At 49.8% G+C, this 69952-nt stretch overlaps 2 protein-coding genes across 6 annotated transcripts; both read right to left on the minus strand.

Annotated features, from left to right (window-relative positions):
• Window positions 1-253: 253 nt before the first annotated feature.
• On the minus strand, window positions 254-36837 carry DTX2 (deltex E3 ubiquitin ligase 2). 5 transcript variants are annotated; one of them, XM_028521324.2, is made up of 11 exons: window positions 36665-36821; window positions 35325-35489; window positions 23728-24083; window positions 21071-21704; window positions 12949-13061; window positions 8291-8431; window positions 5324-5397; window positions 3741-3899; window positions 2929-3090; window positions 1525-1614; window positions 254-851 (listed from the first exon to the last, which is right to left on the minus strand). In XM_028521324.2, exons 3-11 carry the CDS (start codon window positions 23993-23995, stop codon window positions 624-626), a joined length of 1869 nt encoding a protein of 622 aa, XP_028377125.1. In that variant the 5' UTR covers window positions 23996-24083; window positions 35325-35489; window positions 36665-36821; the 3' UTR covers window positions 254-623. The 5 variants fall into 5 exon arrangements, with proteins under 5 accessions (XP_028377125.1, XP_035876679.1, XP_028377132.1 ...); XM_036020786.1 differs by lacking the exon at window positions 36665-36821 and adding an exon at window positions 36456-36550; XM_028521331.1 differs by lacking the exon at window positions 8291-8431 and having other exon boundaries at window positions 36665-36837.
• A 9565-nt stretch (window positions 36838-46402) lies between these two features.
• Window positions 46403-54212, minus strand: ZP3 (zona pellucida glycoprotein 3). The gene is made up of 8 exons (XM_028516139.2): window positions 53891-54212; window positions 52019-52137; window positions 50212-50315; window positions 49950-50127; window positions 49733-49850; window positions 47099-47190; window positions 46834-46961; window positions 46403-46608 (listed from the first exon to the last, which is right to left on the minus strand). The coding sequence occupies exons 1-8, from the start codon at window positions 54173-54175 to the stop codon at window positions 46409-46411; spliced, it is 1224 nt and encodes a 407-aa protein (XP_028371940.1). The 5' UTR covers window positions 54176-54212; the 3' UTR covers window positions 46403-46408.
• Window positions 54213-69952: the final 15740 nt, after the last annotated feature.

The raw sequence follows: 69952 nt of genomic DNA on the forward strand, positions 1-69952 counted from the left end.
ACAGAGAGAGAGAGAGAAAGAGAGAGAGAGATCAATGTGTTGTTAAATTGATTTATGCACTCATTGACTGATTCTTGTGCGTGTTGACCGGGGATCTCACCCGCAGCCTCAGTGGCCCGGGACGGTGCTCCAACCCACTGAGCTGCCTGGTCAGGGCTGGCCTCAGTCTGCAGGCAGGAAATGGGAGCTGACACAGCAGGACACACGTGTGCAGGCATCACGCACGCTGACAAACACGCCAGGAACTGCTGACTTTGGCTATTAGGCATTTATTGCAAACAGAACATCTGAGGTATGAGAAGCTGACCCAGACCCATGCCAGCCCCCGACTGGGGCTGGGGCCATCTCCCCTCAGCCCACGCCAGGCCCCCAGCACTGAGGTAGCTGCGTCGTAAGCCCCCACAAGAACAACTCCCCAGGCTTGCCCAATTCCCATGCAGATCCAGGCCTGGAGGGGGAGAGGAAGGAGGAAAGGCAAACGGGAGAAGCCCCAGCTCCGGTGGAAAATGCCCACCCTCCCCAACAAACATTTCAGCCTCCAAGTAAAGGCACCTTCCTGCCTGTCCATCCCAGGGCAGCCCGGCTGGCAGTGGGGACGGGGCACTGGCTGCCAGGCTGGAGGGTCACTGCTGCTCCAGGCAGTCCTCAGTCACCCCCTGAGCGGCCAGCTCAGCCAGCACGTTCTGCAGGTAGTTGGGATCGGGGTAGCCATGGCCTGTCACGTTGCGGTCCATCTCGGTCTTGTGGTGGATCTCATTCCACACCACCGTGTCAGTCTCGCCTGTGGTGCTGGACGTGCCCACTGTGAAGATAAGCCGCCTTTTCCAGGCCACCTTCAGTAGCTCTAGGACCTGCCCCCGGAGGAAGAGGAAGGAGATGGGAGGGAGGACGGTGAGTGAGCACTGGCCTGTCTCTCCACAAGGTTTTTCACCCTGGGCAGGGGTGGCCAGGCGACAGGGTGGGAGCATCCACCGGCTGCCCCCACTGACCTGCCCCAGTGATAAAGACGAGGACAGCGGCACCACCCACCCACCCATGTCAGCTGTGGGCGGCGGGGTGCCACGTGCTAGGCCCCAGTCCATTTAACATGCACCATTAACCAGCGGCAGGGCCCTGAGAGCCGGCCCTTTTTCCTCCCCATTCCCTCCCGCCACTGCGTAAGTGATGTCATCTGTAGTCTAGGGTGTAAAGCCCAGTTTGTGGGGTCCCCAGCCTCCAGCCCTAGCCCTGACCCCCTTGGAATGCCAACTGCTGAGCTGACCGTCCAGTGGGACCTCGCAACGGGCAGCTCCATGACTCGCCTTGGCCCCACCCCACGGCTGAGACAGTGCTGCACCTACTCGGCCCCCAAACACCTGGACTATTCCCTCTTTCAGGGACATCTAGGATGAGCTCCCCTCCCATCAGTGAGTCTAGGCCTCCCTGCTCTCTCCCATTCCGGAACCAGCAGCTGACACAGACCTCCCACCGTGAGCATGGGGGGCAGTCGTCCCCAAGGGTGGCGGTGGCGGGGGGGGCCTTTACCTTGCGGCCCTGGGCATTGTCCGGAAGGTAGCACTGGCGGGGAAACCCTCTGGCGGTGAATGGCTTCCCAGGGTTGGGGTGCTCAGGGCCCTGCAGAGGGAAGACACGGACGTGGGGGTGCTCACGGGATACAGGAGCCCGCAGGACACCGAGGCCCCGCCTCGCCCCCTGCCCTCCTGGCCGGAGCCACTCCTGAGCTCGAGCGAGCAAATACTTCACTGCCTCTCCAGTCCTGACCCCCAGAGACCCGGTGTGAACAACGGCTCCCCGAAAGCGTGCCGCTGCCCCTGGAACCAGGCGCTGACACCAACGCTCTACTCCCCGATGAGACCAGACCCTCCGGAGGCTGGGACGGAGGCTCTGCTTCTTCAGCAGCCCTCCAGGCCCCGGGCTCCCGGGCTGCATGGCAGGGCCGCCTGCCTTCGGGCTGCCCTCGCTCCCACACACAGGCCCCTCCGCTCTCACTCTGGGGCAGAGGTGTCAGACTCACTTTCACCGGGGGCCACGTCAGCCTCACAGTTGCCTTCAAAGGGCCGAATGTCATTTTAGGGCTATATAAACGGAACTGCTCCTTAACAACTAAGCGAGAGCTCGGAAGCACGGCCGCCAGGTGGGAACAAGGTGCCAGGCCGCATGCAGCCCTCGGCCCTGGGTTTGCCGCCCGTGCTCCAGACGCAGCTGCAGCAGGGCCCTGAGACAGCGGCGGTGGTCTAGACAGGAGTGTGCGGCCCCGACAGCTCCAAGCTCCCCTCTGGCCCCGTGGCTCCAACCCTGCCCACAATACATTAGTATTTCACTCTGAGCCAAGGAGAAGCAGAAGGAAATCAGGGAAAAGCACATGACCTTCAGGGTCCTGGTCCCCACTGCCCTGTATCTTCCCAAACTGTCTCAGGCTCTGAGATCAACCCTGGCCCAAGGAAGGAGGCCTAAGGGGTGAGTGTTCCTTTCTGGAACCCTGGGACCCTGGGACCTTGTGCTAGGGTTCCCGTCCTGCTGTTCCTGACGTCCAGGCCCAACCCTGCTGCTCCCAGCCCAGGCCTGCCCTGGCCACGCAGCCAGTTTCTCCATCCGTCTTCACTGTCGGCACCTCCCCAGCCCCCACCAGATGGCTCCTGCCCTTCAATACGTGTTCCCCTGCTTATATACTCGGTCTTCTGCCCCGGGCAAGTCCAGTTACAATGTCTCTGCCTCCAGGAAGCCTTCCCTATCTCAGGAAAGGGGTGAGGGCCATCCCTGTGCTTCCGCGGCCCTGAGAGCTCGCTGTACCCCAGGCGAGCCCCTCCCGATTCCTGGCAGCCTAAGCTGAGCAACCCGGGCATCCTGCAGTGACCGGGAGCCGACTGCGGGGAGGGGGACCGACTGCAGAGAGATCCGAGGAGGCGCCTCTTGCGCCGGCGCCCTTACCTGAATGCCGTGAGGAATGTTGTAAACTATGAGTATCGTCCCGCAGTCCTCATGGCCAGGGAGGGACACCTGGAAGCTGAACACTTCCATCTTCCCCCGAGGCTGGGTCCCAGTTTTCTCCCCATAGATGGTTTTGCAGGAAGGACACTGTAAACTTCCATCCTAGATGAGGCAGAACACCACACGCTGAGCTGGCAGCCCTGAGGGAGCACCGAGGCACAGCCGCCGCCCTCGACATGGGAAGGAGGCCTGCGGGGGGACCGGTCGGCTGCGCCACACAGCAGGTTCTGGGCAGATGGCCCAGCTCCCAGGCAGCCTCCCTGCACAGAAACTTGATTCCAACAGCTTCCTCAGGAAGGTAAGTTTTGCACCAGAAACTCACTATATAATTTGCATTCAAGGGTAGAAAGTACCAGGAGACTGGCATCAGGTAGAAAAACCAAGTTTGTGAGCAAAAGTTCCCACAGTCTAACCACATTTTGAATCAAACAGGAACCCCTGTGACGGGCCAGCTGTTGGTGCCGGCACCCGGCCGGCACGGGGTGCCTCGGAGGAAGGCCTGGCAAGCCTGCAGGTCCGCCACAGTCTTGGTTCCTCCGCCCTCCCCACCCCGTCCACTCGGCTACACCCCACCAAAGGAAGCGCAGCCAGGCGTCCCCTGACGCCCCCAGACACCCCCCATCCTGTCGCAGGGCAGAGGCTGCTTCCGAGCACACCCATGTCCTTCCCAGGGCAGTCACAGCCACCTGCTCAGAGGCTGTGTGACTGAGACAGGCCACCCCCGGCCCCACCCTGGGCGGGCACACAGGCACCTTGTTCCCGTTGCAGTACATGGCCAGCAGGCAGAGCAGGTGGAAGGCGTGGCTGCACTTGGTGAGGCAGCCCACAGCCATGGGCCCGACAGTCCTGCTGTTGGTCACATCACTGTACCCAGACGCCACAGACAGTTTCTCCATGCAGATGATGCAGTCCTGGAGGGGACCAAACACAGGGGACACTCACCAAAGGAGACACTGCATGGAAAGAGGAGACTTGAAGGAAAAGACCTTCATCTGCTGAAACGTCAGCGTTACAGTCAAAGCCAATTCAACAGTCATTTGTCGCAGAGGCTGAGAACACACACGGGTCACTGGGACCTGGGCCCCAGGGGCTCACCACGGTAGGAGGGGCGACTGCAGTGTGAGCCCGGGGGCCAGCGAGTTATCAAAGCAGAGGCCAGTACAGCAGCAGGAACAGCCAGAGAAGAGAAAGCAGGAGAGGCCCTCCACGCTGGGTGTGTGAGGGAAAAGGGAACTTGTCAGATGGACGAGTGTGGGAATGGACATTCCAGACAAGGGAAGAGAATGATCCGAAGCATGAACCAGCATATAGTGTGTGGCAGGGGTGGGGGGGGGGGGGTAGCTCCTGCAGGGGAGGGGGTGGGGGTAGCTCCTGCAGTGTGAACGGGGTGGGGGATGAGACAAGATGGGGAGGGGGCCAGATCCTGGAAGCTTCCGATCACGTGCAGGAGGCAGGAGTCGGGGCTCTGTTGTACACCTCAGGGCCACACTGGGGGGTTTTAAGCAAGGGGGTGGGGGCACTACCATGATCGCGGCTGGGTGCCGGCTGCAGAGACTGCAGTTTGGAGAGGCAGCGGCTGGGGGCAGAGAAGCCAGCTGTGCCCGATGAGCACACGGGCAGAGAAAGACTGAGTGTTGTGAAATGGGAGAGGCAGGATGCCTTTTGGACGGACGAAGGCTTTCCCAACCAGGCGTCTCTCACTCGCTGGACTTGCGGGAGAAGCAGCTGGTGAGGAGTCTGCGGTTCTGTACCAGCAGGATTGACATTTCGCCCACCTCCTCCAGATGCTCCAGGACTCTCCATTCGAATCAGAGAAAAGTGGCACTTGTAGCCCCCAAAATGTGGCTCCACAGAGAGACGTCTGTGTCCTACTGAAGCTATTATGGGGGCCTGGCAGGTCCTGTTACTTATGGGAACCTTACTTGCCCTCCCAGCAGCCAGAGGGGCAGGACCGCTATCCGGACAAGGCCACCTCCCTTCTACACCAGCAGCACCCTCAGGGGGTGGGGTAGTCTCTCCCACCCCTCATCTCTGAGCCTCCTGCCCCGCCGGGTGGCACGGGGCACACAGAGGCCTGTGTGAGAGAGGAGCTTCACTGAGGATCACACCTGTTTGGAGCAAAGCTAAGACTGGAATCCAAGTTTCAAAAGCTACAGCCGCCTCATCCTGGCAAGACCTGCCTCCTACAGGAGGCGGGAGGTTAAACCCAAGCGCCCGAGCATGATGCCAGCGTCCAGAGCTGCCCTTCCAGGAGAGACTAGATCGGTGTCCTCGTCTGCAGCTGCCCCTTGTTCACAAACAAAACTGAACGCAGTGTGGCCCCTGCAACACCTACCTCATCCGGGGCTGTTTTTAGCTCTTCAGTATAGTTTCTTATCACCTGCTCTGGCTCTGGCTTTGGAGGCCCTCCTGGAAGAGAGGACAACATCAGTAGGGTCCCAGTGAGTATCAACTGGAGGTGCAGAAACCAGAGAGAAAGGAGGACAAGGGAGAGGTCCAAGCTGCCAGCAGGGATGTTAGTGGGGCTGAGACAGGAAGGCTGACATGCAGAGGGGAGAGACCTGGAGCCAAGCAGAACACGCTCGCCTGGCGGAGCCCTAGCCCCAGAAGCGCTGGAGGCAGGGGAACAGGGGCAGAGACCGTAGCCGGCCACAGCCTTCAGGTCCCTGTGCACGTTCGGTCAGGAAACTAGACCCAGGCTCCTCGGACGACATGCAGAAGAGCCGGACAGCAGTTTCTAAAACAAACTACTCCAGAGCATATACTGGCGGTGTTACTTCACTCCTCTCATCATTCTTGTGAGAAAGTCTCAGTGAGAAAAGTTTTATGAGGCAAGTGTATCATGGGCGCCTACCCAGCGTGGGCATCTTTCATGCACTCTGACTGCAGCCGATGGCCGCACTGACACTGTCACAATAAGAGGCAAAGTCTTCTCCAGCCTGTCCCTGGGCTGTGGCTTCTTAGTGACACACCTACTCGGTTCCTAAGACAAGCGACTCGGCAGCAGCTGAGGTATGCAGCAGGGAGGTGCCCTGGCCCCTCTCAAACCTGCCACTCTTCTGTGCACACGTGCAAGAAGCTGGGAGGGGAGCCCTGCACCCACATAAACACTGACAGGCCTCACCCGAGGACAAGGCACTCCCCAGCCAGCAAGAGGGAACCTGCAGAGCCGGTGGGGGGGGGGGGGCTTGTCCAGATACAGGCAGCAGCAGAATCAGAAAGAGGGTGGTGGCAAAGCCTATGCGAGAGCAGAAAGGAGGGGCCAGGGAGACCAGAGCAACCTGGGAAAGCAACCATCCAGAGCTCCGCATCCTGCCTCAAGGTAATTGGGGAGATCCTAGCCTCCGAGACTAAGGGGCTCTGGTTTCCACCCAAGCTCATGGCCGTCAGCCTGCGGCTTCACACACTGAGCTCCCTCTAGACCAGAGGCCAGGTAATGTTACGAGGGGAGTGCAGAGGCTGGGACGGGACGACATCGGGTTTGATTCTGGCTCTTGTGCCAGGACCAAGTCATGTTACCTCTGAGTCTCAGTTACCTCGTCTAAAAAGTGGAGACCTAACACCAACCAAAGCTGATAGCTATAGAGGAATTAGCTGCTATTACCTGAAAGGCATTTACAGGCAAAAGAATACCACTCTCTACACCCCCGCCACACACACTCATACATAAACACCCTCCACTCCTCCCTCCCTCTCTCCCTCTCCCTCTCTCTCTCTCCCTCTCTCTCTCCCCTAAGACCTGACTCTGGTCAGTGTGGTGAGAAAGCCAGGCCAAAGTGCAACACCACCAGCACCGAGTGGCCGTCCTGGAATCGGGGACTCTGCTCAGACTTGCGGAGGAGACTCAGAAAAGTCTGGCAGCTACGGGGCAGTCTGCAGATGAGCTCGGCACCCCAGCCGCCAGGACTAGCCACTGGCCCCCTTCCGGTGAGACTCAGCTCAGCAACCCATTCCCCCACCCACCCTGGCCCAGGGTGGGGCCACATTTCCCCAGGGGAGCCAGCCAGGTGACCACCAACCCCATGAAAGGGCCATCTGAGCCCAGGAAGGCCAGGAGGTCTGCTGAGAGCCCGTGCTCTTTTTTTAAAAAAAGATTTTACTTATTTTTAGACAGAGGAGAAAGGAGGGAGGAAAAGAGGAAGAGAAATGTCGATGTGAGAGAGAAACATCGATCGGTTGCCTCTCCTATGTGCCCCAACCAGGGATGGAGCCCACAACCCAGGCACGTGCCCTGAACAAGAATCAAGCAGGTGACCTTTCACTTTGCAGGACGATGCTCAGCCCACTGAGCCGCACCAGTGAGGGCAGGAGCCTGTGTTCTTTCCAGGCATAGTAAGAACTGGAACGGGGTCAGGAGCTTGGAGCCTGCCCAATTGCTGGGGGTAAGGGTGGGAGTGGGCTGGGGTGGCGTGGGGAAAGCGCTGCCCCTCCCTGGGCCTTTCGTCTGCCCTGAGGGGTGCAGATCAGACAGGCAGTGGGCATGATCAGGTGACCAGCAGCCACCCTTAATATGTGCCCGGTGCTTCACGTGTGTGCTTTCTATTCCTCCCACATCCCATGTGCTAAGCAGGAGGCACCAGCCCACGGATGGAGGAGACACTTGAGTGAGATCACAACACTAGTAAGCACTGGAGACAAGAACACAGGAATGCCTGAGCTAGGGCTGTGCTCCCTGCTCACTACACCATCCTGAAGGTCACTTTGCTTCAGTCCATGCTTCTCTGGCCCCATGATGGACCCAGAGCACAATAAGCTTTAGAAATGACGGGTTTAGAACTTATTACCCACCACAGGCCCCTCCACACAGGTCTTGTTAAAACCCACGGAACCTGCTGTGGTTCTAAACTCCCACTTCCTCAGACGGGTGACGGGCAGAGCAGTGGTCATCAGGAGACCCCTGTGAAGCAGACCCACGTGGGGTATCAGACAGGGCTGGGGGCCTTTCCTGAGATAAACACTGGCCCCATGGAAGGGACAAAGCTGTCCCTCACCCTGAATCGGGCCTCAACCCACACCCGTGTTCACAAAGCCACAGTATCCTCAAACACAGGCCAGTCGCACTCCAGCTGTTCCAGGGAGACGGGACCTGAACTCTGGGACTGCAGGGCAAAGGAGATTTGCAAGAGGCCACCGCTGCTGCTGAGGGCAGGGGGAGGGCAAGCAGCCCGTGCCCTGGCAGGTGAGAGACACGGAGCAGGGCCGTGGGAGTCGGGAGAAGAGCGACTGATGCAGGAGAGTCAGAGGCAGCAAGACTCGGAGGCAGCTGAGCAGAGGCCAAAGAGTATTTGTGAGCAGAAACTACCTTTCATGGACATTTTCCTCAATCTCTTAACTGAGCTGTGACTTTTAGAGGCCAGACAGGAGGCGGGAGGGCTGGCGGGCTGAGGTGCGCGGCTAAGACACACAGGGAGTCCGATGGCTGACATCAGAACACTCGTCATGCCTACACAAGGTGCGAGATCAGACATGCAGAGGGGAGAAACGTTAGGAAGAATCATTTGGCACGTGACATCCGCAAACCCTAGCTCAGTCCAGGTGGCGCTCAGGACGGCCATCAGGACCCACTGGCCTCCCTGGGGAATCTGGCAGCTCAAGGCTGCCAGGGCCTACCCCAGTCGGCAGGACTGCGCTCCAGGCAAGGGACCAGTGACACGGCCAAGTCATCGGAGCCCCGGCGCCAAGTTCCACGGGCGTCCACACAAGCAACCGATCAGCCTGCGCCCACAGCACGCAGGGGGTGGTGAAGCCGTTTGCCTCAGGGGGACACAGGCAGGCTGCCGCTCAGGAAGCCTCCTGAGCAGTTCCGGGTGCCATCTCCCCATGCCAGGCACAGGGACATGGAGAGGAAGGGCGACATGGGAGGGCGCGGCCAAGCTACAGTAACACAGGCGGGCTCTCAAGCTCAGTGCTCCCCACGTTCCCCCTGCACACCCCCTTGCTTCCAGTCATGGCCTCCAGTCGGATACTGTCACTTTCCATGTCCCATCTGGGCTGTCTAGATGGCTTCGGTGCCACTGCCAGGGTGGGCGAGCAGAAAGGCTGACCCCTGAGCCTGCTCTCCAACTGAGGCATTCCCCACGGCCCATGTGACTGTTCTTCTGCAGCAGCGCAAGTCCCAGGCCATGACTTCCTTCTCTGGGCCCGCAGCTGGGGCTTAAACAGCCCCTCTGCTCTGGGTGCATGCCCACAGGGGGAGGGAGCCGCAGCAGGCAGCTCTGCTGAGATGGACTGTCTGTTCTTGTCGGACTCCTGATGTCCACAGGGGACGGCCTCACTCCTCAGCCCGGCACTCCTCAAGTCCTAACTGATCCTTACCCCACACAGCTCTCTTCGCAATCCCTGAGGACCAGACACTTTCTGGAACACAGCATGTCCTCCTCTTGGAGTCCCTACTCCTGCCACCCCCTCAGCCTACCCTGCTGCCCACAGCACCACTTCCCTAATCTCTCCTGTCCTCAGTCTGGCTCAAAGTCATCTCCCGAGGCGGGAGGGAGCTGCCTGAGTGTGGCATTCTGGGCACTCGGAATCTGACTAGGGGACTGGGCACAGTCTATGGTAGGAAGTGGAGGTCGTGGCCCTACTGCGTCCCATTCCCCGCCCAGGCTGGGCAGACAAAGCCTCCACCCCAGAGGCAATTCAGAGGGATGAAGAGACAGACACCTGGCCCTGGGATCCATCAGGCCAGTCATTGTGGCATTGACCAGAACAAAGGCTCCTGAAGTGGCAAATGTGCCAGTCCAGGACAGAAGCAGGCACCAGCCGGCAGCCTGGGTGGCACAGCCAAGGCAGGCAGAGGATGTTGTGGTGGCCGCTCAGCAGGAGACCCCGAAGTACACATTAAAGGATCAGAGTTGGACCCTGGGCGCCTGCTCACCAGGTAATGCAATGCCACCAGTGTCCCAAGGTTTGCTCATGGGCTCCAGTGTGGATTCCCTCAGGAACTAAATGTCAGGTGGACTGACAAGCAGACATGGGACAAAAAGATGGAGAGAACAGGAGCAATTCCTTAGCAGAACCTCGGGCCTCTACTGACCATGACATCTCCCCACAACATCAACTAGCTCCCTCAGTTCAGCCAGACGTCTCCTCCAGTGTCGTCTCAGCAGGCGGCCCTTCCTGACCGCCCTTCCTGACCACCCATCCACAACGGCCGCGTCCCCCTCCAACCCTGCCTCTTTCACTCTGCTCAGCATTCTTACCACCTGAGGGGATGCGTTACCTGTTTTTGTGACTGCCTTCCCCTACACCAAGCACCGAGAGAGGGCCAGGTCACAGGACGTGCACAGTGCCTCTCTGCTGGAGGACAAAGACACCCCTGGGCCACCATTACCGGTCCCCAGAGTGAACAACGCTCCTGCCCTTTTCAGTGCGAGACCCAGTCCCCTGAATTCGAGTCACAGACACAGGTCTCTACTCAGAAGCCTGCAGAGGTCAGCCTTCTGGTGAGAAAGTGTCCAACTCACGCCACACCGAACACTTCACAGAAGCGTCCAGTGGACAGGGTGGTCAAGGACACCAAGAGTGGACCATCACACCCTCCCCAGCAGCACGGGCTCAGGACAGCCGCCCAAAGCCCTAACATCCCCGTATGACTGTAACAGCTCAGAGAGCCACAGCTTTTCCTCTGCTCGTCTGACCTGTCACAGCCCTCGGAGAGCACAGTCTTGTACACGGGCAGGTGTGTATCCACCCCTTTCTGACACCAAGGGTCGGCCTTTTGTCTGGTGACCAGGGCTCGGGTCCAAGCTCGCCCTCCCCTAGCTCTGCCCCGCCAAGCAGGGACCAAGCCCAGGACTGTTCCCCCGGGCTGACTGATCTTGGGCAGGTGGCAGCCACATAAAATGCAGGTACTCCTCGTCCCTCACAGGGTAGGAACCCAGCCCTGGCATCGGGGGCCCATTCCACAACTCCCCGAAAGAGAGGTCTGGGCCATGCCGCAGCCAGTGAAGCTGCCACCTGAGGCACTCCCGACCTGACCCGGAAGTGGCTCCCCTGTGGACTTCCTCCACCAGTGCAGAGGGGTGCACAGTCCAGCAGCATGGCCGCTAGTTTGTAAACCTACCTGCAAAGCCCTGTGTCCATGTGCCCACATCACTGCGGCCGCCCCTGAGTCCACATTCCCAAATCCATACACACAGCCCAGGCTGAGAGAACATTCTCCGGGCCTCACTTCTTGAGGGCTGGCCTGGGATCTCTCATTCTCTGGTGCCCTGGACAACGATCCCACCAACAGGTACGAGCCAGAGCCTTGTTGTGTTCAGTGTAGGCAGCAAAGATGCTGTGGCAAAAATACCGGCCACAATAGAGAACAATCTGGGACCTAGGCCAGAGAGGGTCCTCAGTCTCAAGACCAGAAGGGGAGCCAGAGCTACTCAATACCCAGACCACTTCTGGAGGTTCTTATAACAGGTGTTAAAGCCTCAGTGCTTATAGAGTGGAACAGAGCTGTGTCATGGGTGAGCCGGGCCTGTTCACCCACAACCTTTCTCCAACCAGACCACCGCCACACACGCGCACCCACTTGCACACATGCACACACACGTCTGACTCATCTATGGCATCTGGTGCCACATGAAAACCTAAACTGAGCGGGAAATTTCTAGTCACCACCTTTGCTCACGGTCCTCTCAGCTCCAGCAGGGGGTTAATACCTAAGTAGCCGAAGCAGGTGGTGGAGGGCCTCTCCCCTCCTGGGGCCTTGCCAGCCCCACTCTCCCACCTTCTATCACCTCCTTGACCGGTCCTTCCATTTCCTTCAAGGGCTCCCTTCCCAGTGTCCTACCCATGGTCTCTATGAGCTCACACACTCCAGGGGGGGGGCAGAGGCCACCCCACTGCACCCCAGCCTGTTTGCCTGAGTTGCACACCCAAATTCCCATTGCCTTCAAGCCAGTTCTGCCTGTCTATACACAGTCATTGCCACCCCTCCCCCCAACATTCCCACCAACTCAGGAGCGGCACAGTGCAGTAGCTAAGTGCACAGAAGGCTTGGGGCTGTAGCCCAGCTCCCCAGGGGCAGGCTGGCTGACCTGGGGAAGTTTTGGAATTCTCTGAGCCTCAGTTCCCGAGACCATAAAATAACAAAAGTTCCCACCTCACAGAGCTGGGACTCGGATGAAGTGAATCAACACACCTACAAAGCTCCTCGTTAATCCTCACTAACCATTTATCACAGCACTTCCATCCGCAGCGGTACCCCAGGCCTCCTTCTAGCCCTCCTTGCTCACAGCCTGGCCCACCACCAAGTCAGAAGCTCTCACCTCCATCCCACCTCCACGGCCTTCATCAGGCCTCGGCTGGCTTACCTGAGGCATGAAGTCGGGCTCCACAAGGGTCTCCCTGCCTCCAGGACTGTCTCTTCCAATGCCACGTGCCACCACAGTGACTCACTGAACACACTCACTCTGCTCACCTTACTCTCCTGCTTTGCTCTCTAAACGACGGAGTTTAACTACGTTCAGTCTACCTTTCTGTGACACTTTATGTTTCTCATAAGTTAAAAAATAACTTTCAGTGCCTCCCTAACACCTGTAAAAAGAACTTAAAAAACAGTTCTAAGATGTATGATTAACAAAAGATCTAGCTGGACACAAAATATCACTCCAGCCAAAATAGTTCTGAACTTTCCCATAGGGCCTCTTTAGGGAAATGCCTCCTTCATTTCAGGACAGAGAAGTGACTCTTCAACCATAATTCAAGGTGAGGTGAAAATTTAAAAGATAGGGAAAGGTCCACACCAGGGCACCCACCCTGAGAGAGAAAGGAGAGGTACCCCAGGCTCACTCACCAGTGTTACACCATCGATGACAAAAGGCGCTGTCCCCCAAAGGAGCCCCTTTAGGTTTCCATGAGAATACAAAGGGTAACAACACCCTTATTCCACAGTGTCCTCCCAACTGCCCCCAAGTCCTGCCAGACACAGTCCTTCTGGACCCCAGAGCCCAACAGCAGCGTGCCTACCTGCAAGGGCTTGCTGGACCCTGCTGGGCTTTGTCATCTGCATGGGCACAGTGGCGGGGATGCTTCCGGGGTTGCTCACAGGGTTGCTCACAGGACCGCTGGGGAAGGAGGCACTGTGGGAGGAGAGAGAGAGCAACGCTCAGTGTGTGGAGACAATTTAGCAGAAATGAAAGCCTGAGAAACACCAGACGAGGGACACGTGGTGCTGCTGAGGGCCTGTCACAGTTTCTCTTTCCACAGCTGCTTCTGGGTGAGGGGCCTGCATTTTTTTCCTTTTTTATCTTCACCTAAGAACATGCTTATGAATTTTAGAGAGAGGGAGAGGGAGGGAGAGAAACATCAATGTGAGAAACATTGACTGGTTGTCTCATGCGCCCCAACCAGGGACTGAACCTGCAACCTAGGCATGTACCCTGACCAGGAATAGAACCTATGACCTTTTGGTTTATGGGACAACACTCCAACCCACTTAGCCATGCCAGCCAGGGTGGCTTTTTTCTTTCTTTTTTTTAAAATTAAAGTTCCTGATGGAGTACCCGGAACAATTATCAAAGAAATCTGAATTTCACCACACTCAGACCCAAACTAACCTATAGCATCTGAATATCCGAACTTGAAGATGTTAAGCCCAGAGCCCCGTCCACCATTACTTCCTCTGCAAAAACAAAGTGACAAGAATCACACTCCAGGACAGGTGTTGGACAGGAAAGAATGGTAGGCAGGGGCTGCTGGCATATAAGGTCTCGTCTCTTTACAAAGAAGCTTTACCTGTCAAAATACGTTTTCCTCGGAAATCCAGAGACTCTGAAGATAAAGAATTTTGAAGCCCTGGCTGGCGTAGCTCAGTGGATTAAGCACGGGCTGCGAACCAAAGTGTCGCAGGTTCTATTCCCAGTCAGGGTACATGCCTAGATTGCAGGCCATGACCCCCAGCAACCGCACATTGATGTTTCTGTTTCTCTCTCTCCCTCTCCCTCTCTCCCTCCCTCCCTCCCTTGCCTGTCTATAAATAAATAAATAAGAATTTTGAGCAGGCTAGCTTCATCAAAATGAGAGCTCTTGCCCTGACCAGTGCAGCTCAGTTGGCTGGGCATCGCACCACAAAGCAAAGGGTTGCAGGCTTGATTTCCAGTCAGGGCACATGCCTGCGTTGTGGCCCCCGTCCCTGGTTGGGGTGCATGCAGAATGCAACCAATTGATGTTTCTCTCCCTCTTGCCCTCTCTCTAAAAAAACAGAATCTTACAAAGAAAAAAAGAGAGCACTCTGGTAGCTGTAGAAGAAAAATCCAGCAGAAGCCACTCCAACAGGAGGTCAAGACTGACATGGCCAGTTATATAAGCAATACTCCGAGAAGGACACATCATTTTTGCGGTTCCTGCCAAGATTGCCTAACTGCAGTCCAAATCATGAGAAAACATCTGACAAGCCCAAACTAAGGGGCATTGGACAAAGTAACTACAAAAGTGTCAGGATTATATAAGACGAAGAAAGACCAAGGGACAGTGACAGATGGCAGAAGGGCACTGACAACTGGGTACAGAGTGGGACCCCACAGGACCCTGGGACAGAATCAGAACAGTGGGGAACAACCAGTTTAGTAAGTAGTGCTGCACCAGTGGTAATTCTCTGGTTCTGAAAACTGTACAGTGGTGTGAAAATGTTAACATGAGAAGTAAGGAGGCTGTCCAAACTCTCTGTACTATGTTTGTAACTTTTCTGTAAATCTAAAATTGTTCAAAATAACGGGATTTTTCTTTTAAATGAGGGCTGGCTTCTTAGAGTGACTATGTTCAAGTTCCTCATTTGGCTTTAAGCCATTATATTTGTAAATGTTAGCAGACCCTGCCATTATGGTTGGGGGTGGTCCCACACTGAGGAACAACTGTGGCGTGGATGGCCCAAGACACCTGCCAGTACCCCCTGGCCTGACTCCTGTGTCTGCCCGCTCATCCCGCACATGTTAAAAATGAAGTAAGAAAAGTTATGGAGCCCTTCCATACATACTGGTGCTCCCCAAGGACAGGGCCTGGGCACAGTTGTCTCTTTCCTACTGGGCCCGGCCAGGAGCCAGGAACTGGGAAGGTGCTCAGGAAACAGCGGACAGCCCCAGGCTCCAGTGCTGCTCTTACAGCTGCCAGCAAACCGACAACCTGCCTGGTTACGGCAAATGCTCCCACAAGCTGCCCTAGATCCTTCCCTACCACCAGCCAAAGGTCACAGATCCTGCCGGCAGAAACTACAGGGAGCTGGCTGGTTCTGATCCAAACCAGAAAACCCTCACACTCAGCTGGTGCTGAGGCTGCCAGGACCTCACACAGAGTCTGTAGCACAGCAGGTGCTCTGGTATGTCTGAGCGAATTGAGTGAATAAAGAAGTTTTTTCATCCTTACACAAGGACATGCTTACTGATTTTAGAGGGGCAGGTGGGGAGAGAAAGAAGGAGAGAAACACTGATGAGAGAGAGATATATCAATCAGCCACCTTCCGTACACACTGGACCAGGAAACAAACTTGTAATCTAGGCATGTGCCCAGACTGGGAATTGAACCCACGACCTTTTGGTCTATAGGATGATGCTCCAACCAACTGTGCCACACTGGCCAGGGTATAAAGAGGTTGTTTTGTTTTCATTTCTGGATTGTTCTCCCAAAAAGAATAACCTGTACAGCCTGCTACTCAAATAGTGGACTCTTGCCCTCCTCCTCTACTCCCACCCCCAAGGGAACAGGGGACCTGGGCCCGGAGTGCTCTGATAATGCAATGGAAGGAATGTGTGTTCAGGACACCCAGGCTAGGGCTTTTTAATCCTCATCCAAGGATGTTTTTTGATTTTCAGACAGAAAGAGAGGAGGCAGTGGTGGGGGGGGAATAGAGAAAAACATAGGTCAGTTGTCTCCTGTACACACCCTGACCAGAGATTAAACCTGCAGCCTAGGTATGTGCCCTGACTGGTAAGTGAACTGGAAACCTTTTGGTTTATAAGCAGCAGGTGCCTGCCCTGCCATTCCAACCAACTGAGCCAGGCAGCCAGGGTACCTGGGTTAAGGTTTTGGCCCATTAAGTTATGTTTAATTTAGAACAAGCTCTACCCTCACTCTCCTCTACTGCACTTTCTGAGCCTTCCTCCATTAAAAAAAAAATTTGCCCTGGTTGGTGTGGCTCAGTGGATTGAGTGCCAGCCTTTGGACCAAGAGATTACCAGTTCAATTCCCAGTCAGGGCACATGCCTGGGTTGCAAGCAAGGTCCCCAGTACAGTGCATGTGAGAGACAACCATACATTGCTGTTTCTCTCCCTCTCTTTCTCCTTCCCTTCCCATCTAAAAATAAATAAATAAAATCTTAAAAAAAAAACAAACAACGGATTGATTTTAGAGAGAGGAGGGCAGGGCGGGGGAGAGAGAGGAGGGAGAAGGAGGGGGACAGGGAGAGAGAGAGATATGGAAACATTGATTTGTTGTCCCACTTATTTAAGCATTCACTGGTTATTTCTTACAGGTGCCCTTACCAGGGATCGAACCCACAACTTCGGCATGTCGGGACAACGCTCTTAACCAAATGAACTATCTGGCTAGGTCTTCCTCCTTCATTTTGTTTTTTAAAAGGAAGGTACATAGTCTCTCATGGTCTCTGCAATTCTCAGGTCCTATAAGTGATGGAATTTGAGAAGATACAGCCCTTCCAGGCATCTCTCATCTCCCAAGCCAACTCTCCAGGGAGCACTGAGGTTCAGCCCTCAGAGAGAAAGCTGGAAAGCCAAAGCCTGGCTCTACAACTGCACAAAATTATGGCTACTCAGTGGGCTTGGCACCACTGGCCCAGAGGTGCTCCATAAGTGGGGTCTTCACCAGAGAGGCACAAATCTGAGGGACAAGACCTAATTTTAGGTTCTACCCCCAAGAACTGCAGCAGAAAACAGACATGCAATGAGACTTCCAGAGGGCAGCTCACCTAGAACTGGGAACAGGAACCAGGAACCATGACTAAGTTCTATTAGTCATGGGGTCTTATTACCTTAGCGGTCTCCTAATGTGATCACTCCCCCTACGACTTACCGCAGTTCCTCCCCATGTTTTCCTGCTCTGATGAGAGGAACTGGAGCAGAAAAAGGATCCAGTGGTTCCCAAGATGGGGACTCTTAGGAGTACACAGAACCCTGGAGGCCACCAAGCCCTTCCACCATCCTCAAAGGGCTCGGGCAACAGAATGCTCCTGTTGTGGGGCATCACTTGCTCCATCAAGTGTGCTTCTCTGAGAATTCCCTCAGTCTCTGCCTCAGGCCTTCCTCCCTGTCTCCCCGCTTTCCAGGTCTACCTACAAGGCCCTACCTGGCCTTACTGTCTGGGACCATCTTCTGGAGCTTCCAGATGGAGCTGAGAACGAAAGACATGAATTTTACAGTCCTAGACAAGGGGCAGCGCTAGGAGGCTGAAGGGTAAGGAAGTGCATGGTTCCCCTCCGGCTCCCCAAAGGCCAGGAAGCCAGCAGCAACCAGGGGACCTCTGACAGCACGTACGGTACAAGGAATATCAGATGTGAAGTCTGGACACCCCATTTCCAGTGCCTGTCCCCACTTAAAGCTGTGTGCCCTTGGGCATGCCAAGTCCCCTTTCTGAACTTCAATTTCTCTATCTGTAAGACGAGAATGATGCCAAAAGGCCCCCAAGGCAGTTGTGAGGCCTGATCTGCACCCCAATACAAATGTCCATTGTTTCCCAGGTCTCAGAGGGGCAAAAGCAGCACAGAAAAGCTGAAAGGCTGCCAGGCAACGTTCTGCAGGGCCCTCACTAAACCCTGAAGCCCACAGCAACATCACAGCAAAGAGAAACTTCAAAAGCCCAACCCCTTAATTTTAAGAAGGGAAAAGAGAGCCCTGGAAAGGGAACAGAGCTGGCCCAGAGGCCTGCAGTGAGTCAGGAGGAACCCAGAACCTAGGACTCCAAGTCACACAAGCCTGAAGAGCCTGACCGACAGCAGGGCACCCGTTAGAGTGGGGTCCCGAACCTCCAGGCCCTGGAGTGGTACCAGGGAGGAGCTGAGCTTGAGTGTAATGCAACTGAATTATCCTGAAACTAACCCCCACCCCCTCGGTCCATGGAAAAACTGTCTTCCATGAAACTGGTCCCTGTTGCCATAAAGGTTGGGGAACCACTGCTTTAGAGGAAAGGAGAATAGCAGTGAGAACAGAGCAGATGAAAGCAAACTGGAAAAAACCACTTTCTAGGGCCATTTAGTGCAGCGACAGACCGTGCCGAAGCTTAGCCACACCAGAGCTACAACAGACTGCTGGTCATAATCACCACCCCAAGTCATTAAAACTCTCAACAAACTGGCACACCCTCTATTAAAGAAGACAAGAGTGTGCATGACACGCTTTGGAAACTTTTCCATCCAACATCGTTAAAACACAAGTTTTGGTGCTTAAAGGGATAAACTTCAGCTACCAGGAAATTTACTTAAATCCAGCAGCACAGTGACAAATGATGCACCTTCTCCATGTATCACTGCTTACTCAGAAAGCCTCCCAGGGCATAAGGAAATCAGCTGAGGTTTTACCTAGATTGAGCAAGCAGCAATCTGAAACCACATGGGTTCCCCAAATTTTGATTTTACTCTCATGTTCTTTCCAGTGGCTACCAGTAAACATAGCTGATTCTCAGGCTTCCCCCGGCCATGGCGAGGCTTGTCCTGCTGCCTTGTCCTCTCCTCCATACATACACATGGCAACTTTCACCTAATGCTGTTGACATTCATTTGGCTTCAGGAACTATATATACCACAGCTCCTAGGGAGAGCAAGTTGCCAAGTGTCTTCAATCCTCCCATCCATTTGGTTAAGACGTCAGCTATTTATCAAGGCCCCTCTGGCCCTACAACATCCATCAGAGAAGGGTTAACTGGAGAGGGCCCCACTACAAATAAGATATAAGTAAACCTAGTTTTTCAAAGCAGGGACAGGCCCATGCAAGTAAAGAATGTCCCTCCCAGCTCCCCAAAGCTGTAGGAGGTAAAGATGAACATCCACCTAAGGAGGCAGAACCCTTTGAGGCTGTTTCAACTAACAGAGCCAGCTGGCCTGGTTCCCTCCTGGCTTACAATGCAGGGCAGGCAGCAACATGCATGGCCCAGCAGCAAAGGTAAGACCATCCGGCCTACCCACTTTCCCTTCAGTAACTTGCCTGGCCTGTACCAGTTGGGCCTGCATCAACAGTCTCCCGGGGCCCCTGGGCTAGGGAGGGAAAACCAATGGAAACCCTGTACTAGGAGAAAGCAATCAAGTCTATTAAGTCCCCTAGCTCAACCTCAGAATCCCAGCTCTAGAACAATCTAGATTACAGAAGTTTGCTTCAAAATAATTAGTTAAGATCTTAAGAAGACCCAAGAGGGTAAGCAAAGTCAACCTAGCAGAGGCTCTCACCCCTACTGATAATCATTCTGGGATAGCAGATACAGCACTCTTTTCTCTAAAAGAGACTGACCCACCTACTGGAGGGGCCTCAAAAGGGCATCAGGGAGTCTGGCCAACAGAGTCCTGCTTGCTTACATCTGTGTGAAAGTCCGCAGAGAAGGCCCAGTGAAACCTCCATGCACTCCCCACTTCCAGGAAAAGTCTCAGATCCACATGCCCCAACTCTCGGAGGAAGCAAATGCCAGGAAGATGCCTTGACCCGCCCAGGACCCACTCCTCTCCTGTTTGTCTGACTCCTCCACACTCATCCCTCCGGACACCTTCTGCCTTTAAGAAAGCTTCAAGAACTCCACGTGTCCTACATGGCCCGCTCTGGGGCCTGGGTTTAATCCCAGTTCTGCCACTTGCTGGCTGTGCTCTTAACCTCACCACCCTCAATGTGTCACCTGTAGACCCAGGACACCACCCACCATGTGGCCCTTATGAGGGTTAATGGAATCACTCCCAGAGCCTGCTCTGGGGCTGGCTGTAATGTGTGCTCACTGAATGGCAGTTGTCTCTGTGTCTTCTAGAAGCTGGTAGGGCCCTCTAAAACCTAGCCTGAAAAAATGCTAGAGGAGTGGTGGTGGTGGTGGCGGGGTGGGGGGGTGGGGGTGATGGAGACAACTATACCTGAGCAACAATAAAAAAATGTGAAGAAGAAAAAAAAGAAAGAAAAAATGCTGGAGGCAGCCCAAGAAACTGCCATGGTCTCAGCCACACTAGGAAGCCTTGGCCCTCACTGTGGTCAAGTGCACAGGGATGGGCTGGCTGCCTGGCCTACATCAACGCAAACCAACACGACGCTCGCTCCCTGGGAAATGGGCAGCCATGGGCCCACATGTCCAGTCACCACAGGCCTAGGTCACCCCCTCTCAGGCATCAACTCCCATTCCAACTACCACTCTGAATCCTCAAAATGCTCTCCAAACCCAGCACTCTCAATAATGATCACTGACAAGGCCCTTGTCAGTGACAGGTGTCTGAGCACCCCGGGAACACGGCCCGACTGGCCATTCCAGGAGCTTTTCTCACTTTAAAGCGCCAGATGGTCTGGATGAGGCCTATTCCATCATCTTTCTCAAGGTACAGAGAGCTCTGACAGACACTGGGCTGGAATTCATCAGCACGGAGCTGCCTATGTCATCTGCTGCCACTTCCCCACCATCCCCTACTCGACATTTTGCTCTCTCCTCAACCAATGTTTAAGCATCAAAGCTGAGCTTACACACTTCCCCTGGACAAGGCTGTGGACTTAGGGAGGAGACTGAGCCTTCCATGTCTGTGTCCCCAGTGCCCGGCACATACGAGTCAGTGACATGTTCTCGGGCACAGTGCCAGCGACACAGTACACAGGAACATCCAACAGGTGGTCAGCTGCTCTGCACAGCTCAGATCTCCTGAGTGAACAGAGGGAATTATGGGTTCTAACCTGTGTGGCAACTACCAGCACTTAAGTCCTAGAGGTCAGGTAGGTTCTATGTGCTGCAAGGCTGTGGACAGCTGTGACACCACGTGGCACACACACAGGAGACAACATAGCAGAAACAATGAAGAAAGCAGGTGCCAGGTCTGCAGGTTTTGGGGCAAGCCTTCCCAACTAAGTAAAAGCAAAAACCTAAGCTGGCTGACAGGGTACACAGGTAGACAAAGTGACCCTCAATAAAACAAGATACCTGGCTCCACTGGCAGTGGATGATCCTGGGGGATGGTGCTGAGGTCCCAGGTGGGAGAGGCTGGAGCAGTAAAGGGGCTGGTTCCCCAAGGAGGCTGGCAAACCACCCCAGGGGTTGGTGGTGTTCAGCCTGGGCGCAGACCTAGCTCCAGAGAGTGAGGGCTTATTGTATGGGGCAAAGGCCTGGTGGGCACCGAAAACAGCAGTCCTTTGGGGAGGCTGGGGGACAGGGTATGCAGGAAGGCTGGTCATGGAGTGGCGGTAGCGACCTGACACAGGGCCAGTTCCGCCGCCGCTGAGGCACTGATGGCAAGAGCAGGCGACTCCCGTGTGGCCTGGTGGGGCGATGATGGAGGTCACTGGGTAAGGGGGACCTGCTTGGCGCCGCACACTACGGCAGAAGTTTGAAGTCTTGTTGGTTTGTGTGTGGGTGGCATAGTTGACGACGTAGTTGTACCCCAGAGGCGCCAAGTCCACGAGCTGGATGCCCCTGGCCACCTGCTGCTCCAGATAGTCACACACGTTGGCGTCATAGGCCATCCAGGAGCCATCGTCGTTCATCCACTCCCAGACGATGCCCCGGCCCAAGGCTGAATGTTGGGGGAACAGGTGCCTCCGCACAGCCCGCATGGTGCCTGTTTTATAAGGGGTAATTGCATATAGAAGGTTAATATAGTAGCACTCCCAAAACAAAGAATTTATAAATTATTTTGTCTATCACCAAAATAAACAAACATGATCACAGTGTACATAGGGTCATGGTACCATTTGTCTGGCATTGGTTGTTCTTCCCAAATTTTGGGTGGACAGAGAGTTCTCTTCAGGTAAAGAAGCTGCAGCCCAAAGGGACTGAGCCGCAGGAGGGGGTCTGTGCTCCTGGGCAGGAGTGCGGGATGCTGGAAGCTCAGGTCAAAGAATTGCTGAGGCTCAGACTCAATGAGGCTTTAAAAAATATTTCTAATGATAAAACTTATGTAGACTCACTTAAAAAATCACAAATAAAAAAGTATAAAGAAAATTAAATCATCCATAATCCAACTACCAAGAGGAAAGCACACAATTTATATTGCAATGCATTTCTTCCCATGCAGTCTTCTAGGCACATATATTCAAGGTAGCTGACAATCATACTGAAAAATTTTCCTGCTATTTTCATGTATTATATCCCACACCAGGAGCATAGATCTTTAAAACTCTGTAAAACTCATTAATTGTCACATAATTCTCTTACACAGATGTACCATTCCCTTTGACTTCGCACACAGCAAAATAATGGGTAACGCCCTGCTCTTAGCTTACATTCTTAATAAAATCAAACCTGAAGATTAAAGAGAAAAAGAAAAAGAAAAAAATAAATTTAGGCCATGCATGCTTCCAACAGCACTTGACAAAAGATGGTCACCGCAATCACTTTTCTCCTGGTCTCCTGAGGGCAGCAGCCCTCACCTCCACCCACCCCAGCCAGGGGGCTGCTCTTAACCCCAAATTGGATCACGTCACTCCTCGGCCCAAATCCTTCCAAGGTTCCCTCTTTGAGAATAGAAGTAGTCCCTTTGAGAGACTGCAAAGCACTGCAAAACTTGCCCCTCCCCCTGCCTTTCCTTCAGGTCTGTCTTCGTCCCTCGCCAGTGTCACCGAAGCTCAAATTTCAAATCAACGTTTCCCAACTTAACATTTCCCAACACTATACTTCCACACCCCGATTAACACTCACTGCTAACATAACACACAACTTACGCATCATCTCATTAGCTATCGTTCTCAGTTTCCTGCAAACATTATGAAGAAGGGACTTTTATCTACATCCAACTGCTTAGAATCCTGATCACTTGCCTGAGAATGCTGCTACGGGGGTCAGAGCAGGGCTTCTCAGTCTTGAAACAAGTGGCATTCTGGGCCAATAATTCCTTGTCGTGGGGCTGGCCCTGTGCACTGTAGGATGTTTAGCAGTATCCCTGACTTCTACCTATGAGCTGCCAGTAGGCCCTGACACAGTCGTGACAATCAAAACTATCTCCAGACATCATCAAATGTCCTGGGGAACAAAATCACCCCTAGCTGAGAAGCACTGGAGTACAGGCACAGGGAAAGCTCTGGGAGGAAGCCGGTTATCAAAATATACAATAAAACCAAACATGAGTACACAGGAGTGTGCAGCAACCTGCCCAGGTCACACAGCTGTGGTGCATGAAGCCAGAACTCATTACCAGGCCGTCTTAACTAGCACAGCACACCACCTGCCAGTGAGAGCCTCAAATCTCTGTAGGTAGAAGCAGGCATTTTTGGTTTGGAAAACAAGGGGGCAAGGGGTTGGAAGGGCCTCTGCACTATGCTCCCAAGGCACCCTCTACTACCAAGAGGTACAGCAGGGACTCAAATGAACCGGTGTTTCATTAATATGCTGATGAGATGCCACAGGAACTTACCTCTTGTTTATATCAATTAGCCTGTGGTAAAACCGGTTCTGTTATACACCGTTTCACTTAAAGTCACAGAGCCCATCGACAACACTGAGTGAAGGCTTACTGCACATCTCACATTGTGTGGTGCCTGCTATTGTTCATGACACCCACCTCCCAATCACGTGCATTTCAGGGACAGGACTACACAGCCCAAAGCAGGTTCTTGAACACACACCAGAGGCAGAACGTGTCTTACCTGTGTCTTGGCGGAACTGGGTCCAGCTGGGGAGGTCAATGATGTAAGGGGCCAGCGAGGGGTCAGCTTGGCCTAAGGGGATGCTGTGGGCCAGGCTCCCCAGCCCAAAGCGCTGGCCCTTCTGCTGGACAAACTGCTGCTCGATGAAGTTGCAGACAGTGGCACTATAGGGGTGCCAGGTGCCCAGCCCATCCTGCCATTCCCACACGGCCACTACCACAGGGCTGGTGTACGCCTGAGTTAGGGAAGAGCTTGGGGCCATGGCCATCTTCCCCAGGACTCCCTCTGCTTTCCCAAATGGCTCAGACCACTCTGGGCTGGTGTCTCCGGTTCATCGCCCAGTGTTTCCAGCAGACCTGTAACAGGACAAATCAGCAATTACCAATGCACACAGTGACCCTGCCACACAGTCAGCTTCAGTGCAGGGGAAAAACTGTGCTTCGCCAGTCACCTTTTTCCCTAATACCGTAAGGCATCTTGAATCAAGTACCTGATCCTACCTCTTTGCTCAGGCAGCCGGGAAGAATTCAGAGTCAGTCAAGAAGCCTACCTACCTCCACAAATGTTCACGAAGATATAGTGAAGTGAATTTTATGTACTGATTATCAGCCTAGTTTCTGTCTTTTTACCAGTAAGTTCCCTGTGACCCACTAGTAAATGTATCCTTTCTCATCATATGTATTTTCATGAGTCACCCTAAGTCCCTTGCTGACTGAGGCCACGATGACCCCTTACACCTCTGTGAGGGCTCCACAGTTTCCAAAGCAGGTTTGTTTGTGTTTCCCATGCCACAGATGGGAAACAGTTGTGTCTCAAAAAGCACTGAGGCTCAAGGACAGCCAGGGGCTCAATGGCAGAGCTGGAACTCACAGCACAGGTCCTACCTCTGCCTGAGTCTCCAGGCTGCCCCAGGAAACATCATTAACCATGAAGCGTGCCCTCGATAAACATTAAGATCTCCTGGCTGCTGAAGCCTGGCCCCTCTGCACTTCACTCTCTGTTCCTGGGCCTCACTGACCAGTGGTCAGGTTCGGTGACTTTACACCCATCTTCCAAGACATTCTTCTCCCAGTAACTGTAGCCATCTTCCTTCCCTTGTATACTCTATTCATCTTCAGGCCCAGCCTGTTACTCAGGGAGCTTTCCCGGCTACCCAGCACACAAGCCTCTTCAGAGCACTGCCCAGAGCTCTATGCTCACATACACGTACAGGTATGATGACGTTGTGTCTTTCTACCCGCCCCTCCTGTGACCCACAGCAACCCAGGGAGTCTGCCCTGTCCACAGCCAAATCACCAGCCCCAGCACAGGCTTTGTCACATAGTGTTATACGCACGTTAGTTCAAACTCGGCTGAATGGAAGGGGGCAATGACCCTCTGCACCCGCAGCTGTTTGAAGGCAAAAAGAAGCCTGTGCATGTACTACTAAATCACAGCCGCCCCCCAGGGCACCAGCTCCCAGAATGTGAGAGGGGCAAGACAAACATTTAGTGGCAAACACCAAATGTACTTATCTCATTTAAGCCTAACAGACTAACAAGGTGCTTTTTCTTCCACTTTATGGACAGGAAACCACAGCTCAAAGAAGTCAAAGTCTTGTTATTGGAGGTCACATTTATACTGCTAAGTGTCAGCACAGAGAGCAAACCCAGATCAATCTGGCTCTGATGCCCATTTCCACAGAGAAGAAAGGTCAGCCTAAACTCTACCTTGGGCTCCACTCACAGGCCCAAGTTATAGAGAGGGATGGCGGAAAGGAGAGAGGAACCCACATCACAAGTCCTGTTACAACATGTTCATGCAGGCCTGGTGCCAACAGGTTCCCCGTCATACCATCTACTCTGATTTCCATACAAACCCCTTAAGTATGGGCACTGACGTTTATCCCCATTTTGCAGATGAGGAAACCGAGGCCTGGGCAGTTGCAGTGACTTGCCTACATGGCTAGTAATACGGCTGGGACCCTGGGCTTTCACTGCTGTCCCTAAGACTGCACTACACCATCAAAGTTTCAGTGAAAAGGCAAGACCACTGCCCCACAAGGAAGGCAGATCTGGAGCAGCACGTGAAAAGAAACAGGCAGAGGCTCTGGCGTCGACACACTGCTAATTTACTCTACTCATGGTATTGTTCTGCTGAAGGTACCTAAACTGTCCAAGCTTGCTTTCTTTTCCTTTCGTTTGGAAATGAAGATGCCGACATCTATTCTCAAGCAGAGATGTGTATAGAGCACCCAGCAAAGAAACAGGCACAGAGTAGTTATCAGCAAATCTTGGCCTCCCACCCTTTCCCTTCTCCTCTCAACCCCAGAACCTCCCACCCCTCGAGTCTGGGTGAGGAGTGGCAGCCTATGGCAGCACTGAGCCGCATGGCATGAGGACACAGGCGATGAGTCAGGCCTGCAATAACTGAGTACACCTGTGGGTGCCAGGGCTGCCACTGAGCTGCCAACTGCTCCAACAGAAGTGCACATCGCGCCTGGAGGATGGGACCTGGGATGCCCTTGGGCTGGCTGGCTGGCTTATTAGCTCAGTGCCTACAATTAGAAGTCTCTGGAACCACATCCAGGTACAAACCACAGGACCAATCTCAGGGTCAATTACTCTTGAGCCCGGACTTTCCTGCTGGCAACTCCTGACAGGCATCACTCAACTCTCAAGCAGCACACGCCTCCTGTACATCAGCACACACAGGGTGTCCACACATCCCCAGATCAACCAACTCGCAGAACTCTGCCAAACAGCCTGAGAAATACTGTTGAGAACTTCAGCTAAAACTTTTTTAAAAAATATATTTTACTGATTATGCTATTACAGTTGTCCCATTTCCCCCTTCACTCCCCTCCACCCTGTACCCCCTCTCCCACCCACATTCCCCCCCTTTAGTTCATGTCCATGTGTCATACTTATGAGTTCTTTAGCTTCTACATTTCCCGTACTATTCTTGCCCTCCCCCTATCTATTTTCAACCTACATTCTATGCTACTTATTCTCTATACCTTTTCCCCCTCTCTCCTCCTCCCACCTCCCTGTTGCTAACCCTCCATGTGACCTCCATTTCTGTGGTTCTGTTCCTGTTCTAGTTGTTTGCTTAGTTTATTTTGGTTTTGCTTTAGGTGTGGTTGTTCCTAATTGTGAATTTGCTGTCCTTTTACTATACATGTTTTTTCTTTATCTTCTTTTCTTAGATAAGTCCCTTTAGCATTTCATAAAATAAGGGCTTGGTGATGATGAACTCCTTTAACTTGACCTTATCTGAGAAGCACTTTATCTGCCCTTCCATTCTAAATGAGGGCTTTGCTGGATAAAGCAATCTGGGATGTAGGTCCTTGTCTTTCATGACTTGGAATATTTCTTTCCAGCCCCTTCTTGCCTGTAAGGTCTCTTTGGAGAAATCAGCTGACAGTCTGATGGGAACTCCTTTGTAGGTGACTGTCCCCTTATCTCTTGCTGCTTCTAGGATTCTCTCCTTTGTTTTTACCTTGGCTAATGTAATTATGATGTGCCTTGGTATGTTTCTTCTTGGGTCCAACTTCTTTGGGGATCTCTGAGCTTCCTCGATTTCTTGGAAGACTATTTCCTTTGACAGATTGGGGAAGTTCTCCTTTATTATTTGTTCAAGTATGTGCTCAATTTGTTGCTTTTCCCCTTCCCCTTCTAGTACCCCTATAATTCGGATGTTGGAACGTTTAAAGATGTCCTGGATGCTCTTATGCTTCTCCTCGTTTTTTTTAATTCTTATTTCATCACACTTTCCTGCTTGGTTGATTCTATCTTCCTTCTGGTCCACTGTATTGCTTTGAGACCCAGTTTCCTTCCCTTCACTATTGGCTCTCCTCTGTGTATCTTCCTTCATCTCTTTTATGGTAACCTGCATCTTTTCATCTAATTTGCGCCCAAAATCAACCAATTCCGTGAGCTTTCTGATCACCAGTGTTTTGAACTGTGCATCTGATAGATTGGCTCTCTTGGTCGCTCAAAAGGATGAGTCCTGGGGGACTGATCTGTTCTTCTGTTGGCGACATATCTCTCCCTGTCTCTCCTTTTTTTTTCTTTTTTTTCGGTCTGGTCGCTCTTGTCACAGTGGGGGGTGGAGCCTTAGGTGTTCACCGGGGCTGGGCACCCCAGTCGCTAGATTGTGATGTTATATTTGGGAGCGGGGGCAGGGGGAAACAATGGCGGTAGTTCCGTTCTCCTGGGATCTCAGTCCCTTCTCTGGGATCCTGGGCTGCAAGCTCTGCCCTGGTCCGCAATCGCCGCCTCACTGGGTCCGCCAGCCGCAGCTTGCGTACTCAGGGTCCACCGCTGCGTTCTTGCACGCCAGATGGCTGTCGTGAAGATTTCACGCCAAGTTTTCCTCAACCTCTGCACCGCCGATCAGCGCCCGCTCAGCTTGTCCTCTCCTACCGGTCTGGATGTACGGGTCTACTTCAACTTCTTGGCTGTCCAACTTCCATTTAGATAAATCCTCTATCAGTTCTGGGTGTTATTCTGGCTATAAATTGTTGTTCTAATCTTGGTTGTGCAAGGAGGTACGGTGCATCCACCTATTCCTCCATCTTGCTGGAAGTCCCAGCTAAAGCTTTTCATAAAGTGTTCGGTCTCCACAGACTGCAGGCCCACCATGGTCCAGGCCCCGTCTAGGGACTGGAGACCCAGAGACAAAGCTGTCATGGCACATAGCCCCACTGTGCCTGGGTGCTGTCCCCACTTACATCAAGGCCCCCACCTTATGTCCAGCCAAATGAAATTCTAGTGGGTTCCAGAACATTCAGAGCCACTTCCCACCTCCAAGCCATGGGCCCCGCTGATGCATGTGTCTAGACTCCTGCCCTCTCTTCAAAGAAGCCCCCAATCAAACATGCCCATCTTTCCAGACTCAGCCACAGCACCCTCCTCCTGAGCCCTCTGACCTCCACCTTCACCAGCACCTTCGACCGGCACTCTGTTTATCCCCGGTTTCAGTGTCTGCCTCCCACTGGCACAGGAACTCCCCGTGGGCGGAGTCAGGGCTGACCCACAGCTGGAGGGCAGCTCTTCAATGCCCAATATCCCAGAGGGTCTGATGCACCAGAGGACAAAAGAAAAGAAAACCTTCTGCTCCAGAGGCCAAGCATTAGAGGCCCCACCCAGAAATGCCCACTGGCGCTCCACTTAAACGCAGCAATTGCACACATATAGGAGCCCTGTCAGTGCACCCATTTTCTACCACCTCAGCTACTGGAGAGCTGTGGTTCAAAAACCTAATTTGTATTAGCTCCTAATGACAGGGCTATTTAGTGTTCTTAATTATGAAAATTATTATTATTATAATTGGCCATGGAAAAAAGCTTCAATGTGAAAGCAAAAACACCTTAAAATAATGGAATTCTTCTTTTAAAGATTTTACTTATTGATTTTTAGAGAGAGGGGAAAGGAAGGGAGAAAAGGGGGGAGAAAAACATTAATGTGGGAGAGAATCATCGATCAGCTGCCTCCTGCACAAGCCCCAACTGGGGACCGAGCCCACAACCCAGGCATGTACCCTGACTGGGAATCAAACCAACGACCCTTTGCTTTGTGGGATTACGTCCAACCAAGTGAGCCACACCAGTCAGGGCTCAAAACAATGGAATTCTTAAAGAAATTAGGGACTATCCTAATGATGGACTACAAGTCCTGAAAAATGTTTACAAAAACCTTATGGACCTAAGATAATGCCCATGACAACTCAAAAACACAGGCTATGTGAGTGCACATGCTATGCTCTCAGGCAGGTGGGCATGCCATTTACGGAGCACCTACTGTGTGGCACACACTCCGCGTGGTGCTTCTGTCATCCAGTTCTCGCAACCCTCTACCATCTCTGAAAGTAGAAGTTATTCCCATTTTACACATAAAGGAACTGAGGCCAAAAGAAACTAAGAATTTACCCAAGGTCAGGTGGCTAGTCTGTGACATCATAAAACCTATGTTCTTTCTACCTGATATAAAATAATTTTTAAAAGACCAGAAGGAACAATGTGAAATGTTACTTAGCAGTCATGGAATTATAGAATTTTTTTTACCTGTGTCTGCACTTGCACATGTCCTATAGTGGTCATATTACTTTTTATGATAAAACAAAAATTTGAATATCAACAACTTTGACCAAAAAACAAACAAAAAACCCCATCCTGCTTTCCTTGTATTCTCTCAGAGTTTAGCTGCAGATTCCTGTCCCCAACAAACGCTGTACCTCAGAGGCACCGAGGAACGCTGCCATTCTACCACAGAGGTGTTTTCACACGAAAGAAAAACGCTGCATATGTCCCAAAATCTTCCTATCCCCAGAGGGTTAGAAAAGCTTTGGAACAAGATGTGAGATGGCACAAGAATGCGAGTGCGAGTCATCCTGCCTGACTGTGGGCCTGGGGGCGGGGGGGGGGGGGGGGGAGGAACCACGTAACTGGGTCCCTCTGCAGCTGTGGCCTCTGGGAAGAAGGCCCTGCGCATGGTTTTAAACTCAGACTGAGTGACTGTCAACTTCCCAACACGTGAGGGAGGACCCCATTTGATCCTTCCAAAGCCCACCAAAATATGTAACAGCTTGGCCCAAGCCTGAACTTGGCAGTTCACCCTTTAGTCCACACTGTTGCCAGCGTCTGTCCTGCCTCTGCTGTCCTGAGTGGAGATGGAGACAGCCTGTCAGACCTCTCCTCTCGGGTCATGCACACTGTGCTCTGCTCGGTCTCCCATGTGCTCAGCAACCTGGGGACAGTCACCTCCTCTTCTCCAAGCTCAACTTACTACTCAGGTGGTCAGATGGGTTTTCTAGCAGAACCCTTCCCCAGCTGTGACTGAGTGCCACTCGCTGATATGTAAAACAGAGAAATGAAGGGTGCTCTTTTTGACATAGAGGTGGACTTCATTCCTACTTCCCAAGAGTCCCAGGAAGCTCTTCCGCAGAACAGTTCTGAGGGGCATGGATTGGAAACCAGCGACACCGGGTGACTTCAAGTCCAATTTTCTAAGCTGCCTCAATTTCAGGCTCTTTTCAAGAGGCCGGGCCTGGAACTCCACACCCTGTCAGCTGACACAGTGAGCATGACCTGTAACTGGAGCGTGACCTTCAAAGACTTCTTACAGTACAGCCCACCACCCGGGCACTGTCAGGAAGCCTTCCCACCTGGGAAGGTTGAATCCTACATGAAAACACGTCAAAGAAATGTCCTACTTTAGTAGAAATGTTGATTGTAATACAAATTTAAAACAATGGAATATCACCTTTTGCCTAGCAAAGTAGTAAAAATAACTTAATTTTAAAACTCATTGCTGACAATAGTATACTGAGGCTTCATACTGCTGGAAGGATAAAACTCTTCCAGAAAACAGCTGAATAATATGTATCAAGAGGTTTAAAAATGTTCACTTGTGCCCTGGCTGGCATAACTCAGTGGATTGAGCGTGGGCTGCAAACCAGGCATCACAGGTTTGATTCCCAGTCAGGGCACATGCCTGGGGTGCAGGCCATGGCCCCAGCAACTGCACATTGATGTTTCTCTTTCTCTTTCTCTCTTTCTCCCTCGCTCTCGCTCTCTCTCTCTCTCTCTCTCTCTCTCTCCCCCCCTTCCCTCTCTAAAAATAAATAAATAAATAAATAAAATCTTTAAAAAAAAAATGTTCACTTGCTTTGACCCAATAATTAAGAATCTACCTAGGGCCCTAGCCAGGTAGCTCAGTTGGTTAAAGTGTCATCCCAATACACCAAGGTTGCAGGTTTGATCCCTGGTCAGGGCACATACAAGAATCAACCAATGAATGCATAAATAAGCAGACAACACATCAATGTTTTTCTCCTTTCTTTCTCCACCCTCCCCTTTCTCTCTCTCTCTCTCTCTCTCTCAAATCCATTTTAAAAATCTAAGAAGATTTAGAGAAACTTCGATATAAAGATATTCACCATAACATTATTTTAACTAGGCAAAAGGGAAGCACAAAGAAAACTCAATAAAAATGTACCAAAATGTTAACAACAACTGCCTTTGAGTAGAGAAATTACAAGAGACCTTCTGTTCGACTTTACTTATATATCTGAACTTTTCACATGTTCTGAAGTGAGAAAGTGTAACTTCTGTTATCAGAAACAAATCTCTTTAAAATGTCTAACACTTTTAGTGCTGGCCAGGTGGCTCAGTGAGCTGAAGCATTGTCCCATACACCAAAAATGGTTGCGGGTTCGATTTGGGAATCGATTTGGGAATTCGATTTGGGGATGCCAGAGCACATACCTGGGTTGTGGATTCGATCCCTGGTCAGGGCATGGACAGGAGGCAACCAATCAATTTTTCTTTCTCACATTGATGTTTTTCTCCCCTCTTCCCACACTCCCCACCCCTGCTTTCTAAAATCAATAAAAGCATACCCTCGGGTGAGGGTTAAAAAAATAAAAGTGCCCTAATACTTTTAGAAGGTCATAAATATAAACCAAACCACCGCCACCATCACTTACCATCATTACTTTAAATGGCTGCTACTATCCCAGTAGGATGTCACTGATAACAGGCCTTGCCAAAGTACCACGGTACCTCTTTGACAAAAGACATCCCCCATCCCTGAGTCCCAAGAAAATGCATAAAACCAACCATCCAGGCGCCTAAACTATGGCAACAGGAGAACACTGCAAGATGGGGCTATTGTCCTAAAAAGAGATGGCTCAAGCCAGTGCCACCCAGAACTTACTTGATTTCTGAGACAAAGGAAACTAGCACGTGACTTGCTCCCCACACGCTGGGCTGCTGGGAGGAAAGTGACTGCTCCTCTTCTGGTGGGTGCCTGCCCTGAGCCCTCCAGGGACAGGTCCCAGCAACCCTGGTGGGAAACCCCTGCCAGCACCACGAGCCTGCTGCTGCTTCTCTGCCAGGAGCAACCTGACCACCTGCAGTAATGACAACAATGGCAACTGACCAAGGGCTTACTGTGTACCAGGCGCTGGGCTGACTATAAGTGTTCTCATTTAATCCTCAAAATCCTGGGGGATAAGTGTTACCTCTGTTTTATAAATGTGAGGCAAAAGAAGATAAGCAACTTGACCAAGAACACACAGATGTAAGTAAGCCCAAATCTATTTCCAGAGTCCACCAAGACAGAAGAGAAATTGAAGCTGGACAAATCGGCCTGCCATATGTGTTTTTCTTGGCCTCCACAGTTTTCCATTTTTTAAAAAAACTGAGCTGATGTTTAAAAATTGAAATATTCACCATTTTTTAAAAATCCAGAATTTTAGTGAAAACCAGAAAAGTTGGCCACATTTTCAGACCTGACCTAGATTCATTATTTGTCCAGAAACAACTAGCTAGCACACACCCTCCAGGTTACCACAGTTGCCATGGCTCCCCATGGCAGGAGCTGGTCACCTTTTATTTATTGATTTGAGAGAGAGGGAGACATCCATGGGTTGTTCCACTTCTTTATGCATTCATTAATTGATTCTTATTTATTTATTTTTTTTAGAGAGGGAAGGGGGGGAGGGGGGGGGAGAGAGAGAGAGAGGGAGAGAGAGAGACATCAATGTGCGGTTGCTGGGGGTCATGGCCTGCAACCCAGGCGTGTACCCTGACTGGGAATCGAACCTGCGACACTTTGGTTTGCAGCCTGTGCTCAATCCACTGAGCTACACCAGCCAGAGCCATTAATTGATTCTTGCATGTCCCCTGACCAGAGATTAAACCTGCAAACCTAGTGTAATGGAACCACACTCTAAGCTTCTATTTTGAGTGGCTGGAATACAGAAGCTTACTACATTCCTTAAAAATAACTTAGTAAATGAATATAAGAAAGCCTGAGGTAAAAAGTAAAACAAACACACAAAAGAGACCATTTAACTTATCTTTGTATTCCAGGTGCCAAGCACAAGCCCTGGCATACAGTTTCTGTAGTAGGTGTATGTAGGGTGAATCAGGGACTTTTCTCCCTGGCCCACGGTCCCCTTCCTGTTGACATCTTATATACCTTCGATGTGTCTGAAGCTAAACTTGCCATCCTTCTTCCTAATTCTGCTTTTCCTCCTGGATTCCCTGGCTCCACTCTGACCCAGACAGTTAGGAGAAAAATCTGGGAGTCTTGTCCCTCCTCCACTGCCCCACAGGTGCCATGGCTCCCTCCCTCCTTCCTCAGCACTCACAGCCAGCATCTGGCTGGGACCTTTATGCCTCTCACCTTGGTTAAGTATTCTTTCCCACTGGTTCCCCAACTCTTCTCTCTCCTTTTAGTCCACCTCAGAGATAGGTGTAAGACTGAGCTTCCTGCAGTATAGTTCTGATCCTGCCTCTTCCACACTTCCACCAGATTTATGGAATAAAATTCAAGTTCCTTGGATTCACATTGAAGCCTATCACAATCTGGTCCCTCCCTATCAACAGTATTTGCCAGTGTACTTCTCTTCAAAACCCTCTTTTATCTATACTTCCCTCTCCCCAGCCCCTCCCAAAGAATTTAAGTGAAGATCTGTGACCACATATACCCCCAGGCCTCAGCTCTACACAGAATCCCATTCACCTGGCCACCCAACCTCACCCGACCCATACTTTCAAAGCTCCATTTAAACAGCACCTCCACGATGCCCTGGTGTGCCCAATTGAGAGAAAACACCCTTTTCTCAACTTCCATGGCATTCTGTCTGTCCTTTACAGCTCTTGATGCCCATCAATGAGCTGAGGGTAAAATCTCATGTGCACCTCCCCCTTACCAGAAGCTGGCATGGTGAAAGGAAACAGTCACAAAGAGAATAATCCAATCAAATCCAATTCACACTTTTCAGCCAGTGTAAGAATTTAAATGCCCCCCACTCTTCTGCTAAAATCCTTCTGCTCCCCAGTGCCTTGGCAGGGCCCACAAACCCTCCCAAACTCGGCCCTCTGCCCATCTTTTTAGCATCTTCTACCCCTCACCCACCTCTTGTCTAGCCACTGAGCTGCTTACAGAGGCCCAGACATGCCAGGCAGCCTCACGACTTTGCATTTGCCAATTCCTCTGCCAGGCTACTGCCCCCACTTTCTAAGTCCTACTGCTTCACAACTCACTTGAGCCATCAGCTTCCAGAAGCTTTCCTGACCTTCTCACCTTCCCTCCTACCCCTTCCTGGAGCGGTGGTGGCTCTGCCCTGTGAGTCCCTATTCCTCAACACATATCACACTGACAACACCTTGTCACTGTCTATGGTTTGTCTGTCTTTTCTACCAAACAACCAAATTCCGAAAGACAGAGAGGTCTTATTACTCCTCACTGTACCCCAGCACTGAGCATGGGGCTTGACACAAAGGAGGCACCCAGTTAAGGTTCATGCAACAAAAGGAATAAAAATTTGCAGTTAAATGCAGAAATGGTGACTTATGTCCTTTATCCCATAAAGCATGTCTTAAAGTGCAAACCATGTAGAAAGCACCCTCTGAGACTGGTTAAACAGGAGAAGCCACTGGCAAGAGGCCATGTGAATTTATTTGAGAGAGTTGGCAACCAACAACCTACTTCCAGGGCTCACTTTCATCCTGGAGACCTCAAATTCTACCCTCCCCAGCCCCCACCTCCTCTATTGAAAACCAGATTAAGAAGGCAGCGATGTAAAGTCCCCATGGCTCTTACCTTTTCTCTCTGGAGGGCTGGCACAAACTGCCCCTTCTTGATGGAGACACCAGATCCTTAGGAGGAATGACTTGTTCGAGTTCCCATCTTGATATAAAACGCAGACAACAAAAACCAGGCAAATCTGAAAGGCTTGCTGACTCAGCGACACGAATTCCAAGGCACCTTTGCCAGTAAGGAAGAAGATGATCAAGTTTTAAATTGAGAAACAGCAGTGGGTGAAAATGAACGCACAGATGTTGGATCCGTGCGCTGTGAGTGGGGACTGGAAAACACCTGATTTATTTTCCAACACCCTAGGCAGAGCAGACGGTACAGGAGTCTTCCTCTGCCCACTCAAATAATCAAGGGGATTGTAAAAACAAAAACAACAACAACAACAACAAACCCTAAGACCTTCCCTTTCATACAAAAACCCAAAAGGACTTTATAAACCAATCTGCAGTGTAGGCATCCAGGAAATCAACACATCAGAAACAGTAATAAGTTTGGCCAAAATCACGCAGCAATGAACAAGGGGCCTAGTTATATTTACTCTGACGGTTTAAGTTAAAGCTTAATTTTGGCTACCAGGAAGTCCACCTTCTAAAACTTGAGAGGAGCTGGGATGGCATGCAGAAACATTTTGAGTTTGTTAAGGGTCCGAGCGTCTGTGCACACACTATTTCCACTGCTCCTGGCACTTAGAGAAGTGGAGCCAGTAGCGAGCTGGCTGAGAGAGGCGGGATGAAAAGGTAGCTGCAGAAAAAGTCTTCTCAATCCTCTTCAGCATACATCAGGCGCCCCGCAAAAGTAACGCAGGATCCTTGGAAACAGGAGCTTCCGGAAGGCGGACCCCAATTGGGATAGAGAACCAGAGTTAGGAGGCGAAGTCTCCTAAATTACAGCACCCGCTCCAGTGAGTCATTCCGCTGGAGGCAGACCCCAGCAGAACCTGCCTTCTAACCGGCAGCCCGGTGGCAATATCACCACCGCCTCCTCCTAGTCCTGTGGAGAGGTCTACCCCGCAACCCTGCCGACCCACCCAAATTCCCAAGGTCTGCGCCCTCCACCTGCTAGCGCTTTGCCTTCCACCCCGGCGTTCACTCTCCCACTCAGCACCCGGTCTAAGTTCCCAGTGCCAGCTCTCACCTCCGAGACCTCCAGTCTTGAGACCCGTCCTCTGAACCCCCTCCAGACTTCACGCCCAGACTCCTCTGGAGCCCAGCCCGGCCCGGCCCAGCCCAGCCCTCCTTCACTTCCACACCCGCCCCCTTCCGGTCCCAGCTCAGCTTAGTCTCTCCCGCGCCCTAGAACCCTAGCTCTGGCGACCGGCAGGTGGCCTGACGTTCCCTTCTCACCGGGCTGAGGAGGGCGAGGGGGCAGGATGAGGGCACCGCCGCCCTGAGGCTGCAGCTCTGGCTTGGCCTGGACACGACTTCGGCCGCGTCTGGGACTCTGAAGAGAAGACAGCCAGAGTGAAACTCCGCGTCGCAGCTTCCTTGCGCTCTGGCACGCATGCCCGGGACGCGGGGCCTTCTGGGAAATGTAGTTCAGTGAGGGGGAGGGGTCTGGGGGACCTGTTCAGCTGTATTCACTGTTCCTCCTCAGCCTCTTCACTCATAGATCACTCGTAGTTACTCCTTCATTAATTTACTGATTATTTTACATAGTTTCAAATTTTATTTATTGATTTTTTTAGAAAGAGAGGAAGGGAGAGATAAACATCAGTTTGTTATTTATGCATTCATTGATTGATTCTCATATGTGCTCTGACCATTTGAACCCACAGCCTTGGTGCATGGGGACCTCACTAACGAGTGAACATGGGGACGACGCTCTAACGAACTGAGCTACCCAGCCAGAACTATTTTACAGTTTTAAGATTTTATTTATTTTTTAGAGAGTTGGGGAGGGAGGGAGAAAGAGAGGGAGAGAAACCTGGATTGGTTGCCTCTCATTCACCCCCAGCCAGAGACCTGGCCTGCAACCCAGGCACGGCCCTGACTGGGAATTGAACTAGCAATCCTTTGGTTCTCAGGCCAGCGCTCAATCCACTGAGCCACACCAGCCAGGGCTGTAGTTTTGGTGTTTTGCTTTGTTTTGCTGTTTTATTTTGTTTTTTGTTTTTACATAGTTTTTATTGGTGCATAGTGTTTCCAGGCCTTGTGCTGGGTACTGGGGATTAACAAGTCAATTGGAAATTTGGTCTCTCTCCTAGAAGAACTTCTTATCCTTTGGGGATACAGACACTAAAACACACAATTTCAATATAGTGGGATAAATGTTATGAAAAAGAAGTGTGAGCATAGAAGGGTACACCTAATTTTGGGAGTGAGTCAGGAAGACATTACCAACAGGTGACACCTAAGTTGGATTTTTCAAGCCCACACAGCAGTTTGCCTGATGGAATACAGGAAAGCCCATGCAAAGGAAGAGAGATGTGAAAGTGCCTGATGCATTCAGGAAGCAGCAAAATGTTCCTTGTGGCCAGGGCAGAGGGCACATGAAGGGATTGAGGTTAGAGAAAATGATAAGGGTGTGGCAGGATATGAGTATGAGGAGAAGGCGAGATAAGATTATGATGGACTTTAAATGCCATGCCAGGAATTTAGTCAACTGGAGCCAATGGAAGGACTTAAGCAGGGGAATGACCAGGTCAGCATTGCATTTTGTAGAAGGATACGCTGTGTGGTGGGTGGAGGACAGATCGAAGGGAAAGAGAAGGAAGTGGGGAGACCAGTTTGGAGATCGTTGCTGTCGTCCAGATTGAAGGTGATGAGGCCTAAACAAGGCCGGTGACTAATCTAGGATCTCAGACCTGCTTTTCAAAGCTAAAGAAGGCCATTCCCAGAAAAAATGCTCAGATGTCAGTTTTCACATGTGTGCACACACATTACACACAGACATTTTGCATACATTGTCAGGGGTACAGAGTCTCTGAATCTTGGATTCTAGCTAACTATTTGTACATACTCTAAGGTCGCTCCTACTATATCAGGGATTTGAGGAAGATTCAGACTACTGGGGTTGGAGGAAGAAACCTCCCCCATCTTTCAGTTTAAAAACATTTTATACAAGAGGAAACAAAGGTCCAGAAAGGGTGAGTAACCCACTCAAAATTAGTGAAGGGGGAGAAGGAGCGCCTGTAGGCCAAGTCTCTGGGACCCTAAACCAGGATTCTACCACCCAGGAGCTGACTTAGAGGACACAGCCCTTGAATCCGGATGGGGGAGCACACCAAAGTCAGATTCTCTCAATTACTTCCAGAGCCAGACCTCCATCAAGAAATGAAGGGTAGCATTTTACCTGTGATTTATAGTAGATGACTACCATGGCTACAACTTAGGATGGAAACATTTCCCTTCCCCCAGTTTCACTTTTCTCAGCTATAACTATCTACAACATTTCCAAAGTACCTAGCATGTGCCGAGCACTTAACATGCATCACCTCCCTGAATCCTCTCAGTGAGGTAGGTGCTATTGTTATGTCCATTGTAAAGAGGACTCTTGAGGCACAGAGCTTAAGCCATGTGTCTAAGATCACACAGCTGGCAACTGACAGAGCTCCTCTTTAAACTAAGTAGTGTCTAACTCTGGATTTGAGCACCCCCATATGACTGGCCCCATCAGGGGAACAGTGCAGATGACATAGTCTGAAATATTAGAAAAGTCTTTTAACATTCAAAGATATTCTCTTGCCCTGGTCGGATGGCTCAGTTGGTTGGAACATTGTCCCATACAACAAAAGATTGCAGGTTCGATTCCAGGCCAGGGCACATACTTAGGTTGCTGTTCAATCCCCAGTTGGGGTGTTTATGGGAGGCAACTGATCAATGTTTCTCTCTCACATTGATGTCTCTCTCTCTCTCCCTCTTTCCCTCTCTCAAATCAATAACAACATATCCTTGGGTGAGAACTTTTTAAAAAGTTGTATTCTCAAGTGCTTCCTTTTCTCTTAGTGAAATGCAAAGTAACAGTTACTGGCCAAAAACTTCACAGTGTACACACCTAGAGACTCCAACACAATAACAGTGGAGAGTAGACTGGAAAGGTTCTGGAACCAAGGCTCTGGAAAGGAGAGGAAATGGAGCTCTGGGGTGGGGGTGGGGGCTTGTTGGGACTGCCAAGCTGGGGATAATGTGGGGCCCAGGGGAGAGGCTGGGGTAGAGAAGCTCCACAGAAGCAGGAAGACTGGGTTGCGTGAAGGAGGGAACACTAGAAAAGCGGGGGCAGTCAACAAGCTGAGTGTGAGTGGGGGGAGAGGGGAGAATTACAAGGTGTGAGGCTCTGGAGCAATCTGGGGTAGAGACAGTTATTTGGGAGTCACTAGTAATGACATTAAGAAGACTTCAAAAGGACACAGATGATGAGAAAAGGTGAGTCCAGGACTAAGGAACACTGGCCTTTAAAGAACAGATGAGAGGTAGAAGTGTCTGAGGAGGAAGCCAGGCTGGTGGGACACTGGGAGAATATGATGGCAGAGAACCCATGAAGGTGGCGTTCAGTGGTGACAGATACTCCTGAGAGGCTCAATAGGCTGGTCCCCTGGGAGGGCAGCCTAGCTCTGGGATAGGAGCTCCTGCCTTCCAGTTCTGGGCTCTTTCATCTTTCAGTCTGCCAGCTGACTTCGAGAAAGTTCTGACTTTACCATACGGAGGCCATTGGTAACCACGAGTGTTTCCATGGATAGGCAGGAGCTGAAGCAGACTTATCTGCAGTCATGAAGGTCAGGAATGCAGTCTAGGAACATAGACAGCTCCTCCAAAAACAGTCTTTGTGTCCACAGATTGTGGGGCAGGGAGTGAGGGGTGGCAGAGGATAAACCCACTTTTGGGTAATGATGCCACTTACATGAGGGTGCCCATGGCCGTGTATGCCTGCAAGGACACTAGCCAAAATGGCAACATCCAAGGTGCGGGATAGCGGGTAACTTTTGCTTTCTTTGTACTTTTCCTGTATCGTTTGAGTGTGTTCAATGAATAGTTTCCACTTTTATAACCTGAAAAGAAAAACTATATTTGGGAAAAAATAAAGAGTTCCGATCATGAAAAGAAGCAAAATAGGGCAGCAGCAAGAGGGAATATAGGGAGCATAGACTTTTAGTTTTTAGGCAGGAGAGAACGAGGAAGCTGTAAATGAGAGAAACAGAATTGGCCACCTGCAAGCTGAACTTCAAACCAATATACATGGCGAAGGATGAGAAGCACCTATCCAGCAGAAGGGGGCTGGTTAAATAACCTTGGAATGCTAGGCAGGAAGACTGAGGAAGCCTCACAGTTCTATTGTTAGGTAAAAAAAGACAAGAAAGGTGAAAAAAGGAACTTTCAGAGCAGAGCGTAAGGTGGAACCGGCACCTGTGTGTGTGAGGGAGGCGGGGGGCAGAGTGTTGTTTGTGTGTCTGTTTTTAATGCACTTGCAGGCCTGTGGGTGTACAATTTCTCGGAGTAAACCTAAAATGCTCCAAGAAGGTAGGGGATGAGTGGGGGATTTTTATTTTATTTACTATGTACTCATGCTATTTTTTTTCTATTAGGAAAATGTGAGGATGCACATAAACACAGAGGGTTTGGTTTGCCTTGCACAGAGGCGTGAAGCCAAGGAGTAAGTGGGAACTGAAACCGTCCTGGCAGGGGCTCTTTGTCCAAAATCATCTGCCCAGAGAGGCAGATATATATATAAATAAATATATATATATATATATATATATATATATATATATATATATATATATATATATATATATCTCGAAGGCTGGCTTGTGTAGCCTAGGTCGTCCCAAGCAACTGAGATTGAATGACGTGGCCCAAGAAGGAATGTGGCTGTTGGCCATAGACTGGGGAGTGGTGGTGGCCAGAGAAACTTAGATTAAAAAAAAAAAAGTCCTTAAACTTCAGTCCAGGTGTCAGGGCTTACTGTTTTCAAGGCTCCAGTCCTGGAACCAGCTCCCAGCTCATCCTGGAGAAAGAACAGATCAAAGTAAACTTGGGAAAAGGCCAGGCACTAAGACCCAGTGACACCGTGCAGGGGCTCCAGCACTTTCTGAAGCTTTGTTTGGAAAGGCAGACTTCTGTTGCTCAGGGCCTCAGCTGATTGTCCTCCACCCCACACTCTGGAGCGAGTGTCTGATTAGAAGTCACAGCTGCTGGCCTGGCTGATGTGGCTGAGTGGACCGAGTGCTGGTTTGCTAAACCAAAGGATTGTTAGTTCAGTTCCCGATCAGGGCACATCCCTGGGTTGCGGGCCAGATCCCCAGTTGGGGTCATGCGAGAGGTGTGTATCTCTTGCACATTGATATTTCTCAATTCTCTTTCTCCCTTCCTTCCCTTCTATAAATAATAAAAAAAAAAAAACTTTTTTAAAGTCACAGCTGCTTTGCTCATTATTTCTGATGAACAGCACCTGGCATCTGCAGGTGATGTGACTGCCCAGGACCCAAGTGTGACCTACACAGCCAACAAAGGTGCGATGGCTTTGCAGCACCGAAGAGTGAAGCTGTCTCCCCTATAAGTATCATCTTATGTAAGTCCTGGCCCCATGGAACACATTTTGAATGGGCTCTTCCTTGCTAGCTCCCTTGCCACAACTCTGAAATAATGTGCACTCAGTGAATTCATCCAAGAAGTTCATTTTTACACTAAACAACCACACCTGACCTGTAACCCCCACCCCCAGATAGTGTTCCAGTTACAAATTAATACTCTAACACCCTGGTTTGGGATCTTGATTTGCTCAAGAGAAAGGATCAATTTATAATGTATGGACAAGCCAGGCTTCTTAGCCTAAAGGCTGAGGGTGAGAAGCCCCTTGGGAGACACAATTTTATCTTTCTGGTGGTATCCAACCTTCCTCTGAAAACTTCCATTAGCCCCTAGGAGCTGTTTAGAACCCATCACTAGAGGACTTGCAGCCAAGATGGAGGCATAGGTAGATACACTTTGCCTCCTCGCTTAACCAAAAGGACAACAACAAATTTAAAAATAAAAAATAACCAGAACTGCCAGAAAATCAAACTGTATGGAAGTCTAACAATCAAGGAGTTAAAGAAGAAACATTCATTCAGACTGGTAGGAGGGGTGGAGATGGGCAGCTTGTGTGGAGAGGATGCATAGCAAGGCGGTGGCTGGAAGACCAGGCAAGTAAGGCGGCAGCTGGTGGACCAGGTGGTCCCACGTGTGTGTGCATGTAACTGGGAGGAACAACTGGGGAGTGAGACAGACCGTGCAACCCAGTGTTGGGAAATAAAGCCCCAAAACCTCTGGTGGTAAAAACCTGTGGGGGTTGTGGCAGCAGGAGAAACTCCCAGCCTCACAGGAGAGTTCCTTGGAGAGACCCACGGGGTCGTAGAATGTACACAAAACCACCCACCCTGGAATCAACACCAGAAGGGCCCAATTTGCTTGTGGGTAGTTGGGGGAAGCGACTGAAAACCGGCTGAGAGCTCAGCAAGCAGCAGCATTCCCTCTCTGACCCCTCCCCCACATATTCAAAGTCATGACAGCCAAGGACCTGCATCCCAGATTGCTCTATCCAGCAAAGCTATCATTTAGAATGGGAGGGCAGATATAGTCCTTCCTAGATGAGGTCAAGTTAAAGGAGCTCATCATCACCAAGCCCTTATTATATGAAATGTTAAAGGGACTCATCTAAGAAAAAGAAGATCTAAAATATGAACAGTAAAAGGACAAAAAACTCACAACTATCAACAACTGAACCTAAAAACAAAAACAAAAACAAACACAAACTAAGCAAACAACTAGAACAGGAACAAATTCACAGAAAAGGAGATCCCATGGAGGATTATCAGTGGGGAGGGGAAGGGAGAATGGGGAAAAAGGTATGGAGAATAAGAAGCATAAATGGTCAGTACAAACAGACAGGGGGAGGTTAAGAATATTATAGGAAATAGAGAAACCAAGGAACTTGTACGCACGACCCATGGACATGAACTAAGCTGGGGGAATGTGGGTGGGAGGATGGGTGTATGGCAGAGGGGAATAAAGGGGAGGAAAATAGGACAACTACAATAGCATAATCAATAAAATATATTAAAAAAAAGAATCCATCACTAAAAATACCTGATAAATCTAATACCAGTGAGGAAAAACTATGAAAGACTTCAAAATGGGCAAAAAGACCTCTGAGTGTTCTCCGGCACCCTTTTGTGTTATCTGATTCTGTAAGTTCGAGCCTTGCTGTGGCCTCTGTGGGTCGGCTGGCTGGAATGTCCTCCCATAACCACAAATTTGTGGCTTCAATTCCCGGTTAGGGCACACATCTAGGTTGCAGTACCATCTGGGTGGGTCTGGGCGGGTCTGGGAGGCAGCCAATCAATATTTTTCTCTCCCTTCCCCTCTAAAAGCAATGAAAAAATGTCCTCAGGTGAGGATTAGAAAAAAAATTTTTAAGACTTTTAGACAGAGGGAAAGGGAGAGAGAAAGGGAGAGAAACATCAATGTGTGGTTGCCTCTCACATACCCCTCACTGGGGACCTGGCCAGCAACCCACACATGTGCCCTGTCTGGGAATTGAACCAGTGACACTTCAGTTCACAGGCCAGTGCTCAATCCACTGAGCCACACCAGCCAAGGCTAAAAAAAAATTTTTTTAAAGAGTTTGACCTTTCCTAGTCTTTGTCTAAGGTATTTTACAATTCTGTAAATTGTAGAAAAATCAATAGTAATGCGAGCACTCGTACATAATCTTGTCCTTAGAGGTGCAATTGATTTCTGCTCATGGAAGAAGCCATTTGTGCATCTATCAAATTCATTCCTACATTTCTGATCACTGTTACATGAGTCAGTTATTCGTATTTTCTTTTGAACCAGTTTTTCACACCTTAGTTTCCCCTCAATGAATGAGTTAAGAACTTTGACAGTTTCATTTTGTATTTGTATGATCATGATTTTACTTTTTTCCCCTATTGTCCTAACATACCTCATCTCCTTTTTCCTGGCTGCAAAGACATAGTTTTAAACCCACACTAAAAGTGTTGATTCAGAGTGTCACAGGATATAACAGGAAGCTACATGGGAAGGGGCTGTAAGCCCTGGAAATCAAGACGTGGTCAGTCCTCTGCTATCTCCCTCCCTTTCCCAGCCAAGCTCCACCTTGAGGGGGAAGGCAGGACCCTCTGACATTACTGCTGGAGGTTGCCTCTTGAGCCAGCTTTGGGCTGAGCTGAGGCCCATCTGGAACTGGCTGGGGCAAATTTTCAGGGTCGATTGCTAGTCATAGTTCCTCTCCACACCAGTCACAGCCACTTCCCCTTTCTGCCGAGGACAGCAGACGTTGAATGAGATGAGTTCCCAGGGTGTTGCAACATCCGGGAACATGAGGGCAAGTAACAGATGGGTGTTTGGGCAGCGATGTCCCCAGGATACTCAGAGTAGCCTTTGCTAATAGAACAGCTTGAACTGAATACAGGCTGGACACCAAGTATCACATTAATCCTCACAACCACCCCATAGTGGAGGACTTCCTCATTTGAAACAGGATGTTGCCAAGCAGGAGTAAACGGGCTTGGGCAGAGGTAGGCTGAGTGGCTGTGAGACTAGGCACCTGGCCGCAAGAGTCCTGCTGCAGGAGCCAGGGCCCCACCGTGTTCCCTACCCACCCAACCTCCAGACATTCCCATCCTACAGTTCGGTGACCCGCCCCCTGAGCCCTCAGTGGTAGGGAGACAGGCTTTTTCTCAGCCTCCAGGCCATACACTCTGCTGCCCCAGCTGATTTTCCTAACAGGGATGATCCATCCATGGCACTCAAGCCTTCAGTGCAGGGGTGTCAGACTCATTTTCACTGGGGGCCATATCGGCCTCGAGGTTGCTTTCAGAAAGCCGAATGTAACTTTAGGACTGTGTAAATGTAACTACTCAACTAGGGGTAAGGAGCTCGGCGCTGCCACCTGGTAGAAACAAGGTAGAGGGCTGAATTCGGCCCACAGGCCTTGTGTTTGCCACCTGTGCTTTAGTGGCTTTTTACCAGCCCTACACCCTCTCTACTCCCCCACCCTTACTGGACATTGAGGTCCTCCACTGCTCCAGGGCCCAGGTTCTCCTCGTTCTCTCCTCCCTCCACACCCACCTTCCCCATTCTGCTAGTTCTTTGAGGATTTGGCTCCAGATCACTGACACCAGGAAGCCCACCCTTCCTACCCCTAGTCTTCCACTCCCTCACACAGCACACCATTACCTGCTTGGGGGATGTGATTCTTCCCTGAAGCAAATCCCCTGACCCTGTGCAATTCGACACATACCTGAGTCACCTGGGGATTTTGTTAGGGTGCAGATTCGTAGGTCTGGGGTGGGACCTAAGGCTCTGCCCTTCCCACAAGTTCCTAGGCGATGCCAATGGTGTTCGCAGGGAACGCTTGGAGGGGCAAGGATCTAGGTCGAGGGCCTTCCTGTACTTCTCAGACCTAGCATCACAAGACCCTGCTCTGAATGTGCTTTAGACATCTGCCTCCATGCCCATGTTAACACAGCTGAGCCCCTGATCTCAATCAGACCCAAGGCCATAGAAACAGAGCCATAAGATGCAGCATTTATGGGCTCTAATCAGTTTATGCTTAACCACCCTAGCCAGCAGGTACCAGCCTGTTTTGCTTCCGAGGACCCCAGGACTTGGAACAGGTAACTAGCAAAGCTAGGATTCTGTAGGGAAGGCAACCTTCACCCAATGAGAATGAGTCAGGTTTGGGATGAGGTTGGAGCTAGCTGAGGGCCATCCCACTCTGAGGGGCACCGCAGCCCTCAGCAGAGGAAGCCTGATCCTGATCCCTCACCCTGGAGAGGAGCCACAAGCTCCCTGGGCACCATACCCTTGCTGGGACATGCCACGGGCTGAGGGAGGAAGGCAACCTATGTGGGGAGAATGAAATGAAGGCGTGAGGGGCAGAGAAGCCTTCACAAACCAGCCTGGCCTGTTCACCAGGTAGACAGGCAGACTCACGAGAGGCACAACAGTACTTAGATTGTGCGATTTGAACCCGTGGCACTGTTTACAGTCTGTCCCCTCCCCCACACCACCACTCCCAATCGCCCCCTCCCCTACAGTCACAGCACTACACCCCAGAGGCTACTTTTTATTTAGGAAGCACACAGGTCACATCACAGGGTGGAAAGCAGCCTGACGCCACCTGGCCAGACCCAGGACAATGGTGGCCAGAGTCAGGGATGCCAGCACTGCCAGGCCTAACCCCAGCATCACAGAGGTGAGAGAAGAGGGCGAACTCTCCACGCCATGGTTACCAGTCTTTCCCAGGAAGATCAGTGGCCCCACCGTGACGTCTGCCTCTTCTGTCACTGGAAAAGATATCCAAGGTTCACTTAGTCCCCCACCAGGAATCAGGGGTTTTACTCTGCCTCAATGGGCTGAACTACATTTTCAGTGAGAAAGCTCAAAACTGCATACCCCAGGGGTAAGCAGCCTTAGATGGGGGACAAAGGAGAAGAATGTCACCCTGAGGTGACAGCAGGTATCCTAGACCAAGGGGAAGGCAACAGCCTTGTAACCAACCTAAGACCTACCGTGCCTGCGACTGCGGGAAGCAGGCTTGTGCCACTGTTCCACTAGCCTCCTGGAACGGGCTGGAATGCCACAGCTACCGTCCGCACAGCACTGGCAGATCTCAGCAGCGCCCTCTACCGGGACCCAGCTGGGAGGGAAAGATGAGAGGGTTAGGCGGCTGTGCCGTCTGCAGGAAGCAGTTTGTTGATAACGTTCCGGTTGGGGAATGGACGCGGGGGGTGGCTGCTTAGGGTTCTGCCCCAGCCATGTCCAATCCTATCTCACCTGTTGGTGGACTTGCTGAAGGAACAGGCTTTGTTGAGTTGGTCTGGGGCTTGGTCAGCCGAAGTGACCTTCAGATGGCAGGTGATATATATCTGGAAGTAAAAGCAGCTATTACTGGGTGTTCTAAGCTGCGTGAGTGACTTTAAGTCAGTTTCTTATACAGCCCTTAACACTTGGGGGTGGGGGAAGAGCCTGGTGTTAGAGATGGGGCCACAGAAGGTCAGATTAACTTGTCTAAAATTTCAGAGCAAGTAGCAAATTGGATTCTAAATTGGAACCCATCAAACAAAATAAATTGGAACCTGTCGTATTCATTGCCTCAGTCTTTCCCGGACTTGTTCACTTAGTGGGCCCAACCCACACCCATTAGGTCAGAATCTCAGGGACAGGAATCAAGCCCAAAGGGGCAAATATCCCCCAGACCACCAGGGGTAGGCAGGATTTTGACAAAGCCAGGGCCCCAGTTGGCTCTAGTCCTCTTGACAGAGGCATCCTCAGCCAGAGGTCCCCTTTTATGCTCTAGGTGGCCTATCAACAGTCTTCTGCCAACCGTGCAAAGGCAGGGAAATTCCATCACCTTCTCTCTGAAGCTTTCTGCAAAGCCACAAACCTTGGCCACCACCTAGTGGCCAAGTATACACAGGCAGGCAAACCGTTCCAGAAACATGAACAAGCCGGGATGCCCTTCTCCCTGCCCTACCAAAAAGGCTTCCAGGTCCTTGAGAGTCCCTAATCCCAGGAAGGTAACTGCTTTTACCCTCAGATTCTCCTCATTTTTCTGATGCGAACTGGGGCCTAAGATCCTAGGGTGGTTCCCTATTAGCTCTTGAATACGGGGTTCCTTCTCCCTTGCGCCGTGGCCACAGTCAGCCAGGCCACTGAGCCCGCCTTTGAGGGAGAACTTTCCCAGAGCTCAGGCTACCTTCCCCCAGTCAGCACCATCCTCTGGTCTCTTAGCTCCCTCTCAGCCCCCTGGAGATGCAGATCCCAGCACGGGTTCTACCCATTCGGATGGCCGCCACCTGTATAAAACCTCATGCCCATCCTCCCCGCTAGACGACCTCTGAAGTCAACATCAACTCCCTATCTCCAAAAGTGTCCATTAGCCTATGACCTACAAAGTCACTGGTGGCAGGGGGTGTTGGGGGCAGAACCGTTTATCAGTCTGTTCTTCTTTACCCCCAGCTCCCTTCAACCCAGGGCCATCACCAGAAAAGTCGGGACATCTCACTGGCAGCTTTGATTCCCACTCCTCCTGCTATCTACCATCTGTACAAAGCACTTCTGTCCTCAGAACAGAACTGCTGGGTGAGGCAAGAGAGCATCAGCATACTTGTCGGTGAAGGCACATCCCCAGCCTCTGAGCCTCTGCTTCAGTGGTTTGCAAACCTAGCTGCTTATTAGAGTCACCTGGGAGCTTAAATGGCTTCTGATGCATTTAAGTCAAACAAGATAGACTAGTGGATGGATGATATAGTAAAATATTAATGGCAGACCCTAGATGGTAAGAACATAGGCGTTTGCTATTAAGTTCTTTCAGCTTAGTGTTTGAAGATTTTCATAAGCTGTTGGGAAAAGGCGCTGCTAGGCCCCACCCCAATTAAGTGAAAATATATGGGATTATACACAAGAATTTGTGTATAATCAAACACGAGCAGTGTTTGATGAGCTTTCCAGGTGATTAGCATACAGCCAGAGTCAAGAACCCCTGCTTTAATCACTTCTCTCTCCTGACTAGCTATTCCAAACTTGACATGCCTGGATCCTATTCTTGGGAAATTTGTTTAAAAGTTACATGATTTTTACTTGAAGGAATCTACCAGCACTTTCTAGCTAGAAGCCTGTCCTACCTGTGCTTCCTGCCTCACCTGTCCATACCTCAGGCATCAGAAGCAGTCCACATCTTAGCTCCCACCCCTACATCCCCTTAGTTTCATGTGGGCTTTCTAGCTTCCTCATTCTGAAGGGGTGGCCCCCAGAGCAGCAGTAACAGCTGCGGGAGACTTGTTAGGAATGCAGACTCTAGGCTCCAATCCAGACCTACTGGACCAGACTCTGGAGGTAGGGCCCGGCAATGGAGTTCAACAAGCTCTCCAGGTGATGCTGATGCTTTCAGGTTTCAAAAAGCCACTCATCAGGTTCAGGACGCTACCCCTGTGTGAGAAGTTCGTGCCGCTTTCCCTGCCCTTCTACAAAGCCTCTGGAGAGGCCAACGCTTGCTTTTGTCAACTCCTTCACTCAACCCATCGTCATTTGGGTTTTGGCCCTGCTGACCTTAGCAAGAACAAGATCACTGCCCTGGTCACCAAATGCCATAGTTGTTGGCTCTCATCTTACTAGAACTGTCAGCTAAGTCACCTGGGTTCCTATTCTCCTCGTTTGTTCTATTTCTAGGACCACTGATTCTGATTCTTTATCTTCCATGGGTTTTCTACCTAAGGGGTTGTGTCACCATGCCTTCTCCTGACAGATCCCTCTGTAGCCCATGGCTTTGTCTGCTTGGCAAGTTGTGGAGTTACTAGAATGGGGGCAGAGCTATCAAGTTACTGCTTGAGAGCACAGCTAGTGAGCTAAAGCAGCAGAGTAAACCCGCTCAGCCTGACCCCTAAAGTTCAGGGTATTGAAAGACATTACCATGTTGCTGGAGTGGTTAGCAAACTGGAACAAGTCCACTGTGAACTGGAGAATCTCTGGCCTCGGTCTGGGTGCTTTGAAAGCAGAAGAAGCCTCGAAGAGGCCATCCACGAGACAGCTTTGAAGAGAACGAATGAAGAATGAGGTTTCAGGCTGAGGAAGGTGGCACAGGCCATGCTGTGGTGAGGGTTCCCCCGAAAGGGAGCTGAGCCCTCACCCATGGAAGTCCACGATGGTGTGGGAAGGGGAAGCACTCCGATTCAGCGTTGGTGTAGCCACACAGTGGTCCACGAACAGTCGCAGGGGCACGTGGCTGCCCGTGTGAACTTCGGCCTGGAAGTAGGCTGTATCTCCCAGCTGGAAGGTTGGGGAGCTCTTCTTAGAGATCCAGTTATCTGAAGGGCACACAGGTAGATGTGAGAGACCCTCCCTGGCAAAGCGCTCCCCGCCAGCTCCCCCTGCCAGCCCTCTTTGCTTACCCCCCATCAGGTACAGAAAGAAAATAAGTTTCTCCTCCGAAAACACTGTGGTCCTGAAGGGCACCCAGGTGGGCAGGATGGCTTGGCTGCTCACGTTGCCTTGCCTGGGAAGAGAAGGGGAGCCACCCACACCTGCTGTGGGACTCACCCCACCTGGCCCCACATTGAGGGGGGCTTCACTTCTACCTCATTGTGAAGCCTTCAGCTGTGACCCAGCCAGGCAGCCAGTCAAAGCAGCTGAACAGACACAGGAAGTCTGAGCCTGTCCCTTAACCTCCTGTACTGGGTGCCTGGGAGTGGGCCCTCCAGCCGTGAGGGCACCTGAGCTGCAGCATGAAGATATATCCCAGGTTGTTTTGCTCTCTAAACCCACATCTGCCACTTGTTAAGGTTCACCCTGGAGGCTCAGGCTCGGGGTCTGAGGCAGAAGTCCCTCTGTGTACCACTCAGCGTTCTTGGGGCCAGTCCTAGTGAAGGAGTCCTTCAGAGATACATGCAGTCAGTCTCCAGTTCTTGAGAAGCTGGCAAGATACTCTAGACCTGTACTGGGACAGGAAGGCCCCTGGAAGCAGATGTTTTCAGACAGCTGCCCTGCTGACCCCATGGGGGTCTCACAAAAGTAGCCTTGGGAGGCTACTCTAAGAACCAGACCCCAGCAACTGGAGCTAGGATAAAGTATCTCAGGCCACCCACACTGTCTGCAGCCACCAGGCCCGGTGAGCCAACATTCTTAGGTCACTCCCAGGTGGAGCAGTTTTGACACAAGAGACAGCTATGATCCCAGGAAGGCTTCATTCACTCTGGCCGATAGGGTGGGCTCAGCATCCTGCCCTTCATGTCCCCGTCCCCATCCCAAGCACTGTCAGGCACCAAGCTCCTCCAGCTCTCTTTAGACACCTCAAGTCAGCTGCCACAGGTCAGGCCTTAATCTCATCCCAGTCTCCCAGCTGGTCCCACCAAGCCCCATCTGTCTCCCCCACCAACTACCAGAGGACCTTCTAGATTGCAAGTCAGTTCTCACCATGCTGCTTGGTGCTTAGGGAGAGGTGCCTGCTACGTTGTCAGCCTGAACACCTTCACTACATCTCTTGGCCTTTATAACCCATCTGTCCTCCTCCATTTATTAAGCTGTAGACCCCAGGACCCCAGCTGCAGCCCCTATTAGTGACATACTGCCTTCCCCTGGGGGGTGTGTGTGTGTGTGGCTCTACCTAGACTGGCTCAGCCCCAGCTGTCCCGAGGCCCCCATCCAGGAACTTGTTCTGGAAACCCCTCCCTCCACTCCTCTCCAGACACACGTCTCATCCCTGTGCCCTCGTGGTATCAGCACCATCCTCCCCTACCTTCTCCCAGTGGGGAGGGCAGGGATTAAAGCCTAGTACTCTGCACTCAGCCCCACATTGTGTTAGAAGCTGCAGTCACCCTCTCCTCACACCTCAATGCCCAAGTTCACAGGCAGTGCTTAGCATGCAGGGCTGGAGGGGCGTCCCCCAACCCACACACCTGTACTGGGTTAAACCACGTGGAAACAGCAGGTTATGTTGGTCAGAGCTTGGAACCTCTCCCTGCACTACTGAAAAAGTGTTGTGAACCCCAAGGGGGCCTGGCCTGGGCAGCCCTGCCCCTTTCACCAAGAGGCAGCTGTGGCCCAGATGCATTTCAGAGGCTTGGCAGACTCAGCAGGCCCCCGACTCCACCCAGGGCTGAGGGAAGCCATGCCGCCGGGTGCATCCAGGAGGCTGACATGACTGCTGAGCGGCCTCAGCACCAGGGGCAGAGGGCAGAGACTGGCTTCTCCCACACCGACCTGGGAAAGTGGCACTCGATGGGCACATTCATGCGGTTAGTCCTCAGGATGGACAGGTTCCCAACAGGGCGAGGGTTGTAGAGCAGGAAGGTGCTGTACACCAGGGAATCCTTGGACGCCTGAAGGAAAGAGGAGGGTCAACCCCACCAGCTTCACCTGCCAGAAGTGGGCCCAACCTGTACAAGGGAGCGGGGAGGGCAGCCAGCAGGAGGTGGAGAGGACACAGGCCCTGGATTCGAAGCCTGCTCTGCTGCTGACCCATGGGAGAACCTGGACAGTTCCACCCTCACACCCCAGGGTTTTTGCCCCTGCGGTGTTGATGGCATTGCAGGGGTCTGGCTCAGCTCCCTGTCAGGCACCAAGCAGGTACCAGAGGCTTGGGCATGTGCTCCCCTGCTCAGGCTGCCACCCCCCTTTCCCAGTATACACCCAGTTTCCTTTTTCAGGGGAGGCCTGGGGCCCAAAGAAGCCACAAAGTCCCAGAAACTTGAATTCATGGCCACAGCAGTTAACACTTATGGTGCTCTCCCACTTCTGACTTGTTCTCAAGCCCATTTCACAGAAAGCCAAATTGGTTCAGTGGTTGCCGGAGGCAGAAGAGCTCAGGCAGGTGCTACTGGGGCAATTTGCATCCCCCAATCAACTTGTTTGGAGATCACCTGGCACCCAAATGGCTGCCTGGCCCACCCTAACCCCTCAGTCTTCGAGGCAAATCCTAGTTTTCTTGTAATCAGTGTCCCAGACCAACTAGCTGCATAACTTGTAGGGCCCACTGCAAAAGGAAAATGTTCAGAAGAATTCCAGGACAGCAGGACATCAAACCCAGTGTGGTCCTGTGGGACTGCACAGGTGTCATCCCCAAGAAGCCCTGGCCCCTGGTGATGCTTATCAGGCAAGACTGGGAAACCAGTCACAGAAAACACTGCACTTGTCAGGCTAGTCGGAGTCTTCCGGGATCTTCAAGATACTGATGACTGGCTTCCACTCTGTTCTGATTTAGTGTAGGATACGGGAATGGAAGTGTTTAAAGCTCCAGCTTAGTCTCAACAGCTGACTCTAATGCACAGGGTTTGGGAGTTACTAAGCTAGAAAAATTCCTTAACTAACTACTGTGCCCTTCTGGCCTTCCAGCCCTCTCCCCAGACATACAAAGGGCCAGGAGTCCTCAAGGCAAACCCTGGGAATCCCACCTAAAACCAGAGCTCCAGGCGGAGGGCTCCAGATTTGAGTCTAGAGCTGGGTGGGGAGAAGTGGGGGCCCCATGATGGAGGGGAACACAGGTTCTCCATGAAGCAGCAGGAAGTTGGTCCAGGGGATTGTGGACTAGCTAGGGATCTGTGCCCAGGCCAGCCATGCTTTCTGGAAGGCCCCTCCTAGCCTGAATATGGCAGTTTTGTTATAATATTGATGAGATGCTTTATTTAAATCAATTAGCCTGTGGTAAAATTGGTCTCATCGTACCTCATTTCGCTGGAGGTCACAAGACCTATTCATGATGTTGAGGACTTACTGTATCTGCCCCCCGCCCCCCACACTTGAGGGAAGCGGTCTGGCGTAGACTGCTCCGCTCTCCCCCCAGGCACACCTGCCGCATTAAGCCCCCTCTCCCCCGCCTAGCCCAAAATGCACTGTCTCTCTGAACTCCATCCCCCAGCTACCTAGTTTTGGCAACTAGAGGCAGGAGCTCCTCCCAGCCCATCCCCACAGCACCAATGCCCAGCTTCAGGCCTCAGCCCCTCCCCCCTTCCCCCCTCCCCCACCCTGCAAGGGAAAGGAGCTGCCTAGTCCCACCTCGCCTCCACACTCCCCATCGCGGGCCGCCTCTCTGTCCTCCCACCAAAGCCAGGGCCGGCAAGGGGGCCCAAACCTCACCTGCAGGTTGTTGCCACACTCATGTAGCCCAACTTCAAACCTGACCACATCATCGGTGTCCAGAGAGACCAGGGGCTTACAGCCCTCAGGGCCCAGGGTGAGGTCTGCAGGCTTGATGAGCTTCCCAGTGCCAAAAAGGTCTTTGCTGACAGTGACCACAAGCTGGGACTCCAGACACTTCACCACAAGGCGAGAGGTTCTATCCTGCCAGAGGGGCTGGGGGTAGCACAGCTCCAAGCCTCCCCAGAGCAGAAAGCAGATGAAGAGCCCACAACTCGGCGCCATGATGTCCACAAACACTCCTACTGGTAACTGCCGAGCAGCTACCACCTGCGGTCTTATACCCTGGATGGTGGCCACTCACACCTGGGCTCCCACCTGCCCCCTTCCCCAGCCAATTCAGTTCACAAGGCCTTCGCTGCTCAAATTGGCTTCCCCGTGCAGCAGCGTGGGTGCCATCTGGAGCTCATTAGAAGTGCAAGTTCTCAGCCCCCCCCCAGCACCCCCCCCCAGTCAGAACCTGGTTTTTCACTATCTCCCCAAGTGATCTGTTTACATTACAGTTTGAGAAGGGCGGGCTGGCAGCCCAGCCAGCCATATTTCTCATCCCTATCTACTCTCACCCCATGTGTCCACCCTTTGCTGGCCCTGCCATGGTAGCCCATCAAGGGAGCTCAGAGCTGCTCCAGCTCAATGGGGGAGGCCAAGAGAAAGCCTTGGTTGAAGGGTGGGGAGAATTTAATCAAAGAAGGCAGGGAGCTCATTCCAAGTGAGAACAGGAGGAGGCATCCTTAGGGGCCAGGAATTTTAGGAGCTGCTGCCCAACTCTATGGAAGGTAGGAAGGGAGGTCAGTTTAGGTAGAGGCAGCTGTGTCAATAGAGGTGTAGAAAGGGCAGGGGATGGGCTTAGGGGGAAAACCCAGGAGCACAGAGTTGCTGGAGTCTCTGATGCAGGTGGGTGGGAGGGATGAGTGGCAGTTTAGCCGGTTGGGGAGGAGCATGCAAGGGCCCCCTGAGAGGCTGGATTTTGCTCTGTGGTTGAGAAACACCACAATAGGGGCTGAAGCAAGTGAGTGATCTGGCTGTCTCTGCCTGGAAGTCAGAGTCAGGATGGCAGTCAAGAGTCAGGAGACCACTCCACCAGTCCTGGTGGGAGAGAGTAGAGAAGGACTGGCAGGATTAGCACTTGCTGATGGTCTACTCCTCCAGGCCTGCGTGAAACTCCTTCAGGAGGGAAGGGGAAATTCGAGAAGTAATGACACTTAATTCCTAGGGGTAGAAGTATGCACTCACTTGTAAATCCATGTTTCTAAAGTAATTGAATCATAAATTTAAGTTGCTAAAATACCCCATTGATGGTTTTATTGTTGTGTGTTTTTTAATACTCTGAAAAGTTTACTTGTGGGAAAATAAATAAATGGAGGGAAGAGATTATCGCCCCCCCCCCCCCAACTTCCTCTGACCTGATCAATATGGGGGTTGGGGTAGAGACAGCCAACAGAGAGAAGCAGATAGGAACTCAGAGCTCAGGCTCCAAGCTCACCTGGGTACAAATCCTCCTCTCTGGGTTCCCTGACTACCAGGCCCAGAAAGAAGGAGTCAGCTGTGGCCCTGAAGACAGTTAGCTGAGAGACTGTGTCTTAGGAGTGGGGATGCACTGGGGGAGGGGCCTGTCCATGCTTGTTACCCACAGCTGTGTTTCTGGTTTGTGCTGGCAGTAGTGGGGTGGGCTGGCCATGAGAGATCCGCACCTCCCTGAAGCCTCATATCTATCCCCTCTTGCCCTCTGTTTCAGAGTTCACCTCCCTTAGGAGACTTCAGAAAAAAAGATATGAAGAAATCAGTGAGGGTGGGGTGAGGCATGTACTGGTGGGGAGAGTCCGGCTGAGGACAGAGGTGTTACTGGAGTGGTGGTAAGATGTGGTGGGGGGGCTTGTGTTCCGTTTTTTGGAAAGAGGAGTAAAGACACCTCTATCAGGAAGCTTGGCCAGCCCAGCCCAACCCAGATTCTGGGTCTTTTGCATTTTTCTGAGAAGTGCTGCTGTCTGGTGGCGGGAATGCACCAAAGGCATGGTCACTAGCCCAGAGCGTTTTCCCTAAAATTCTTTATTGTCCAGATGTGGGTTTTTAAATCCTATTCCTCTGTAAAAGCAGGACCCAGGCTCCTTGGAGAATTGTCTGATTCCAGGAGAGGACCAGAAAAACACATGGAGATTCTGAAACATCTTGTTACACTTAAAAAAAAAATGCTCACAAAATGATGAGGCATGTCAAAAGAACACAGGAACCAAATTGAATGGGGTGTGTGTTGGTGTGTGTGTGTTGGACAGATCCCATGGGATGAATTGGAGACAACTGTGTATCAAAAAGAATAGGACAATACAACTACATATCGGATAAAATAAGAATCCATGAGCATCCATGCTGGTGACAAATGTCTACATAAAAACATAAGTGGGAAAACTTTTTCCCTAAAAGGGAAACTTCCTTACAGTAGAATGCCAGCTAATAACCATTTGCAACCATCATAGAAGTAATAGGTTCAGGCAAGAATTATCAGTGCATGTTAAAAATTAGTTGACAGTATGATGGAGATGTTAGCTAAATCTGTGGTGGTGATCATTTTGCAATATACAAAAGTATCAAATCAGTGAGCTATACATCTTAAACTTAATAATATTATGTGTCCTCACATCTTGATAAAGCTGAGGGAAAGTTCTGAGATGGATAATTATTGGGAACCACCCTGCCTGGTTCCAGAGGCTGTAACCTACACCCACCCCCCCATGGCTAAGGCTGAGTAAAGAGACCTTGGGACCATGAGCCACTAAGGAGACAAAGCTTATTTTCTTGGCAGGGGTGCTGCCTCTGTCGCCTTTTACTTCACCCTGCTTGGCCCCAGGGCAGATGACTGGTTAGCCAAAGACAGGTAAGATTCCTCAAGGGAGGGATGACCTAAAACAGGCACGATCATGAAGGAGCCTTCAGGGGAGGACTTGGGGGACTATAGAAAAAGGGGGTCATGGACCCTCGCCCCTTGGCTTTGACATAGCCTGAGTCCTCATTCTGTCTGCAAGAAGTCTCCTAATCTCTTGGCTGCCTTACTTCCCCTGCCTGATTTAAGCCTGAAACAATGCCGGAGGGTGGTGCAGCCCTGTGCTGGAAAGGGCGGGTTCCCCAGGGCGATCAGGCCTAAGAAAGAATGTACAAAATCCTGTGAAACCTGCTTTGCTAAGAATGTCCTCAATTTTCTGATACAGGTCCAAGCATGAAATGAGTTTGTTTCCCAAAGTTTTATGGCCCTTTAGCTAACTGGCTCTGACTCAGAATAAGCCCTCATAGTTCTTTGTATGTGATCTATTGTTTGATCATTACCGCCTGGCAATGATGAATGAGGACCTTCCTTGGTGTAATGCTCCCAGAAAGCAATAAAAGCCTGTCCAGGCAAGGGTTGGGGCCTTCTCTCACTCAGAGAGTGGCCATGCTGTCCCTTTTCTCCACCAGACTTCTGCAGCCCATGTGAATTTGTTTCTCACATCCACAAGACCACGGATATCGCTGGCTGGAGTCCATATCAGATAATGGTGATGGTTGCATGGTGATGGTGGTGAATGTACTGAATGCCACTGAATTGTACACTTAAAATAGTTAAGATGATAAATTTAACAGTATATATGCTTCACCACAATAAAAACAATAAAACCAGTTGATGGAAATTTGAATACAAGTCTCAAAAAATTTCTCCCTAAAGATTTTTTATAAATTACAAAGGATTAAGTGGTTACTTTAGAGTGGATAAATCTGACAGACAACACTTTAGCCATATTGTCAAAGTTAACTAACCGTTAGTGGAATAGACACCGTCCCAATAGTGAGATAAACTGACATCAGGTGCCTCCTGATGTGACGGGACGATGCCCAGTGTTTAGGGAAAAAAACATGTTTATAAATGCACATAGATGTACATGTACACATACATACATATGCATGCATGTGTGTACATGTATAGACACACATACAAGGATGCATATAAATATAGACACACATATGTATACACATAAGTGTAAAGAGATGCAGAGAGGGAGAGCACATATGTAGCAAAATGTTCACATTTGCTGAATCTGGGTAAAGGGTAAACAGAATTTCAAAATTAAAAATAAACCCTCTTTAAGTCAGATTCAAGTGAAAGAGAAGACAATGGGATCCATTTTCAGAAGGGTATTACCCAGGTTCAAAAGCAACTACTAAAACAAAATATGAGGTTACTAGGCATAAAACAAACAAACGAACAATCTGTCAGATCTTTGAGGAAAATCTTATGAAAATTCATTGAAAAATCAACAAAGAATACCTGAATGCACAGAGTCCATATGCATAAAGACATCAATTCTCTCGAAGTCAATCTATAATTTCTATCAAAATTTCAACAGGGGTGTCTGTGTGTATGTGTATGGAACTTGAGAAACTGACTCTAAAATTTATATGGAAAGGCTAAGAGCCAAAGAAGCTAAGACTTCTGAAAAAATAGAACTGGGAACATTTGAGATCTTGCTCTCTGGCATATGGAGTCTGTTTAGATCAAATAAACTCTTATAAAAAGTTTCTACAGGGTTGGGCATTTCTTGCATTGACATTTACTGAGCATAACTGGCAAAAATCTGAAGAAGCACACCCAGAACCACACTGCAGGCCCGGCCCCAGTGCAAGGTACAAGCAAGGGCCCATGGGCCCCCACCGGCTCCCCACGTCATGTCAGGTGAGTGTGGCCGGCCCCAAGGAAACCAAGACTTTAAACACCATTCAACTGCCACCTGGTGATTTTGTGTATTGGAAATGACATGAAATAAAAGACACTCTCCAACCTCATCAGAAGGGATCTTATCAGGCACTAAACTGTGAATAGATACCTACCCTGTCTGCAAAAGTCAAAAACTCCTTTAGGATGAAAAACTGCTGTAATCAGAGGCAGACAGCTAACCCAAGACATTGACAAGGCCTGTAAACCTGTAGATTGATGCTGAATTCAGAATCCATTTTGTCTTTACCTGCCTGCTAATTATATTAGACATAATAATAGTTATACTTGTTTTTGTTTTTTTCTACTATTTATGATTACTGAACACGTATAACTGTTGAAAAAAAAAAAGAAAGAAAAGAAAAAGGTCCTGGCTGGTGTGTGTGGCTCAGTGGATTGAGCACCAGCCTGTATGTAAGTCAAAAGGTTGCTGGTTTGATTCCCAGTCAGGGCACCAGCCTGGCTTGTGGGCCACGTCCCCAGTAGGGGGCATGTGAGAGGCAACCACACATTGATGTTTCTCTCCCTCTCTTCTCCTTCCCTTCCCCTCTTTAAAAATAAATAATAAAATCTTTAAAAAGAAAGAAGAAAAAAAAAACAATGTGAGAGACACATCCTAGCAGATATTAAGACATGTTATAGACATGATCATTAAAGCAGAATGCTATTTGGCTAAAAAAGTAAAATAGTGAAATAGGCGACAGAACCCAAAACAGCCACTTACATATGTGTAAATATGATACACAATCAAGGGAACAGATGGACAACTCAATAAAAGCCGTAACAGTTATTATCCATGTGGGAAAAACTTATTTCTATTTCATACATAAACATGAATTCCAGATAAAGAGCTGACTGTGAATGAGCAAAACCTTAAAACTTTTAGAAGATATAACTTCCTAGAGCAGAGTAACGTGGAGTGTATTTGCTAAATATGATCCCAATTCCCACCCCCTCACCTCGCAAAAAGTAAGTCATTAAAAGAAAGGTGATTTTTTAGGGCACTTTTATAATTTATGATAAACATAGCTATAATAATAATAATAATTACCATTTATCATTTACTCACAATATGCCAGGGCTAGACTGAGTACCTTAACCCATCCAGGGAAGTGTCCTTGGCCTTGTTTTACACGAGGTGCTTGTGAATAAGCACCCAAGGTCCCAGAGCTAGTGAGGACACAAACCGAGGTTCAGCCCAGGTCTATCATGCTCCCGCTCCTGTTCCTTTGTCTCTATGCCTTACTGTCTCGATGCCACTTTATAGTAGAGTTGAAAACACCCACTGTGCGTGTTAGGGGGAGATACACCAGATAAATAACTCCAATACAAACAAATGTTGGGGTATACATGCCCATCTCCCCAGCTAGTTTATATTAGATATTCAGTGGGTCTTTAAACAGAGGACTTTCCTGTCTGCCTGTCACTCTGGGAAGACAAAACAGTTGGCATGTGATAGAGAATAAGAATAGCTACAAATTGGGGGGGCAGCGGGAATTTGCCTGACTCACCTATGCACACGCCACCGATTCTATGCCATTTGTTAGTTTCGTAGCCAGACTTTTGGTGGAGGGACTCCCTTGGACTAAGCTTTGGTAGATATTTTTTTTTTTGTTCAGTGGGTGAGGTGAAGAGAAATTTAGAGGTATAAAAGGAAAGGGGCCCTGGAGAATATGGGAAACTTTTCACTATTCCATTGCTAAATGTCAAAGGGTATATAAAATTTACAGAGCACCGGACCGACTATGTGACCTTGATGGCAGCTAAGGAAAATGCTTATTTTTCAAAGTTCTGCACAGTGTTTTGACTTTTTATTATAGAGTGTTAAAAACTACCTTAAGAGCCCTGACCAATGCTGCTCAGTTGGTTGGGCATCATCCGCAAAGCAGAAGGTCGCTCACTGGCGGTCAGGGCACAGGCCTGGGCTGTGGGTTGGGTCTCCAGCAGTCAGACGCTTAGGAGAGGCAGCCGATGGATGTCTGTCGCACTGATGTTTCTCTCCCTCTTTGACTCCCTTCCTTCCCCTCTCTCTAAAAACAAATAAATAAAAAATATATTTTTAAAGTTACCTTAAGAAGTAATTTCCAACATAAAATTAAAACCTACCTCCAACCATTGTTAACAGTTTGTGGTGAATCCTTCCAGACATTTTCTTCTAGGCATATATAATCATTTCAAAACATACTTACTAAGTGCAATGTGGTATCCTGGATTGGATCCCGGAACAGAAAACAAGACAGTGGGAAAACTAGTAGTATCCAAATAAAGTCTGGAGTTTGGTTCATATTAATGTATTAATGTCAGTTTATTGTGGTTATGTAAGATCCTTGTTAATGTTAGGGGAACTTAGGTGAAGAATACATAGGAACTCTTGTACCATTTTGGCAACTTTTCTGTAAACCTAAAATTATTCCAAAAGAAAAACTTATTTTAAAAACACACTTTAAAATGGGAATCATATTCTATACTGTTATGAAAATTGCTTTTCACATAACAAGATGTGAGGGCATCTTTCATGCTGAAAATAACTTCATTTTTTGGTTGTTCTTCCACTTATTTATTATGCATTCATTGGTTGATTTTTGTATATCCCCTGACCAGATATCGAACCCACAAACTTGCTGTATCAGGACTGTGCTCTAACCAACTGAGCTACCTGGCCAGGGCTCCACATCATGTTTTTTTGGTTTTGCTTTTTTTTTTTGATGGCTGAATAGAATACTATTCTATGGGTGTATCACGATTTACTCAAACAATGCCCTCTTGCTAAACATCTAGATGTTTGTCGTATTTCCACTGCAACAAACCAGAACTTCCTTATATATCTATCTTTCTGTGTTTGCACAATATTTCTGCATGAGCAATTCTTAGAAGTGGATTCATGGATCAGAGGTATGTACATTTAAATTTTTCATAGATGCTACCACTGAACCATTTTTGTTCCCACCAACCTTATGCGGACATGCCTGTCTACCCCCGAGCCCACCCTGCACACACCCGGCCTTTACACTCCCTCTACCCGATGTGCGCACTGATCCAGCAAGTGGGGGATGTTCTGCATATTACGTTCCCTGCCCAGCAAGCTGTTGTGTGGAGCACACTCTCAGCCAGCTCTGGGTGTGGCCATGTTGTACACACCAAGATCTAGGTGAAAGGTGCTGGTGTGCCTTTCTTGGGGGTCAGGCTGCACAGACTATGTTTCTGAACTAAAAGCAAAAAGCCACTTGAACACCTCCCAAGAGACTGCGTGTGTGTGCTTGACTGACAGGTGTTTAGACCACCGGCTCACCTGCTGCAGGCAGGGGGGTGGCGCTGGAGTTCAGGAGCATCGCGCTGTTTGAACAGAACTGTGAGGGTGGAGGAGGACGGGGACTGCTAATCTGGAGAGGGTGGACAGGAATGGACATTCTGAGGGAGTGACATTTGAGTGAGGTGAGGGAGGGAGTCGTGCAAATATCAGGGGAAAGACAGCTTCAGCCAAGGGAATTGCAAATGCACAGACCCTGAAGTGGGAGCAGGCTTGTATGTCCAAGGAAGGGCCAGGAGGCCAGGGTGGTTGAAGCAGAATGAATGAGAGAGGGAAGGGTGGGAGGTGAGCTCAGGGAGGTGGCCAGGGACCAATTCATGAAGAACCTTGTGGGCCTCTAGATCTCATTCTAATGAGAAGCCACTCAAGGATGAGAGCAGGAGGGTCACAGGATGCCATCTGCCTTTCCAAAGGACACCTGCTCCCTGTGCAAAGTATGTATTTCAAGGGGCAAGCATGGAAGCCAGATCAATTAGGCCACCTTAGAAATCCAGGCACAACATGGGAGTGGCCCACATTAGAGCAGGTTCTCGACCTTGGTGCTATTGATGTTTTAGGCCAGATAATTCTTCATCATGGAGGCCTGTCCTGTGCATTGTAGGGTGTTCAGTAGCATTTACTCGGTTGTGAAAACAAATTATCTACCTTCCCCAGCTATGTCAACTAAAAGTGGTTTTAGAAGTTGCCAAATGGGCCTGAGGGGGCAAAATCACCCAAGGTGAGCAATAAGTTACTATATTGTAATGACATGGAGGAGGTAAAAAGAGCTTGGCTCTGGGGATATTTCTTTTTTTAAGATTTTATTTATTTTTTTATTTTTAGAGAGAAGGGAAGGGAGGGACAGAGAGGGAGAGAAATATCGACATGTGAGAGAAACATCAGTCGGTTGGCTCTCACATGCACCCCAGCTGCAGACCAGGCCTGCAACCCACGTGTGGGCCCCAACTGGGAATCAAACCAGTGCCCTCTTGCTTTGTGGGACAATGCCCTACCTACTGAGCCACACCAGTCAGGGTGGCTCTGGGTATATTTTGAAGGTAGGGCTAAAAAAAATTGCTAATGAGTGTAAGAAAAAGAAGAATATAAAAAGATACAGCCCCTGTCCTCCACCCGCCTTTGTGATGTTCTGCAAAGTTCTCATCAACTCTTCCAACCAGAAAAGGACATTCTCAGAGATTCTCACCCTGTGCGACTCAGTAAGACATGTATATGCATTACAACACGTGTACAAAGATCTGGGAACGGAGGTTTTATATTTGCTTTGTAACTGTAGTCAGACTCGGCTGAGGATCACTTTCTTACTAAAAAGTTTCATTTCAAAAAAATTACTTTGTTCATCTAAAGTTATTAATATGTTTTAATGTGGAATTAAATTCCAAGTCTGGAATTCTTGGACTCTCGAATTAATCATAATATTGTTTAGTGGCAAAACACATAAAACTGGAGACTTGACTCATAAAAAAAAAAAAAAAAAGAAAAAGAAGAATAAAAAATGACTTCAATGGATAAATAAATGTGGTATATATGTACAATGGAATATTATTCAGCTTTTAAAAGGAAGGAAATTCTGACACATGCTACACTATGGACAAACCTTGAAGACATTAGGCTAAGTGAGAAAAGCCAGTGACAGCCAACAAATACTGTGTGATTCCATCATGAGGCACCTGGAATGGTCAGGTTCATAGAGACGGGCCAGGTTGGTGGTTGCAGGAGGAATGGGTGTAGAGTTTTGGTTCTGCAAGATGAAAACATTCTGGAGATAGATTGCACAAGAATGTGACTGTTCAACACCACAACTGTACACTGAAAAATGATTAAGATGGTCAATTTTATATGTATTTTACAGCAATTAAAAATTAAATTTTAAATTTAAAAAATATTGTTTTAGCCCTGGCTGGTGTAGCTCAGTGGATTGAGCTCAGGCTGCGAACCAAAGCATCGCAAGTTCGATTCCCAGTCAGGGCACATGCCTGAGTTGCAGGCCACAGCCCCCAGCAACTGCACATTGATGTTTCTCTCTCTCTCTCTTTCTCCCTCCCTTCCCTCTCTAAAAATAAATAAATAAATAAATAAATAAATTCTTTTAAAAAATGCATTGTTTTAAAAAATGAATGCAGTTTCTGGTCCATGGGGTCTGCTTGATTCTCAGAATGTGGCAGCTGCTTCCAGAAGGTTCCTTTGGCCATTAGTTGTCCAATACAAAAGCACTTTCCCTTGGGATGCTTCTGCTTTGGCAGCTCTTAGGCCTTAGGCTGCTTTTGAACGAAGGTGCTGGACAAATATAATGGTCCCCTGGTTCTGGTCATACGAAACTTTCCTTCAACCCCAGTGCTTCACCAAATACGCTCCCTATAGTTGCCTGTGGAAAGATCAAAGGATGAAGCTTAAATGACTCTAAGGGGAAATATTTGGCACATCTCTTCTATCCTCTGGATTTCACTTTTGTTTTTTCTGTGGAAACTGCATTTTGTGGCAGCACAAATGCCTTTCACAACCAGGAGCTTCACTGGATTCCACTTGGCCATCTTGCCTAGAGAGGCACACCTAGAAAGAATGGTGATTGCGCACCCTGGTCAGATTTAATGCAACAAATTTCTGGAGAATGGGGAGAGCTGTTAGAAGTGAATTAGGGCCCCTTCCCAGCTTTGGCACTGTGAGCAGGATCTTCACAGCTGGTAAAGGCCTTCACTAGCTAGCTGAGAAACTGCTTTTCCTGCCTGGGAAAACTGCTTTCTCTCGAGGACTGGGGCAGACGAAGGGATCTGGGGACATCTGACTGAGCCGTCATAAAGAAAGGTGAAAGAGGCAGCCCCATAGACGGACAAGCCTTGCCATCCCTTTTGACCAGGAGACCAGAAGAAAACACGCACTGTCACCTGAATGGAAAGGACCTTATGAAGTGCTGCTGACCACCTCACTACCATCAAAATGGAAGAAAAATCCAGCTAGGTTCATGCAAGCCATGCCAAATAGACCCAAATCACGGTCACATTTAAGACAACTGGGAGGAAGTCCCAACAGGTGACCTTAAACTAAAGTTTTCCAGGGCAAAATCACAGACCCCAGAAGCAGACAGCACCACAAATAAGACAGGTTTCTCTTTGCAGGCAAGAAGAGGCTGGAAAAGAAGTATTCAAAATCATGAAAGGCAAGAAGCTTCATCCAAGATTACTCTATCCAACAAAGCTATCATTTAGAATGGGAGATAAGATAAAGTTTTCCCAGATAAGGCAAAGTTAAAGGAGTTCATCATCACCAAACCTTATTATATGAAATGTTAAAGGGACTTACCTAAGAAAAAGATGATCAAAACTATGAACAGTAAAATGACACCAAACTCACAACTATCAACAACCAAACCTAAAAAAAAACAAAAACAAACTACGTAAACAACTAAAACAGGAACAGAATCACAGAAATGGAGGTCATGTGGAGGGTTATCAGTGAGCAGGGGGAATAGGAGGGAAGGTACAGAGAACAAGTAGCATAAATGGTCGGTACAAATAGACGGGGAGGTTAAGAATAGTGTGGGAAATGAAGCCAAAGAACTTATATGTAGGACCCATAGACGTGAACTAAGGTGAGGAAATGCTGGTGGAAGGGTGGTGCAAGGTGGAGGGGAATAAAAGGGAGGGAAAAAATGGGACAACTGTCATAGCATAATCAATAAAATATATTTTAAAAAACTAGACAGGTTTCCCAAGATCACAGATCAAGAAACTTTGCTTCCACTTATCCTCACTCCCTCTTGACACCTTCCTTATGTATATTCACAAAAACTCTGCCTTTTTATCAATAATTTTCTACATGTTAATCACACAAAAAAAGAAGTGCATTAGGAGGGCTTTTCATAAATGACCTAAACGGAATCATCAAAGCATTTGAGTGTCTCTGCCTCCCCAGGAAGCTGAAGAGTGGGAGAGGCACCCCACTTGGGAAAGGCATCCCGGAATGTGGAGGCCCAGTGAAATCCCCTCACACACTGCACGGCAGATTTGCTTACACACCAACCCAGCCCAGGTGCTTCCAAAGCATCTTTGAGAAGGTAAATTGGTGAACTGACCTCTGGGCACCTGCAGTTTCTCATACCAGGAAAAACCACTTGTCTGAATCAATTTTTTCACTCCGCAGATGATTTAGAGAAGTGCAAACATTTTTTGCTTTTATTTTTAATGATTAATCTGTTTTGTTCTTATAAATAAGCTCAGGTTTTTTAAAAAATAGCTTTATTTTGAAATGATTATAGGTTTGCAGGAAGTTGCAAAGAAATGTATAGGGAAGTCCCATGCATCCTCCATCTGGAGTCCCCCAGTGGATGGTTACATCTCACATAATGACAGTACAAAATAGAACCGGCAGTGGGATGTGTACACAATGTATGTGTGTGTGGTTCTGCAATGTTATCATACGTGTGGATTCCTGTAACCATCATGGCAATCAGGATACGGAACCATTCTGGCATCATGAGGCTCTCTCTCTCGTGATAACCCTTAACAGTTACAGCCTCTCCTCCCCAGTCCCAAACCCTGGACATGACTATCTGTTTTCCATATCTATAATTCTGTCATTTTGAAAATATGGTATAAATAGAATCATACAGTGTGGAATCTTTTAAGCAGCTTGTTTTACACAGTGTAATGACTTTGAGAGCCATCCAAGGTGTTGCCTATACCAATAGTTTGTTCCTTTGTATTGCTGAGAATTATTCCATGGACTGGCCATACCATAGTTTGTAACTATGTACCTGTTGTAGGGTATTTAGGTGGTTTTCAGGGTTTTGGTCTTTTTTTTTTTTAGATTTTATTTATTTATTTTAGACAGAGGGAAAGACAGGGAGAAAGAGAGGGAGAGAAACATCAGTGTGTGGTTGCCTCTCACGCGCCCCCTACTGGGGACTGGCTCACAACCCAGGCATGTGTCCTGACTGGGAATTGAACCAGCAACTCTTTGGTTTGCAGGCCTATGCTCAATCCACTGAGTCACACCAGCTAGGGCTGGTTTTCAGGTTTTGACTATTACACATAAAGCTGCTATGACATTCTTATACAGGTTTTTGTGTGGACACAAGTTATCCTCTCTCTCTCTGAAACAAATGCCCAGGAGTACATCTGCTGGGTTGTATAAGTGTATGTTTAGTTTTTCTAAAAACTGCCCAACTGTTTCCCAGAGTGACTGAACTATTTTTACATTCCCTCAAGCAATGTATCCAGTATTTTCCACATCCTTGTTAGCATTTGGTACTTTCACTATTTTTTTTTAACCATTCTGATAGGTGTGTGGTGTTATCTCATTGTGGTCTTAAATTACATCTCCCTAGTGGCCAGAGTGCTGTTGAATATCTTTTCATGTGTTCATTTGCAATCTGTATACAGCCTTTGGTGAAATCTCTTTTTATGGCTTGGTCGTTGCCTAACTGGAGTGTTTGCTTTTTTAATGTTGACTTTTGAGAGTTCTTTATATATTCTCGATAGGAGTATATTAACTCATACATGTGGTATACATGCAGCGGAATGTTACCGAGCTATAAAAAGGAATGAAGTGCTGACGCATGCTACAGCATGGATGAATCTTGAAAACTATGCAAAGTTAAACAAATCAATATTCCTCTGTCTCTCTCTAAAATCAATCAATAATTTTTTTAAAAAACAAGAAGAGACACCAAAGAGTATCCTCCCTATCCCCATGCGAGGACACAGTGAGGAGGTGGCTGACTATAAGCCAGGAAGAGGGTCCTCACCAGGAACCAAACACTTCCAGAACCTTCATGTTGGATTGTAGAGCTTCCAGAGCTGTGAGAAAATGACTTTTTGTTGTCTAAGCTACACAGCCTATGGTATTTTGATGGGGTAGCCCCATCTGACTGATACAGTGGCTAAAATCAAACTTGATGGCAGAGGCCTGAGCAGCCCACTTGGGCCATCAAAGGAAGCCCTGTGTTAAGAATGGCAGAGCAGCCCTGGCTGGCGTAGCTCAGTGGGTTGAGAGCGGACTGTGAACCAAAGTGTCGCAGGTTCGATTCCCAGCCAGGGTACATGCCTGGGTTGCAGGCCATGACCCCCAACAACCACACATTGATGTTTCTCTCTCTCTCTATCTCCCTCCCTTCCCTCTCTAAAAATAAATAAAATCTAAAAAAAAAAAAAAAAAAGAATGGCGGAGCAACAAGGGAGAAGGAATTTGGATCCTTCACAAATATGAGGTCTACATCTCCTACCAGGACTTGTAAGTAAGGGAGAAAAACAAATTTGGATATCGTTTAGGCCTTTATTTTCTGGCAGGTTATACCAGTTTTCAGCAAATATTCATTTTCTCTCCTCCTCCCCTTTATGGAAGGGGTGTATTTCCCCTGCCGCACTGACAGAACACAGGCTTGGCCATGGGACTTGCTTCAGCCAATGAAACAAGGGCAGAAGAGATGTGTATTGTGCCAAAGCAGAGGCTGAGGTGTGCTTGCGCAGCCTGGCTTGGTCTCTGGGTTCCTGCCTCCTCCGCAGGAAGAGCATGCCCTTGGCGACCACTGTTCCTTTCCTGGGCCCTGGAATGAGGGGCTAATGGAGCGGACCTGAACCCAACTCAGAGCCCGAGACAGAGTCATCACAGCCAACGTGCAGAACCATGAGAGGAAAGTGATTGCTGCTTTCAGCCAGTGATTTTCAACTTTTGTCATCTCACAGCACACACAAAGTAGTTACTAAAATTCTGTGGCACCCCCAAAATATATTTTTTGCCAATCTGATGAAAAATAGATATAATTCTGATTTATTCACACTGGACACAACCACTGTTGTGTTGGATGTTGTCATTTTTTAGTCTGACAATCTAAGGAAAAGAGGCCAGTTTCCCTGGCCAGTTCCCCTGACTAGTCAGAAATTGCAAAAATTCTTGTGGCACACCAGCTGAAGAAAATCACTGCTTTAACCCCCTGCAATTTAGGGGTTGTTTGTTTTGCAGGTATCACAGCCAAAAACTGATGACTACAAGTTCTCTCTGTTACCGTATCAGAGCTCATATTCCAACTGAAACAAGGAATGAAAATAGTTCCTCGAACCTTGTGACAAGAAGGTCACTGGTGACCTCAGGAAGAGCTGCCTCCATTGAGTGGTGAGGACAGAAGGCAGACCGGAGCACGCTGAGCAGTGAGTGGGAGGTAAGGAAACAGAGGTGCACGTGCAGAGAGCTCTTCAGAGAAGTTTGGCTGTGATGGGGAGGAGAGAGGTGGGCGCTCGCAGGAGGAGGGGGTGTGGAGTCCAGGGGCAGCCTTGCAGGTTCGCTGTGCAGACCTGCCCTGGAGGAAGAACTCGCTGATGAACTGTGTGGAATTCAGTCAGCTGACAGCCTCCAGTCTAGCACCCTCTGACGTACTGCTGCGGCATTTGGCCAAGGCCACACCCTCCTTAGGCATCTCCCAGCCAGTGACAGAGCATGACAGGGATACCAGCACCTGGCCATTTCTACCCTGAAGACCCAACTGACACAGGGTGAAAGGGTTTTCTATTAATCACTTTTAATGATAGAGAGCAGAGTATGCTTAGAAGCTCAAAGCCAAGAAGCCAGTTGGGAAAGAGCAGCTGACTAGGGAAGTGAAAAGGCACCCAGATGGAGAGAGGGAGGTCCCCGAGAAGGCAGAAGGAGATGGGGTCTGGACTGAGGGGGAGTGGATCCTCAGGCCAGAGGAGGAGGGGAGAGGCAGGGGGGAAAGAGGGAGGGGGGCGAGATGATGGCAGACCTCCCATCAGAGTTTTCTCTTTCCGAAAAGCAGGAAGCAAGATGAGGTGTGAGAGACAGGAAACTAAGTCCCACGAGGTGCATGGCTGTGTCTCCATTCTCCACTCTTGGTCTAGGTCTTCCCACCTGCACCATAAACAGCTTCAGCTAGACCCCTGGTCCCCAAACATGTCTGAGTGTCAGAGGCTTTTCAGAAACGCACTTTGAGGGGGAACCCATCCCTGAACTGCTG

This window comes from Phyllostomus discolor, chromosome 3 (genome assembly GCF_004126475.2).
Source record: "Phyllostomus discolor isolate MPI-MPIP mPhyDis1 chromosome 3, mPhyDis1.pri.v3, whole genome shotgun sequence".
Classification (NCBI taxonomy): Eukaryota; Metazoa; Chordata; class Mammalia; order Chiroptera; family Phyllostomidae; genus Phyllostomus; species Phyllostomus discolor.

What these genes read in the sequence shown, in the direction of transcription:
- DTX2 (XM_036020788.1), bottom strand. Translation starts at nt 23,995, where the DNA reads ATGGCCATGGCCCCAAGCTCTTCCCTAACTCAGGCGTACACCAGCCCT. An exon ending in GAGGAAAATGTCCATGAAAG is followed by an intron (nt 5,398 to 8,290) that starts GTAGTTTCTGCT and finishes CCTCTCTTCCAG; the next exon opens with GAGGGCCTCCAAAGCCAGAG. An exon ending in ACATTCCTCACGGCATTCAG is followed by an intron (nt 1,615 to 2,928) that starts GTAAGGGCGCCG and finishes TTCCCTCTGCAG; the next exon opens with GGCCCTGAGCACCCCAACCC.
- ZP3 (XM_028516139.2), bottom strand. Translation starts at nt 54,175, where the DNA reads ATGGCGCCGAGTTGTGGGCTCTTCATCTGCTTTCTGCTCTGGGGAGGC. An exon ending in CTAACCACTCCAGCAACATG is followed by an intron (nt 47,191 to 49,732) that starts GTAATGTCTTTC and finishes TTTTACTTCCAG; the next exon opens with ATATATATCACCTGCCATCT. An exon ending in TTCCCGCAGTCGCAGGCACG is followed by an intron (nt 46,609 to 46,833) that starts GTAGGTCTTAGG and finishes TATCTTTTCCAG; the next exon opens with TGACAGAAGAGGCAGACGTC.